The sequence below is a fragment of the Colias eurytheme genome, chromosome 6 (genome assembly GCF_061535395.1).
Source record: "Colias eurytheme isolate Ceu_HAF_F1 chromosome 6, ilColEury1 Martin Lab GWU primary, whole genome shotgun sequence".
NCBI lineage: Eukaryota > Metazoa > Arthropoda > Insecta > Lepidoptera > Pieridae > Colias > Colias eurytheme.
Window position 1 is genome coordinate 3743520 of NC_142985.1, and position 51777 is coordinate 3795296.

Genomic DNA, 51777 nt, shown 5'->3' on the forward strand with positions numbered 1-51777 from the left:
ATCAGTGTATGCAAAACTACAAGTCCCTTCGCGCTTAGTATACCAATAGTGGGACACCCTGTATAATAGCCTTAGCTATTAAATATATTATATTGTACATATTATATACATTTACAAAACTTAGAAGATAATGTTGAGTGATATTATCGAGCGATAATCTTTAATCGCATTTCATTCGTAAACTTTAGCAGTTGTGCAAGGTACCTAGTACTAATAATATGGCAATGGCAAGGGCAACATTATTAGAAATGTCAAAGCTGTCAGCTTGCATGTCGGTGCTTCGGTTTTTTGCCAATCATCGCAGATTTTCCGCAAATCTCACAGTTTTTACAATAAAACAAAGTCAATTGTTTATTAACGTGAATAATTCAACTGCAGCTTCTTTCACGGGAAATATATTGGTAAGTATTTAATATTAATAATTGCTATTCAAATATTGTGTTTGGCATAACGGAATTAAAAATAAATTTATAAAAAGGCGGTATCCAATTATACGGTTAAAACTTTTCAGCCACGTATAATTACGTGTACGTGGTATGATTTCGTTAATATTTTAACACATTATTTACTGCAGGACATTAAATAATAGGACTGCACTTTCGGTGTCATTTGACAGATATCCTAATTGACCGCAAAATTCAAATTTTTGTTGACTTTGTCTTTGTATTACTCCTAAACCTTGAAATTATCTCGTAAACCATGTTACTTTAATATTGTCTAAGAACAATGAGTTATACTAGAATAATTTATATAACAGAAATGTTCATAAATCTTCTCTTATCAGGGAATATATCATATTATGTACATATAATACCTATCTATTATCTATACAGTGAGGATGGTAGTACACTGCTCTTATGTGTACTATATATGTTATGTGTTATGTTACATTAATATATAAACATTAAACATTATCATATATTTCTTTGGATATTGGCTGATTTAATTCATTATTGAAGGTTTATTAATAAAATATGTACATTCTTATGTATAGATAGAAATTGGGATATCTGACCACAACTAAAGTGGAAAACAAAGTTTGAACTAAACATATCAACAACATTCAGTGTTAGCAACCAGAAGTGAACTGATTATCGTACCAGGGGCGTAAAATTATCGTACATTTGTCGAATATGGATAGAAATTATCGTACTTTTTAGTTTTTTTTTTCAATTATATATAAATAAATCATATAAATTGTAATATTAATTGTATGCAAGTTCTCTATAGTTAGTCTTTTTATAACTACCGCTGTCAAATCAAAAGGACACTGAAACCCGAACATTTTACGTGCCCTACTATACATTATACTCTTTGGTTTTACGCATAGTACAGATTACAGACCTGAACCGATTCCCTTTCCACTTTAATTTCAATAAACGCGCCAAGTTTAAAATTCACTCGGACAAAATTTCACTGTTCTCATGAAAGTTCGATAAGAAACACGTCAAAATTTCATATTTGTATGGGTGAAATGATATAAATTCTCGAATTTTGCATGATAGAAATTATCGTACAATCAGCGTACGATAATAACATGCTATCGTACATCTACGTAGACACAAAATTATCGTACGGTTCCGAACGCTGACAACATTAAGGTTTGCAGTAAAAGATCCTAAGTAAAATAAATGACAAACATTGGATTATCTACATAAATATAATCAGAATAGATACTCCCATATCATTTACATTAGTAAATAGCAATGTTCTCTCCTAAAAGTTTAATCAATCTTTATTTGAATAGTTCTTTAATTTTTATCTCAAGTCATCTTTTATCTCAATGACCCAAATTCAATTGTTACATTTTAGTTTGTAGACTTTTTTAATCAAAACTTGCATATGTAATTACAAAAAATGTATAGGGTTACATATTGTTTTAGTTGTGAATTATTTTAGTAATAACTAATAACTTTTAAAAATTTAAATTTTACACCTTTACTACCTGTTTCCTGCCGAAGTAACCACAACCCAAACTTAATAGTCGCTGGTCGTTCTTATCTGTATAGGAGACATACAGAGAAACTTTCAACTTTTATAAAATAACAAAGGTCTGGCTGTCGTGGGCTCTTGGGATATAGGGTAGGGTTATTTTCCATTAGTAATGTGGAAATTACCATACTATTAACTGTGCAATACCAATAGTATTGCTACATAAATAAATGATTTGATTTGATTTGATTTGATTGCATCAAACTTCAAACTAAATGAAGCTATATGATTGGTTATTTACAAACACATTCCTCGCTACACATCCCTGCACATTATTGGTGGAAAATCATACTTAAACTAAAGATTTATTTCGAACTAATCAAGGATGTTTATTTAGTTATTTATATTATTATACGAGTATATAGTATATTTTCTTTTATACAGATACATCCTCCAGTCTATAGAGGCAGTGGAACCATAGATCATCTGAAAACAATTCTAAAAACAATTTTTTCCACGGTTGTCTTTATTTTAGAAGTCTTGTTTCTTCATAAAATTTTATAATAGGCCGGGAGATAGAGACAGAAATTATTGGGTCACTAGCTTTCTGCCCGCGGCTTCATCCGCGTTTTCAAAGAAAATCCCACATAGTTCCCAAAACCTATCCCATGTGTTAATCCAAGTTACCCTCTATACGTCTGCTAAATTTCATTGTAATTGGTTCAGTAGTATTTGCGTGAAAGAGTGACAAACATACACACACACACACATCCATCCACACAATAGTATAGTAGGATAGGATAAGTAGGATTTGTACCAGTATGGGTATATTTGGAAGATTTCCCCACTATAAAAAAAGGGGTCTTAGTACGCATTACGCAATGACAAAAAGAAAAATGATGGTCAGAGGGCTGGTTGCGGCCGCGATGGCCTAATAAATAAAGGCGAATTCGGTTTTTTCGAACTCGTCCCATTCGTGTTTCCCGACTAATGCCTTTTTCCAAGCCCTGCGCTTAGTTCCTCCTACAAATTTTGAACAAATTTAATTCACGCCAAAATATCGAAGGACTGGTTCGCATTTTATTGAGGTTTACCTACCCAACGTTACTGTCAGTAGAAAAGCGTTTATTTTTATTAAGACAAGTGATATTGACCGCAAATAATGCTAGTAATTAATTCACTAGATTCTTATCGACGTATTTAATTTATAGTACACACTTCTTCAACTTGCTAATAAACCGGTTCATGCGCAACATAAGAATGTAAAGAAAACAAATTAAAAATTCTACAGGTACCTATATAATGGATAAAAAATTATCTTACTAGATAAAAACTTAAGGTCCTATAAATAGGATTGCTACACAAAAACATCTGCATCTTTATGTAAATTCAAATATTTCTGCTCAGAGTACGCGACGCATAATGATTATTATCAAGTAATCAAGCAATTACAATCAAATTAAAACAAATTAATTTAATTAAGATTAGAATCACAAGTATACTTTAAAACTAGATCACTCTTTTTACGGTACAACTTTACGAAAAGTTTGTAATGTTGTGCATGTCAAATAAAATCATAAAAATAATTACAGTGTGTGTGATTTTTTTTACCACTTTCATATCAGGTATATTTAATTAAAGATATTTGCTAGCTTCTAATATTTTGTAATTCCAATTGAACGATACCATGTAAAGTGTATTAATGACGTATACATAAATCATATATTATGTATTTCTGGAAGTAGACCACTGACCAATAGCATTATCAAAGTCAAGTGATAACTCGGTGATGTCGCATCTATTTAATTGAGCATAGCGAAATCGTAGTTGTTAGTCATTAAATTAATCGATTCCAATTTTCTATAGCAATTATATTAAAAAACTTGTTATAGTAGTAGATAAAATGATCGGCAACTAGCACTGGCCGCTATTATTTATAACGCGCTTTTATTGTGACAGTTAAAAGACGTGGAATGCCAAAAAAAGCACGTTTTCCCACGAGAGCTTCTTCGAGCATTGTTTTGCTTAGAATATAAGTTCAGTTCGGAGCTCGTGCCGGCCAGTCGGTGGCCACTGTCAGTGTGGTGTGTACGATGAGATCGTCCAGTTATGTCCTCCTGGTGTCAGTGTCCGTGTGTTTGCAGTGCGCTCGCGCATCGTCCTCGACGCCGTGGAACATGAGCTTTGCCTACCCGGAGGTGCGACGCGATGAGACCGTGGTCGACGATTATCATGGAACTAAGGTTGGTTTTACAATTTATCTCTGATCTACTAGTACATTAATGATGCACATTAAACATGTACTTATATCAATTACTGTCTTACTAATAAGTCGATTATTAAATCGATATATTAGGTCTTTGATCGCTTTTCAGGTCATGTTTTTTAATTCATAATCACGAAAGCAAAAATATTTTTATTAAACTGGTAACGAATGGTGTAGTGATTGAACGTGATGTGAACAAAAAAACATAATAATGATTATCGGCAATCCACAAACAATTCCGTTTCGTATTATTAATTGCTTGATTAAATTATAGTTGCTCATTATTTTTTACCTGTTGTTTACTTTATGTTATAAATGTATTTGGTATCAATTGCTATCGTATAGTTTAAATAAAAACAGTAAAGTAGATTTACCGATTATCTTTAGAAATATTTTCTCTTATAAAAGCTTTCAGATGTAGCTCTACATATTTAGAGTAATATTTATTTTTTACGAATAATATTACGGTAGGAAATAGAATACTACAAAAGTTTATCGTACCTACGTATATCACATATTAATAAATAAATAAATAAAAACTATTAAGACTTACTTTACGTAATGTTCAAAGGGGCACTTTAAGTTATGTGTTAGTAGGTAACTTACATCGCGATAATCTAGAAAAATTACCATTAAAATAATAAAATATAAAGTACCTACTAGAATATAGAATAAAGTAAAGAATAGAGTACCTACTATCCAATATTGTAATTGCAGATATAGTTTACTATTGTTATTGTACTAGTAATAGAATGTTCAAAATATAATTACATACTAGTTTCTCCAGCCACGTTCTATATATTACCTTGTACCTAAACCTCTCTATTATGAAAATGTGGTCAAGATCGGTCAGGCTTCGTTGAAATGTCGTTGAACGTATACCTACATTATAAACTGGATACGTAGCCGCGGTTATACATTTATGTGTTTATACCTACTGATATCCTTTTTTCTTTTTAACAACCCTAGGAAAAATCGTTATTATAGGTTCAAACATTAAAATAAAACATGATTATTTGGATTTGGATTAAGGAAGTATACTCTAACTCAGAAACTACTGTCTACTAGGCCAACGTCGTTTCTGATAAGGGTATTTTGTACATCCTGTCACAGTGTTCAATTATAAAATAATAATTAGGGTACTAATTCTTGAAAATGATATATCTATTATGAAACGAGAAAAATATAACTAACATAGGTACGGTACGGTAACATAGGTTCAGTTTTATACGATACATAAAAATATTAAAAGTCATTTTACTACCGACGAAAGTATCATATACCTACTATCTATTATAATGGTGTTTTCAGAAAAGTAAGAAGGCATCAAAAAATTTTATAAAAAGGAAATTAAACAATGCATTAAAACGAATGATTTCATTGACCTCTAAAAAATCATAGTTCATAACTTGTTTATTTTTTGCTAGCAAAAAGTTCGACAGCGAAATTATTATTTAAAAGAAAGACTGGTTTATATAAATCAACAACCTCATAACAATTAACTAAACGAATGTTTTGAGAACTAGCGAATTAATTCCATGATATAAGAATATTATGAATTACGGCTTCGTTTGCGTATCACCGCAGCGTATGTTCGCTTTTGGCTCATTGTATTGGAAAAGCGTAGCAAATTAAATTTAACGCTGTTTGCAAAACATTTCGGGAAGTTTCTTATTTCACCTTAGAAAGATTGTTTGGATTGAGAAAATTTATTTTCAATTTCATTTGAGACGCATACGCCTTGAATTTGTCTTATTTGAGTTTTATTTTCTCATGATACGAATCCGTGGAAAGGAAAATTCTCGAGAAAACAGGAAAAACTTTTGTTATATATATCTTTTACTACATAATAGTTTAATACTATGATATTTTTGCACAGATAGTAGACCCCTATCGATGGCTCGAGGATCCAGACTCGGAGGAAACAAAGGCTTTCATAGAAGCCGAGAACAAAATAACGCGGCCGTTCCTAGACTCATGCCCAGTGAAGAAGGACATTAACGAGCGGCTGACAGAACTATGGAACTATCCAAAGTATTCCTGCCCCTTCAGAAGAGGGGACAGATACTTCTTCTTCAAAAACAGTGGTCTACAAAATCAAAAGTAAGTACGCATGAAATTTTCCCTTTATTGAGTGTGTTTTAGGGCCAAAATTTCAGGTGGCTGAATCGAAAAATGAAATATTATTTTCGTTTTTTTCTTCCGATTATATTCTGTGGGCTCAAGATAGAAAGCACTAAACTTCTTTACACATGTAACGTGTAATTTTTATCAACAACTAGCGGTCCGCCCCGGCTTCGCCCGTGGTACATATTTACGTTTTCTCTACATAAGAACCATCCTCGTACTTCAAGGAATATAATAAAAAAAGAATTATCGAAATCGGTTCAGCCGTTCTCAAGTTATGCGCTTACCAACACATTTTGCGATTCATTTTTATATATAAGATTATTTCTCAACTCTGCAACAATTTTACCACATTACCTTTCATAAAATATGTAATTTTTGAAGGTCTGAACGTTATATTAATGTTTAACCCTTCAAATAACCCCTCACAATGTGGTTTTCAGCGTACTCTACGTGCAAGATAGTCTGGACGGGGAACCGCGCGTGTTTCTGGACCCGAACAAATTATCTGAAGACGGTACGGTTGCGCTCTCTGGGAGCCGCTTCACGGAGGACGGCAATACGTTCGCCTACGGGCTATCTGCCAGCGGCTCTGATTGGATCACCATACATATGAAGGACGTGGCTACTGGTAAGGATTTATATCGTTCTTTAGGTTATAGATCGGCTTGACTGGCTTGTTCCGAGATTCACGTTCGCGTACGGGTTATCTGCCAGCGGCTCGGATTGGATCACCATACATATGAAAGACGTGGCTACTAGTAAGTGGTAAAGTGTTTTGAAGTGAATTGTGATAACTTGATTAGCCGTGATGAGCAGTTTTTGATAGAGGATGCTTCGAGTCAGCAACATGTCAATGCAGTAAGGACCATATCGGACACTATCTAACAAAATGAAGAAGTATGTTGATAAAAAAACGAAATCTTATTGTATTTGTGCTAGCTTAAAAAAATATTTATGTAGAGATCACTAGATCGCGATACCTGTGAAGAAGAAATAGGACTAGTCCGTTTATCTTGCAGATAGTTATGCCAAAAAAAAATTAACACAGACGAACAACATTTTTGTCAGTCAAAACTAATGTTGTCTTGGTACATTATATAAATGAATTTGTGTATTGCTAACTTTTTTTTTTCAATATGTATACTGCCGACCAGGAAGCTTTCCATAGAAACAAATAATTTTATTACGTGCTCGTTATCAGTAATCAAAACACCGAGCGGTGTCATAGCGCTAACAATAATTCAATGAATTGATTTATTTGTTTACATTCTTTGCGCGTGCTTAAAGTGGCTCCCGAGACAATCGTGAATACATTTAAATTTATTTAAATTAGAAAACAACAGATTTAAATACTCGTCCGTACGAAAAATAGTAAACATTCAACTGTCAATAAATTATCTATTTATTATACAGTTATCTATTTGCGTCAAACACAAGTCATTTGTAGCGTTTTATTATTAGGTCCTCTTTATACAAGGTTCGATATTATATCATGAGGTCAGTATTTTAGTCGTAGAGTTTCCCTATCGGTCGATCTGTTATTTATTTACACACAATCGAAGGATTTCCTTTGAGGAAATGTACATGATGCGTGTGGCGTTGCGGGAATACTAACTAATGTTTAGTGGAGGTTCAATTTATAGTGGTTTGTAATGGTTGTTTTTAAAAAAAACACTATCTATCTATCGCTATCACTGCGAACTTTTCGATCGATCCACAACGCACTTCCTTTCTTCTATTTGCTATTCTATTGCAAGTAAAAAAAGAGCGCGTATGCCGAGCACACGTATCAGAAGTGAAACTTCTTTGGCAAAATTCAAAGATACCAAAGTCGCCTTAGTCCATGACGTGACGGTATTGCCATGACGCGACCTTGATGTTTCAATTCCAAAATATATTTTTTCATTTTTGTAATGAAAGCTAAATACCGTCTCGATACAGTAAAGATAAAAAAAAATGCTCATTTGTTAAAATAAATATTCTATTAACAGGTGAAGATTACCCAGAAGTATTAAAGAAAGTCAAATTTGCATCTATGTCGTGGACCAAAGACAACAAAGGATTGTTTTATTCAGTAAGTATTTTTTTACTGTATTTTTTCCATTTTTCTCTGAAATCTGTTTCATATTATGTATTTATCTATGTAATTATAACTTCACAAACAGTACTGCAGCTAATGTCCTTTTGTCACTGTATGAGTTAGTATGAAACAATGTCTTTAAAACATCTTTTGAAAGATATAGGAAAACATGAGTGGAACCTTCATCAATCTATTTTAACTTTCAATAACTCATAATTATTGAACATTTGAAGGTGTAAAACATTTAAGTACAATTTATTTCATAGTTAATATTTTACTATAGTTATGAGCATAATGGACTAAATAAATAGTTTGTTTGTTTGTTGTAAGTAGTTATTTTTATTGTCTTGTACCAAGCAGAATGGACAACTCAATTATTCATTACAAATAACATGTCCAAATAATACAAAACAATATGAAAAAATATGTTCTGTTTTTGACTTACACCGTATCCATACCTTCTATGTGTTTTTATCATGAAATTTTTATTAAGTAAACTCTTTGCCAATCATCCTATGTTTATGATATACACGTTTAATTTGTTGATTTTTCATACGTCACATCGCCACATACAACAATAAAAATACTATACTTGATTTCAGCGTTACCCAGAACAAACGGGCAAAACAGACGGTTCGGAGACGGAAGTGAATCGCGATCAAAAGCTCTGCTACCACCGTCTCAACACGCCTCAAGATCAAGATGTCATCGTCGTCGAGTTCCCCGAGGAACCCCTGTGGAGGATGTGAGTTTTTATTTATTAACTAGCTTTCCGCCCGTGGCTTCGCCCGCGTTTTCAGAGAAAAGCCCGCTTAGTTCCCGTTCCCGTGGGATTTCCGGGATAAAACCTATCCTATGTGTTAATCCGAGTTACCCTCTATATATTATGTGCTTAATTTCATTGTAATCGATTCAGTAGTATTTGCATGAAAGAGTAACAAACACACATACACATCCATCCACACAAACTTTCCCATTTATATTATTAGTAGGATAGTAGGACTGTGCGCTGGCAAACTATTTATATAGCTCATGAATTAATTTTCGATCAACAGTGAAATTCATACGCGAATATGGACTGGAGATAATCGTGCGTTAGTGTCAATTTGTGAATACAGTTGGCTTAGAAATTATTTTGTTGTATTTAAAGTACAATATATTAATTGATTCTTAAATTATATTTCATATGAATGTAGCAACAGTTTCTATAAGTTGGTAAAAATGTTCAGCTGTGTATATTATAAAATTAAATATTATACATTAGACAGAAAAATTAAAATAATTTTGAGTTTGAAAATTAGACTATTAAACTGTAGAAATGCGTTGTAAATTTAGATTATATTGCTTCAACATAAATGAATTCATTAACCTTTGTACTGACCCTTTACGAAGGCAACCACAAGCTCCTAAGAACCTCTTCTTTAGAGGAGGGAGGGATTTAATGTGGACCTACTTAAAAAATTTACAAATAAAAATCTCTATACATATATTACTTGTTGTCAGTGGCGCGGAAGTGAGCGACTGCGGGCGCTACCTGCTGGTGTCGCCGGTGCGCGACTGCCGCGACAACCTGCTGTACTTCGCGGACCTCGCCAAGCATCCGGAGATCAATGACAAGCTGCCGCTCACGCAGATTGTGCACAAGTTCGAGGCGGACTATGAGGTACGGCATATTAAATTTCGCGCTAAATATTTAAATGTTGTTAGCAAATGTTGCACACATTTTAACCAGCGTATTACGATTTATCCTGCAAAAGTAGGTGTAAGTTTTGCTAATTCTTCACCCTGTAATTAATACAGGATGATCACGTGTTTTTTGCGCTAACTTCGTATCGTTTTTTTATAGACTTTGCTTATAATTTATAAAAATAAACAATTCATCAAAATTATTTTATGAAAGATGAAATAGTTAAAAATACCACCCTTGAACGTATATGTCTCGAAGGACCAGACAGAAAATAGTTTATGATTAAAGTTAGACAAAAATAATTCCAGAAGATCTTTAAGTACATTTATCAAAAAAAATATTTAGGATATAACTAAAATGTTGTGCATTTTGATTACAGTACATCACAAACGAAGGCTCCGTGTGCATATTCCGCACGAACAAGAACGCGCCCAATTACAGATTGATCAAGATCGATTTGAACAATCCTGCTGAGGAGAATTGGGAGACACTTATTCCTGTGCGTAATATCAAATATTTCAATATGATAATTTTATCAAAATTGACAAATAGGCAATTGTATTTGTATAGAAATATAATGACTAAATTTTTGTTCTTTTGTCTGTTTGGTTTTCAGGAACACCCTACTGACGTACTAGATTGGGCATCTGCTGTGGATCACGACAAACTAGTCTTACATTATGTCCGTGATGTTAAGGTATATATTTTACATATATTTTTTATGTTCAAAATATGAGCGAGCAGAAAACGTTTTTTAACTATTGTTAGAATGGGCAAATAAAATAATTTGCCCATAAATTGTCCCATGCACTCCACTTTCTTTGTTTACAAAATATTCTAACATTCTTAGTATATTATGGTAGTGTAATGTTGGGACCTCGTAAAATGAAACACCCGTTTTGGTTGAAGCCTTTAATTACTAACTGACATAGTACATACACTTACACGAAACTACACCTATACTACACTTACACTTTAACGGTCTTACTAATAAAATGTTACCCATTCGCTTTGCAATGGATTAGTTATTGAAATAACCTGTCTTGTTTTTATGATTGACGTTTCATGTGAGCAAGAGCAGGACAAAGCTATAGTAGAAAATGGTAGAAATTTGTCCATTGTTTAACTTTTTATTAGTAAGGCCGTAAAAGTTTAAACAGCAAATTTTAAATGTTCCAGAGTGTACTCCAACTGCACAGTATGGCGAACGGGGAGCTGATACAAGAATTCGGCCTGGACGTGGGTTCAATAGTATCGTTCTCGGGCAAAAAGGAGCAGAGCGAGATCTTCTACCACTTCATGTCTTTCCTGACGCCCGGCATCATCTACCATGTAGACTTTAAGAAGAAACCGTACACACCAACTGTTAGTATGATTTTAGTCTACTGTCGGAATGATATCCTTCTTATTTTTGTATTTTTTTTAAATAAAAATGTTAAGTATTAATAAAAATTCAATAAAAATGACATTTTCTGGTAAAACTATGAATATCACTTATGTTTTCAGGTGTTTAGAGAAGTAACAGTAAAGGGCTTTGACCCAACACAATATGAGGCTAAACAAATCTTCTACTCAAGCAAAGATGGCACTAAAGTTCCTATGTTCATAGTGCACAAAAAGGTAAGATGATATTATAGTTTAATTTCAAATAAATAATAAGAATAAACGACTGTGAAATGACACCATTTTAAATTGTTAAATATTTGATGATTTCGTATTTAGTTGTTTTTTGACCCAGGTAGTTCCATTTATTTCCTTTAGGTCTGCATTTGTTGCTTTTATAATAATCAACTTATTAGTCTCTATAAAATAGAGTTTTCTATATTATAATTAGGGCCGATTTTTCAATGCTTGGATAAAACTTATTCGTAGAATAATGTATAAAATTACCATTTTAAAAACGTATTCTAATTGCCCGTATTTGACAGTTTACGAGACATTTTAATATTATCGTGTAATACTTTATTGGACAGATAAGTTTTAGCCAAGCATTGAAAAATCGGCCCTTAATAAACGTAATTTTTTTATAGTAAGCTATTTTTCTTTGAACTGACAACTCTTTAAATTGTAAATATAATAAATTTCGTCAATTTTGTATAATAAATAAATTTTGTCAATCACTTCCAACTTGTCAGTTTCTAAAACTAATAAATTACTAATGTATACGTATGTACTCAGGGTATCGCGCTAGACGGCAATAACCCGGCATTAGTGTACGGTTACGGCGGGTTCAACATCAACGTGCAGCCGAGCTTCAGCGTGACGCGGCTCGTGTTCATGCAGCACATGGGCGGCGTGCTGGCCATACCGAACATACGGGGTGGCGGGTTAGTGTTACTTGGATTTTGAGTTATTTAGCTTAAAGTGTCGGAATCTTACATTTTGGCTATTTAGTAGACGTGGACGTGGTGAAAACATTTTTTGGTCCTTCGAGCTCGATAAAATTTATATGAGACAAAATTGCCAGATAATAAGCTAGGACGCAATTATATTTATGCAAGTAGATTTATCATGTTTTATGTTGCAAAGAAAAACCGTTGCCCGCCTTGTCACCCGTCATACACCCTCCCACCTCCCCCACCCACGTCTAACCGACAGAGTGAGCACATAGCATAGCTGCGTGAACCGCTACATGATTTCAGCAGTAATAAACTTTGTTGTATGTTGTATCCAGAGAGTACGGCGAGCGCTGGCACAACGCGGGGCGGCTGCTGAACAAGCAGAACGTGTTCGACGACTTCCAGGCGGCGGCCGAGGAGCTGCACCGGCGCGGCTACAGCCGGCCCGCGCTCACCACGGCGCAGGGCGGCTCCAACGGCGGCCTGCTCGTGGCCGCCTGCATCAACCAGCGGCCCGACCTCTACGGCGCCGCGGTCGTGCAGGTCGGGTGAGTGCCCCCCCCACACCCCCCACACACTACACCCGCCCGCGCTCACCACGGCGCAGCTCCAGTAAATAAATCAATCATTTCCAAACTTGTTGAACCAAAGCTTAATTTATCAACAATAAAAATATTTCAATTTCATTTGCAGTGTCCTCGACATGCTGCGATTCCAGAAGTTTACAATCGGCCACGCGTGGGTATCAGACTACGGTAGCTCAGATAACAAGACGCACTTTGAGAATCTGCTCAAGTATTCACCGCTGCACAATATTCAGCCACCGGACAATGGTAGGTCGCAAAACTCGCAATTCTTCCCACAAGATTTATAATTTAAATTTTGTTAAAATTGTTTATTATACAAGCACGAAATCTGTCTTTATGTATGTGGTATGTATGTGTTGCAGTGAGCCGCGCGGAGTACCCCGCGACGCTGGTGCTGACGGCGGACCACGACGACCGCGTGGTGCCGCTGCACTCGCTGAAGTACATCGCGGCGCTGCAGCACGCGGCCCGCAGCGCGCCGCAGCGCCGCCCGCTGCTCGCGCGCGTCGACACCAAGGCGGGACACGGCGGCGGCAAGCCCACCGCCAAGATCGTGAGTACCCCGCACTGTAAAATGAACGCGTGAGTGTACCCCGCCCTGTAAAATGAACGCGTGAGTGTACCCCGCCCTGTAAAATGAACGCGTGAGTGTACCCCGCACTGTAAAATGAACGCGTGAGTACCCCGCTCTGTAAAATGAACGCGTGAGTGTACCCCGCTCTGTAAAATGAACGCGTGAGTGTACCCCGCTCTGTAAAATGAACGCGTGAGTGTACCCCGCTCTGTAAAATGAACGCGGGAGTGTACCCCGCTCTGTAAAATGAACGCTGCTGCAAGTTAAGGTGCGGCGCAGATATACCGAAGCGCATTTTTTATTATCAAACTATTATCGACTTTGTTCTCATTAAAATAACATTCAAAAAAGCGCAGCGCGCTACCTTTCCTGTGTGACGCTTCGATGCTCCCCGAAATAAATTATTATTTGATTTTGAATTTTATTTTAATGAGAACAATGTCGATAATAATTTGACAATGAAAAATGCGCTTCGCCAGACCTGCGCCGGCCCTAACTACGCTATACGCTAGTGAAACTTCCCCGATACGCTATACGCAACGTACTTACTTCGTGAAGTATTTTGTCACTCGTTATCACATCACAATAGGAAGAAATTATTTAAAAATACTATAATTCGGCGTTCAAATTAAAAATAAAATTTTAGAATCAAAATAACATTTGTTTTTTATTTTCAGATTGAAGAACACACGGATATCCTGTGCTTCATGACACAGGCGCTCGGCCTCAAGTTCGAGAAGTGAGACACTGCCATATTTGAAAACAAAGTATTAAGAGTACCACGAGATGCAATAGTATTATGTAAATAAAGTGAACACAAACACATCTGTTGATTACCTCGGGTCTTGATTGATGAGACTGGTGATATTTGTTACGCATTGCTATTTTTTTATTAAATAAACTTTGTTTTTTATTATATGCTATTTTATTTCAAACCTCTTCTCATACAAAACGGTTGTCTAGTAATACAATTTTGCTGTTTTATAAATGCAATAGTCTATCATATAATATGCAGGCATAGTAACTAATAGCATAGACTAATATACTTATTAGTCCATGCTAATAGTATCGCTTGGTTAATATATGATTGGTTCTTTACAAAGACATTCCTCGATACATATCCTCGCACATTATTGGTGGAAAAGCACCCTTTAGATGCTTCCCAATTCAGTTTTAATACGGTTTTTGGAGAGTGCTAAAGCCTCCAAAGTCCAATCTAAAATAATTATTAAAGACTAAATTATTCCATAAAATAGCTCGGTTGCAACCTTGCAATGGTCTTACAATTATACAGGGTGTAATCGTTAAGTGTGCGCAGGCGATTATTCCATAACTATTAAGCGCGTCACACACGGTGAAGATTTTATCTTAAGATACTGTTATATTTTATATTACAGTATCTTAACGCATCCGGTATCAGCGTTCGGACCATCATTTTTCTTTTTGTCATTGCGTACTAAGACTCCTGTAGAACCGCCATCCTGTTACAAATGACCCACAAAATTTCGCGTCATTTGTAACAGGATGGCGGTTCTACAGGGGTGGGTGGTACGCAATGACAAAAAGAAAAATGATGGTCCGAACGCTGATACCGGAAGCGTTAAGATACTGTAATATAAAATATAACAGTATCTTAAGATAAAATATTATAGTATCTTCACCGTGTGTGACGCGCTTTACAGATATCAAAAAACTTTAAACTAATATTGAAAGTTCTATACCTAATGAGTAAAATGACAATAATAACTTTTTAAAAATAAAACGAGAAATATCCAAAAATGTTACATGAAACATTTTTGGACATGAACCGAGTTTAGCACGCGAATTTACTGAATTCATTGAATAAATATAAATAAACAAATAAATAAAAAATATTATAGGACATTATTACACAAATCGACCTAGTCCCACAGTAAGCTCAATTAAGGCTTGTGTTGTGGGTACTATAGTTGAGCGAATTTAATAGGCAACATTTGACGTCTATCAATTTTATCTTCGAAGAGAGGTAACCTGCTTAAAAACATCGATTAAAGTGAATTAATCGATACGGATTTGAAACATTTGTAAATCGAATTTATTAATTTATGATGATTTTTGTTCACAAGTAATCAATGCATTCGATTCTAGATGTCAGATCTCGATTTTTAGAGTAACATCTCTGGTATTTAAAAAGAAAAAAGGTTTATTGACACAAAATTGTAGCGACGTCAGTTCTTCAATTCAGAAATTGTTTATTATGTTTAGAATGGTTCATCAGTAAAAAGAAATCTTAAAATTACTTGTATCGGTCATTATTATTATAAATATGTAATCGTTATTGAAGTTGAAAAAAGTTAAGCAAATGTGCAGATCTAACAGAAAGAAATATCATGTTATTCTATGTTGTCGTTACTAGGTTACGTTGTTGAAATTTGAATTTTGTTGAACTGTCAAATGTTGCCTATTAAAATGGCTCAACTATAGGCGACGATAAATATAATATTTAATAAATATATACATATATAGATAATAACACCCAGACCCAAGAACAAATAATTGAATGGGTTGATAATGATGAGGCAAAATGATGTTTATTGTTTATTTTCGATGAAAATGCATCTCCAGGTATACATTATCAAACAAGTCTAAGTAAATTCGGCCGCAGCTAGGATTTCTATATTTATATGGTATCTCTATGGTAAGGAATTGCATTGGAAATACATTTCTTACATTATCTTTGTTATTGTAAGATAAACTAAACATTACACATCTTATTTTTGATCTGGTGGTACCGGAGAAGAAGGACAACAATTAAAAAAAGGGTTTGAGGAATATAAATGAAACAAAAATATTTTTAATATTTCGCTTTATTGTTTTTTAACGTTTACACAATTGCTAACAGCACGAAGTTCAGCTGGGACTTGCTCCACACATATATATAATAAAAAATATTAGTTACTTAGAACAAAATAAATAAAGAAAAACTTTTCAATGCCCTTGTGGCGTTTTCTCAGTTAATTATAACGATTGTGAATTTCTTTATGCTTTGTTACTTGTGCAACATTCAACATGAAGAAATTGTACCAATGGCCTCGATTTAAAATCGTATGCACAAAATTTGATTTCATGGAGCGTATTCACAGTGAAACACTTATGTATAACATCTTAATGTTTAAACATGATTCGGACCCATAACAATGAAATGTACAATCGGTATCCTACAAATGATCGGGTCCCTTCGGGCTAATTATAACAACAGTAAATCTAAATAAATAAAAACTATAACATTACCGATCAAGTGTACTGATAAAGCACATATTTACGCGCAATAGTCCATTTATTCTAAACAGAAATAGTACACATACAATAGATTAGTCAAAGTTAACAAGCAACATTACCTTATGTCGAAGGATAGCTCAAGAAATCACCTTTACTCATATAAATCGGAAATATATTCCCAAAAGCGTGCTTTTACGGGATCTGTATATCATGTGATATAAAAATGAACCCTCGATATAAATTTATTTTATTTAATATATTCAGACAATATGAGTTCACGCATATGAACTGGTAAAGATAATTTATGTATAAAAATACAAGATCATAAACAACGCGAACTATTTGGCAATTTGGATTCCATTCTCTTAGTCCCGGCTATTTTATTATTTAATGTTATCTTTGTAACATTTTCAACAAATAAAACAGCGTCTTGCGCCAGCGATTTCCCGAGCCAACCTCGAACCTACCTAAGACGATTAGGGGCGTAAATTAAGTGTTTATTACGGATCGTATCCTAATTATAAATTACACATTTCATAGCGTAGGGTCGCAGTTAAAAATCGAGGCCACACGGCTAGTCGCCGCACTCCTTGCGCCGACACGGACTGCGGCGACTGCCAGCTTGAGCTAAAGTCTAACCTAAAGCCTTGTTTCCACTTGAGCATGCTCAGGCGAATGAGCGGCTCATTCGCCTGAGCATGCTCAAGTGGATACAAGGCTTAACGTGTCACCATGGCCGCATGATGCAACAACGGGCGGACTGCGCAACGACGCGTGACGTCACACCGTCACACTCCAGAGTGGCCACTTCCATATGCCTCTGATTTTGATATGATTCCTAGTTATACGCATTTTAATACAAAGTGACCACTCTGATATTTCTATAAACTATAGCTAATGTCACCGCTACATCAATTTTATATTTTGCCGTTACGTAGTCCGATTCCCGTAATACTTTGGCTACGCAGCTTCATTTTTTCGTCTATTAATTCCTATATAATTTCATTTAAATGCCACACCTTATCGATATAGCTGCACGACGTGCGATTATCACTAGAGATAAACTATAATAAACATAACCTAATTAGTTACATACGTTGTTAATAAACGAAGATCGTTCGACTTATTCGCGCTCAAAATTCGAAATATAAATACATAATTTGTGAGTAAACTGTTCGTGTTTGACTAAAACAGATCGTATAATAACAAAAAAATATATACATTAGGCACTAACATAATAGGAAACGCTCGAATAAAAGTCTAATAGTTGTTGCAAGGCCCGAGATCAAATAAATATGATTGTGAATATGTCATAGCTGGAAATCGTTAAATGTTAAATGCTGTCAATACATAATGTGGTGTTGTCGTCCCGAACGTTAGCGTTTCGCGCTGTGAAATATTCACACTTAGCTAAATATTGCAGAATCAGAAACAATGTCAATATTCGCGGCGCGGCTCACTCGGAGATGCCGTTGCTGATCACGCTCGCCTTGGCGCCCGAGCCCGGCAAGTTCTGCATTCTGGAACATATTATATTTATTTAAATATACAATATCATATCGAAGCTGAAAAACCTAAAAAAAAATATTTTACTACATATAATTAATTTTAAAAAGGCTTTCCTTGATTTAAGGACGGTGTCACAAATCTGCGTTAACTTAAAAAAGTGTGAGTGTTTTACAAAACCTCTAGGAATTGTATGCAATATTTAAGCTTTTTAAGAAATGTTTAAAATACTTTTTTTAAGAATTATCATACATATTATGTTACCAGCAATGTATTAAATCCGGCATTGTATACAATTCTTAGAAAAATATGTATGTTATTCTGAGATACGGTCGGAAATCGGAATTAAATAAATTAGATTTAGAGAAAATCTGAACTTTTCCTAAGGAGCAAACACATTTGCAAATGTGGGTGGTTTTTTGGGAAGCTATCGCCCATATGAGGTCAAAACTAAAATCCAAGATGGCGCCGACGAAAATTTTACATCTTTTCGTCATGGTGGTCATTTTCATGGTTTTTGGGGTAGCTATTAACCAATGCGCGTGGCACTTCACCGGCGGCTGCTATGTGTGTATGTATGTGAGCACGTACGTGGCGGGCGCGTCGAGCCCCATGAGCGCGAGCGCGCGGAGTGCGGCGCGCGCGCACTGCTCGTGCGAGAGCGCGGTGGAGGCTCCGCCCCCGTGGCACATCACCGGCGGTGCTATGTGTGTATGTATGTGAGCACGTACGTGGCGGGCGCGTCGAGCCCCATGAGCGCGAGCGCGCGGAGTGCGGCGCGCGCGCACTGCTCGTGCGAGAGCGCGGTGGAGGCTCCGCCCCCGTGGCACATCACCGGCGGTGCTATGTGTGTATGTATGTGAGCACGTACGTGGCGGGCGCGTCGAGCCCCATGAGCGCGAGCGCGCGGAGTGCGGCGCGCGCGCACTGCTCGTGCGAGAGCGCGGTGGAGGCTCCGCCCCCGTGGCACATCACCGGCGGTGCTATGTGTGTATGTATGTGAGCACGTACGTGGCGGGCGCGTCGAGCCCCATGAGCGCGAGCGCGCGGAGTGCGGCGCGCGCGCACTGCTCGTGCGAGAGCGCGGTGGAGGCTCCGCCCCCGTGGCACATCACCGGCGGTGCTATGTGTGTATGTATGTGAGCACGTACGTGGCGGGCGCGTCGAGCCCCATGAGCGCGAGCGCGCGGAGTGCGGCGCGCGCGCACTGCTCGTGCGAGAGCGCGGTGGAGGCTCCGCCCCCGTGGCACATCACCGGCGGTGCTATGTGTGTATGTATGTGAGCACGTACGTGGCGGGCGCGTCGAGCCCCATGAGCGCGAGCGCGCGGAGTGCGGCGCGCGCGCACTGCTCGTGCGAGAGCGCGGTGGAGGCTCCGCCCCCGTGGCACATCACCGGCGGTGCTATGTGTGTATGTATGTGAGCACGTACGTGGCGGGCGCGTCGAGCCCCATGAGCGCGAGCGCGCGGAGTGCGGCGCGCGCGCACTGCTCGTGCGAGAGCGCGGTGGAGGCTCCGCCCCCGTGGCACATCACCGGCGGTGCTATGTGTGTATGTATGTGAGCACGTACGTGGCGGGCGCGTCGAGCCCCATGAGCGCGAGCGCGCGGAGTGCGGCGCGCGCGCACTGCTCGTGCGAGAGCGCGGTGGAGGCTCCGCCCCCGTGGCACATCACCGGCGGTGCTATGTGTGTATGTATGTGAGCACGTACATGGCGGGCGCGTCGAGCCCCATGAGCGCGAGCGCGCGGAGTGCGGCGCGCGCGCACTGCTCGTGCGAGAGCGCGGTGGAGGCTCCGCCCCCGTGGCACATCACCGGCGGTGCTATGTGTGTATGTATGTGAGCACGTACGTGGCGGGCGCGTCGAGCCCCATGAGCGCGAGCGCGCGGAGTGCGGCGCGCGCGCACTGCTCGTGCGAGAGCGCGGTGGAGGCTCCGCCCCCGTGGCACATCACCGGCGGTGCTATGTGTGTATGTATGTGAGCACGTACGTGGCGGGCGCGTCGAGCCCCATGAGCGCGAGCGCGCGGAGTGCGGCGCGCGCGCACTGCTCGTGCGAGAGCGCGGTGGAGGCTCCGCCCCCGTGGCACATCACCGGCGGTGCTATGTGTGTATGTATGTGAGCACGTACGTGGCGGGCGCGTCGAGCCCCATGAGCGCGAGCGCGCGGAGTGCGGCGCGCGCGCACTGCTCGTGCGAGAGCGCGGTGGAGGCTCCGCCCCCGTGGCACATCACCGGCGGTGCTATGTGTGTATGTATGTGAGCACGTACGTGGCGGGCGCGTCGAGCCCCATGAGCGCGAGCGCGCGGAGTGCGGCGCGCGCGCACTGCTCGTGCGAGAGCGCGGTGGAGGCTCCGCCCCCGTGGCACATCACCGGCGGTGCTATGTGTGTATGTATGTGAGCACGTACGTGGCGGGCGCGTCGAGCCCCATGAGCGCGAGCGCGCGGAGTGCGGCGCGCGCGCACTGCTCGTGCGAGAGCGCGGTGGAGGCTCCGCCCCCGTGGCACATCACCGGCGGTGCTATGTGTGTATGTATGTGAGCACGTACGTGGCGGGCGCGTCGAGCCCCATGAGCGCGAGCGCGCGGAGTGCGGCGCGCGCGCACTGCTCGTGCGAGAGCGCGGTGGAGGCTCCGCCCCCGTGGCACATCACCGGCGGTGCTATGTGTGTATGTATGTGAGCACGTACGTGGCGGGCGCGTCGAGCCCCATGAGCGCGAGCGCGCGGAGTGCGGCGCGCGCGCACTGCTCGTGCGAGAGCGCGGTGGAGGCTCCGCCCCCGTGGCACATCACCGGCGGCTCCGTCGACAGCGACACCAGCGACAGGTACTCGCCGTGGTTGCGCTGCGCACACACACATTGTTAATTAATTAATGAACACAAAATGTTCTTAAATCATTACTATTTTTAGGGTTCCGTAGCCAAAATGGCAAAAACGGAACCCTTATAGTTTCGTCATGTCCGTCTGTCCGTCTGTCCGTCTGTCCGTCTGTCACAGCCGATTTACTCGGAAACTATAAGTACTACAGTGATGAAATTTGATGGGAATATGTGTTGTATGAACCGCTACAAAAATATGACACTAAATAGTAAAAAAAAGAATTGGGGGTGGGGCCCCCCATACATGTAACTGAGGGATGAAATTTTTTTTTTCGATGTACATACCCGTGTGGGGTATCAATGGAAAGGTCTTTTAAAATGATATAAAGTTTTCTAAAAAACATTTTTCTTAAAGTGAACGGTTTTTGAGATATCAGCTCTCAAAGTCGTAAAAAGTATGTCCCCCCCCCTCTATTTTTATAACTACGGGGTATAAAATTCTAAAAAAAATAGAGGTGATGCATGCTAATTAACTCTTTCAACGATTTTTGGTTTGATCAAAGTATCTCTTATAGTTTTTGAGATAGGTTGATTTAACTGTAATTTATTATATTTGCTGCTACGGAACCCTTTGTGCGCGAGCCCGACTCGCACTTGGCCGGTTTTATTACTATCTCAATTTAAAACCACATGCCAGGTAAAATAAATTAAATAAATAAGATAAACACGTACCTTAGGGAAGTCCGAGAACTGCACGGTGAAGCCGAGCAGCTGCGCGAGGTACATCAGCTGATCCTTGGCGCCGGGCGAGCTGCCGCCGCCGCCGGTCGCGCTCGACTCGCTCACGTTCACACCTGATAACAATTTTCTTGTTGTATAAAAGAAGTCAAAAAGAATGGCGGTTTTTTTTATTTTTTCTGTACATACAAAGTAAAGGGCTTGTTAGATTGGTTGAATGCTATCACATCTAAGGGACAATTGACAAGTTATTTTAATTTTATTTTGTGTTCGATATTATGGTTATTTACACAATACTAAAAGTCCTATAAATATGCACAGCACACAACGAAATTTTGCAAAAAAAAATTTTATTTTACCGTTAGTCTGTGCCGGTTGTCCGGTTCTCGCGTGATAGTCCACCATAAGCACTCCTGGCACGGGTTGTCGCATGTCACTACCCTCATTTTCCTAAAACATAAACACACAAATTCAAAAATTTGTTGTAAAACACATTTTATATATTTTTATCCAAAACTGTCTGTGTGTAAAATATTCATTTTAGGGCTGATTTTTCAATCCTTGGAGTTATTCGTTGAATAACATATTAAACTACCACTTCAAAAATGTATTCTAATTACCTGTATTTGACAGTTTACAGGTGACATTTTAATATAATATGTTTGGCTAGATTCTCTTCATTGTTGTTGTAGTAATTTATATACTGCATTATTGAAGTGAAAATTCTTTATCGGGGTTGGACAAAAATTTAGTGTAACATTTTTGCGTTACGCCGTACGCGTGACATTTTTGCGTTAAGCCATACTCGTGACATTTTTAAGGTCATAAAGAAGTTTCACTTCTTACGTGTGTACTCTAGTACACGCATACATTTTTTTGAATAATTATCGTTTTTTATCTTATTACCTTCCGTTTAACTTCCCCGCTAGGTTTAACATCCCCGTTAGCACCGTCCGCACTGGTCACAGCGCCGGGCTCACCGCTCGCCATCTCCATCGCTAAAAGTACGTCTGTAAAAATTATCCTATCCTTGAGCTAATCGAACATTTTACGGGTGGAAAATATCCACTTTTTCGTCGCCAGTTAGTAGATTTGTTAATAATAACGCATTCGCAAAAGCACTTCTTATGGTTAGTTTTTTATGTGTAAATAAGTCTTACACATAATTAAAATTTCTGTAATGTAGATATTGTGATTACTGGTAATGAGTTTAGTTTTACAAGCAGACATATTGTTGTTCCGTATTGGTACGGCCATGCAGCCCATCCCTGATCCTACAATAGTGTCGATAGTTCACACTGTCCAACCGGTCTATTGTTTAATATCAGTAGTTTTGAAACTTGCATTTCTTTTCTGCATGCACGTGTAAGGCCGCAATAAATCTCATTGAGATATACATATGGAGACGACACCGCCTACATCACTTATGTTCCGCTCAACATACGCCATATGGCGTAACTGCACGCTCATTTTTTATTTGTTTTAAAGTGAAACGCATCAAATATGCCTTCGTGTGTGTTACGATATTGCACAAATAATACGGAAAAGTGCAAAGGAATAACTTTTATCGGTATAAGTACATAACTAGATAATAATTTTTAAAACTTAGTTAGAGCAAAAAAATGGTGCACAGATTTTGTTCGTGTCTCTTCCATACGTAGTAATATTATCTCAATGATAAATCTACGTGTATACGCACTGTGCGCGGCGCGTCGCTTGGCCGTCTTCTTGTTGGGCCCGAGGCCGGTCGCGGAGTGCGGCGGCGCGTCGCACTGCACGAGGAACTCGCGCCGGCGGGCCGCACCGCGCTCCTCCAGCACGCGGTACTGCGGCGAGCGGGCGCGAGCTGCGTGCCGCGCGACGGCCAGGCGGGAGATCGGGTTGTCTGTAGCGCCGCCCGCTGGGACTGCGGTGCCTTCCGGCAGCGCGCCGCCCGACATGCCCTCCTGCACATTACATAGTACATTATTGACATGCTACATTTGATATTGAGATTTATGGCATTCTAATTCTAATGCTTTATAAACGAAAAATTTCAGAGAATAGAAAAAGATTATAATCGAAATTCGAACATGTAATATTGTAATACTGAAAACAAAATTCAAAAGTATTTATTCCAGTGTGGAAAAGTGATGACGCTAGGCGACCTATATATTTGTGTCATTTATCCAGACTTGAATTAATGCTGCTTTAAGAAATAATGGTAAAACAACAGGTAAAAAATATGAGCATTTTCTTAATATAAAGGAATTAGATATTTATAGATTAGGTGGCTATACTTATTGCACTTAACTGCAAATATCATTATAACAGCCTCGCGAATTGTTATTTTGCAAATGCAGCCGAAACAATCAATTTTATTTAACATGTATGCTTTAAAACTGTCCACACGCGTACCTTAATCAAGTTCCTGGGTTTCTTCTTGGCGGGCGGGTGCTTGCGCTTGTCGGGCAGCGCGCGCGGGCGCAGCGCGGCGGCGGGCCAGCGGCGCCGCATCTCGTCCAGCATGCGCTCCGCCGCGCGCCGCTTCGACACCTTCTTGCCGTTGCCCTCGCCCTCCGTCTCCATTTCACCCACTTTACACACCGTTATGAACACCTGCGATGTGATTGAATTATTTTATTTATTTATTTAGCATCAAAAATTCGGATATCGCAGATCCCTTTGTTAGTAAAAAAAAATAAACCTAAGTATTAATGTTAGTAAAATTACATCTAAAAACTAAATCCACCATAAGACACTCTACGCGTAGACATGTCGCTTTGACGCAACAAGTGTGCGCATCAAGTGTCTCATGATTGGCGCACTTACATCCTCCGCGATGGTCCTTATAATACTGTTAGAACTACCCCGCACTCTCATTAAAAGAGAAGCTGTTTGTTTGCGAATGTCGGCCCAGAATTCCGATGAATTAAAAATGAGTTGGAGAGAAAGAAATGTGTTAGGTATGTTTTTTGTGAACGAAAATTTCACTTATTTAAAGTACAATTTTGAATCAGTAATAATGGAGATAAAATACCTATTGAAACAAAATACTTTAGAGAAAATTAAAATATATATTTTTAAAGAATAGCTGAAATTCGAACCCACGTTGTCTGCGTCGTGATCGATTTTTTTTTATTCTTAATAAAAATACATATTTGTCGGCGCAACGACGATAAACGACTACCCTCAAACTACTAAATAATTATAACTAGCTAAAGTTTACTTTGATCTTTTTAAATAAGTGGTTGATTCATTAATCAACCACTAATGAAATAATTAAATTAGCGAAATAATTAATGTTTGTTAAAACTGATGAAAATTCATTGTAAAAATTCGAGTGGCAACACTCAAACTAATTCTTGTGAGTCATTGTTTGCTTTAAATACGAGCGACCGACGGCACAGAGCACATTCACTCGCCGGCCGTCGGAGCGTTCGGAGCTCTCTCTATAATTTCCACGTAGATTAAAAAGGCAGTAAAAATACCCACGGGCGTTCTACTTCGAGTATGAGCGTCTGCTCTGATGATGGTGACGTCAGAATTGCTGACGTCACTCTTTTTAAAAATAGCCTTTGGGCCCCTTCTTCCGTCATCAGAAGTTGGATAGAATTCAAGCTCTCTATTTTTAGGGTTCCGTAGCCAAAATGGCAAAAACGGAACCCTTATAGTTTCGTCATGTCCGTCTGTCCGTCTGTCCGTCTGTCCGTCTGTCACAGCCGATTTACTCGGAAACTATAAGTACTACAGTGATGAAATTTGATGGGAATATGTGTTGTATGAACCGCTACAAAAATATGACACTAAATAGTAAAAAAAAGAATTGGGGGTGGGGCCCCCCATACATGTAACTGAGGGATGAAATTTTTTTTTTCGATGTACATACCCGTGTGGGGTATCAATGGAAAGGTCTTTTAAAATGATATAAAGTTTTCTAAAAAACATTTTTCTTAAAGTGAACGGTTTTTGAGATATCAGCTCTCAAAGTCGTAAAAAGTATGTCCCCCCCCCTCTATTTTTATAACTACGGGGTATAAAATTCTAAAAAAAATAGAGGTGATGCATGCTAATTAACTCTTTCAACGATTTTTGGTTTGATCAAAGTATCTCTTATAGTTTTTGAGATAGGTTGATTTAACTGTAATTTATTATATTTGCTGCTACGGAACCCTTTGTGCGCGAGCCCGACTCGCACTTGGCCGGTTTTATTAAATGTTAACGTTTACGTAGTTTTGTAACGGCATACTGGCGTTTGTGTTTTTTCGTGCGTTGTGTAAAGTAAAAGTTTGTTACGTGGATAATTGTAACGGGAGTGTAGTTCATCGAAGGAATTGTGTGTGTTATCTGAGCTGCGCCTCTCTTTGTGATAAGCATAAATCTACGAGAACCTCCGAGAAATCTACGAGAACCTTCGAGAATCTGCCTATATCACAAATGAGTAGGTGTTGATCACATGATACGCGAACGGACTGTGTCTGTCATGTGGAGTGTTCAGTATTCTGAAAGGTCAGTGTGGCCGAGGCAGTGTGTTTTAGAAATCCCGAGATGAACTACCGTAGTGTTGTAATACGAGAAAAGGCGTACGAGGACGTACGATTGTCAGTATGGCCGTGTTAGACTTAAAATCTACGAGAACCTCCGAGAAATCTACGAGAACCTTCGAGACTCTCCGAGAACCGACACAAAATACACCGAGAATCGTTCTCTTCTTCTTTGTCGATTCACTCTTGGCAGAGTGGTCGTGGTCACGTTGAGACATCCACATTGGTAGTGGAGGCGGACACAGCTTTCCGCACGATCTCCCACCATGTCTTCCTGTTACTAGACTGTCTGGTGCAGTCTGATACACAAATTCCTATAGCAGATTTCACTTGGTCAGTCCAGCGTATTAGTGACCTGCTTTTACAACGAGACATTTACAACGAGGCTGGTGCAGAGCGCGCACCGCCTGTCAGTATGGCCGTGTCGGCGCAACGACGATAAACGACTACCCTCAAACTACTAAATAATTATAACTAGCTAAAGTTTACTTTGATCTTTTTAAATAAGTGGTTGATTCATTAATCAACCACTAATGAAATAATTAAATTAGCGAAATAATTAATGTTTGTTAAAACTGATGAAAATTCATTGTAAAAATTCGAGTGGCAACACTCAAACTAATTCTTGTGAGTCATTGTTTGCTTTAAATACGAGCGACCGACGGCACAGAGCACATTCACTCGCCGGCCGTCGGAGCGTTCGGAGCTCTCTCTATAATTTCCACGTAGATTAAAAAGGCAGTAAAAATACCCACGGGCGTTCTACTTCGAGTATGAGCGTCTGCTCTGATGATGGTGACGTCAGAATTGCTGACGTCACTCTTTTTAAAAATAGCCTTTGGGCCCCTTCTTCCGTCATATTTGTAAAGTGTAAAGTGTAAGTGTGTTTTGAATGTTTTAATAAACTAAAACATGCATAAAGATTTAATAAATTGAGAAGATTTTTTTCCTTATCATAGGTAATCAAAAAATCACATGTTGCAATAAATATAAATATATTTTACAAAATGTTAGCTTCTCATATGAATACAAAATATTGACTCACCCGCATATGTGGCGGGCCTCTTTCAGATTTGACAGAGAATGTGACGTTGAGATTCCGTTTGAGAGCCAACTCGTGTACCAGCGACACGGGAGATTTCACCTCCGAGTTCAATAAGTCTGCGTCTGTTTCCCCTGTTGACAAAATTTCGTAAAACTGGGTAAGTTTATGCATTTTTGTTGCAAAATTACCATGCCCATAACATTAAAGTTGGCTTGTACGTGTGCACGTGGCAGGTGTTCTGTGTACATTTGTGTGTGCGTGTGCGTGTATATGTGCGTGTTCGTGCGCGTTATATGTGCGTGTGCGTGTATATGTACGTGTGCGTGTACATTGCGTATACATGTGTGTATGCGTGCGTGCGTGTACACGTACCGGCGCTGTCAGTGTGCGCGTGCGCGGGCTGGTCGTGGTGCGGGCGCAGGTCGAGCAGCGCGCGCGCCGCCGCGTCGTGCCGCGCCGCCTGCGGCGTGCTGCCCTCGCCGAGCCACGCGCGCCCGCCCACACACACGCGGTACCTAGGATATGGGAAACAACAATATTACATATTTAGGCCGCCTTAAGATGTTGGCAGCGCAGAGGAGCGGCAGAAGCATATTTTTCCTTCATATTATAATAACAGCCGCGCAAAATTTGAAGTGTGACGCACTTTATTTCAAAATTAGATTCTGACGGAGAAACATTTTTTAACAAAAAAACAAAAAATCAACAACAAAGAAAGAATAATGCATATAATTCTTTCCACTTTTTTTAGGGTTCTGTTTTTGTAATGACCTTATCTTGATTCCCACAACACTCATAAATTTTCAAAATATATTGTTCAATTAAATAGAACTCACTCGTTTTGCAGTACTATATTTACATGCGCTTGCAACACTAGCTAACCGCGCGCGCGGTTACCGCGCCGGCAGGGCGCAACAACCGTTTAAACTATGAAATCGTGGTACCTATAGAGCAGCGGCGGGCCGGGCTCCATGAGGCGCGGCGGGTGCGGCGCGTGCGGCGCGTAGGGCGGCAGGAACGGCAGGCGGTACGGCGGCAGGCGGGCGCGCGCGCGGGCCGGCACCGGCGGCACCGACGAGTACACCGCCGGCTGGCACAGCTTCATCGCCAGCGCGTTCAGCTCCACCGTCGGCATCACCGCGCCTGCACAACACACATGCGGTCAATAGTGTTCACAGTGATTATATATGACTAGCTGTGCCCCGCGGTTTTACCCGCATTGCTCCGCTCCTGTTGGTCTTAGAGTGATGATACATAGTCTTATATAACCTTCCTTGATAAACGGGCTATGGCACCGAAAGAATTTTTCAAATCGGACCAGTAGTTTCTGAGATTAGCGCGTTCAAACAAACAAACTCTTCAGCTTTAAAATATTAATAGATACGCATATAGCGCCGTGCTCAATCTATTGCCCTGCACTACATATTTATGCGACCGTGAGTACTATTACAAGCCTCATAAGGTTTCAAATCGCAAAATTATGTTAGTACTAAATGTAAAATTATTTTTTTGTACAAATAAAATAATATAATTAAAGACGTACCAGCGTGTCGGTGGTGGTGCGCGTGCGCGGCGTGCGAGGGCTGCGCGCGCGGCGGCGGCGGCGGGTAGCGCGTGCCGCCCAGCGCCGCGCTCGCCGCCGCGTGCTGCGCGCGCTTTATTGACGACCCCTGCACATATAAGAGTATTGGATAAATAAATGTATGCGTGTACTAGTGTACACACGTAAGAAGTGAAACTTCTTTATAACCTTATTTTTCAAAAAATAATTTACTATATGCAACTTGTAAAATGTTACACTACATTTTTTTCCAACCCCGATAAAGAAGTTTCACTTCAATAAATATTTTGGAAAAATTTTCACACACGGCACGATCTGATCCTATACTAAGCTTTCGCTTGTGTTATGGGAACCAAATGGCTAATAAACATAGATATATAATTTTAAATAAACACTTATATATGTAGATAATTTACACCCAGACACAAGAATAAATCATCATATTTCAAATTCATAAATTTTTGATAGTTTATGTAATAATAATTTATCTTACCTCAGCTGTATATTCCTCAGTATCACCCAAACGGAGTGTTACTGTGAATACTTTCTTGTGAGCGGGTCCTGTCTCTGATGTGAGGCGATATTGATGCTTAATCTGAAAAACAAATCATACTATCGTTATTATCGGATGTTTCATTATAGAAATAAACAAATATCATGATGAGCATTCTATAATGCACCACCAACAAATTGCACACACAGGTCAGAATCGATTGCTCTGACCGTATACTAATAAAGTTCGTGAACTACACGAGATCACTTTATTTATATATAGCTTGCTATAACTTCACTTATTGGTTCATCGTTCGTCAACTAACTAACCTCTCATCGCTCAATCCAAACACATAAGATGGTGGATTACCTTATTGTACCTGGCCAGCTCGTTGACCAGGCACATGGGAGTCTTCTCTTTACTGTTGGCCGCGGCCTGCGGGCGGGCCGCCTCGCCCTCGCCCGCGGCCGCCTGCGCCTGCGCATCCTTGTCACCCTCCGCACCCGATGTGACCGGCTTCTCTTCTTGAGAGGGCTCGGTGCTTGGCAACGCGCTCTGTGCTACTGGGGTCACTGCTGCGGAGGGTTATTTTAGTTAAAGAAGTTTCTACTTGGTTATGATGTGTGGTTTCCTGAATTTCATACTCAGTGGGGGCTAAAGATAAGGAAGGATTTCATTTCATTTCATTTCAAGGTTTAGCAAGATACAGACAGTGTCTATAATGGAAATTAGTCAATGAAACGGATGTTTTATGTATCTGATGTATATTGCAAAATGAACAGAAAAAGTTATACAGAAAAAAAAGTTATTTGTTTTAAATATGGTTATCCTTTATTGAACAAAATGTGACGGAGAGCTTTGAGTTTTGCATAAACCAGGCACTAGGTTACAGAAAACTGCTTTATTTAAAAAGTGTACATATTCATCTAAAATCACTCTTTTTCTTTACAACTATAATCTACAAAACTATAAACAACAATACATTATATGACATCTAACAATTACTTAAAAACTACAAAAATACATTTGCTACGCAATCTATCAAATCAAAGCTATATTGACACCAATTGTGCAAATAAAATAACGTAACACTAAACTATGGTACAATAAACTAAACGAAATAAAAATAAAAAACTAAAATATCAAAACGAAAATCTAATTCTTCATTACACAATAACTACTACTGTGTACAAAACACAACTGACCAAAGTCCGAGGTTAGCTTCGTCTGCAAAGGTCTTATTGGCGACGGCGGTCGGCATAGACCTAAAGTTCAACATTAAATAGAGTTTATCTGAAAATTATATTATTTTGTAATCTATTCTTAAAGAGTCAAAAAAGTTTTTTTAATTAAATATTTTAATATGGGTTGGGAGTCAATTTATTCAATTAAAACATTTCTGAATATATTATCCATATCACTTCAAAATGGAAGACACAATGCTAAGAAAAGATGTTACTCATATTTTTTGAATCACGATTTCACTGCCAATTCATCCCACGGATAATGCTTATATTTAATTTACTATTTGCAAGTAAATATATAAATATTGCATTAATAAACATTATTTTGAAATCCACTTTTTTTCAGATAATGCTAATAAATTAGAACCAATTCATTTAATTCAAAAAAATTCACAGGAATAGCATTATTTATCATAAAAAGAATCTGAGTCCCACAAATGGGTACATAATAATTAATTATCAACTCCACATACCAGTGGTCTGATGTGTGGTGTGCGGTGTGTGCGGCGTGTGCGCGGCGTCGTTGTGCGCGTGCGCGGGCGGCGCGTGCGCGAACGGCGGCACGGGCGGGCCCGCGGGCCCGTAGCCGCTGTTCATCGGGTACGGCCGCCGGAGTGGACGCGTTTGCTGCGTACATATACACATTTATTAATAACTAGCTGCGCTTCGCCGTTTCACCCGCGTGGCTCCACCCCTGTTGGTCGTAGCGTGATGATATATAGCCTAACCTTCCTCGATAAATGGGCTATCTAACATCGAAAGAATTTTTCAAATCGGACCAGTAGTTCCCGAGATTAGCGCGTTCAAACAAACAAACTCTTCAGCTTTATATTCTTATTATAGAATTATAGATGTACACACAGATTATGATACGAAACTAACAAAAATGTAACATTACATTAAATAAATAAATAAATATACAAACAAACAAAATAAAAAAAAACAAATACTTGAAAATATGTAAGTAATTTGAAAAACATGTGAATAGTACACCACACAACTTGTTCAAGGTACAAAATTCTGTCTGTTTAAAGCTCCAATGAATATATTTTTCATGTTACAACTTGTCTGCAATTTGATTGTATTTCACAAGTTGACTGTCCTTTTCAATATATACCATAACTATACGTCATTTTACAGTTTAACATGTACAATCAATGTACGGGCCTATCCCGTACGTGTGTATGATTAATTAATATTGAAATAAAAGAGTTATTTAAACTATGTATATAAAACTTGTATTAAACTGAATATAATAACTATATAATGGATGGATGAGTCACGCGAGGTACTCTTAATGACCGTCGACGATGAACTGATTTTAATTTAATATAAAGTGTAAAATGTTGGATACAATTTGCAAGCAAAGCGCCTTGTTGCACTTTGGACGTGCTTGCTCGTACATATTCCCGGGCGGGAAAGATGAGGGTTAGTATGAGATGAGGTGACCCCATGATACAAGGTGATAACAATTTTTTCTTAATTATAGTGAACCCCATGATTAGTAGTACATAATTATTTCTTAAACTATAACTTATACAGATTAAATATTCTACGGAAACACTAAAGCTAGGTGTCTGTTTCACCATTAGGTACACACTATAACACTAGAACATTCAATTTGTTTACACTATACTGCACTTTCACTGTGGAATGGAGGGCCAGGCTCACCGGAGCCGGCCGCGCCAGGGCCGCGCGCCTGCTGCTGCACTGGAACCGCTAACCGCTTGCAAACATTATCCACCGAGTCCAGGGTAGGAAATAATATATGTATCGCAGCGTAGTATTACCTACTTGATTGGATCAGCATTTTCATGTATTAAATAATTCCTTGATATTCTTGATCTTAATCTTGATGTTATGCTTACGAGAGATATCATTTGTAGAGGCTGTATATGTTTAATTGTATATTATTGTTTACATTGAGTCATTAACAGGCTATTATTCGCTCGCTTCGTGCCGAGCAACATGACTCCGTAGCAATATGATCGCGATTGTATTCTTCCACAAATCTTATCTGGGTATTTCATATATTTTTCCATGGCCTTATTGCCTTCGAATTAGGGTTGAGTATTGTAATATCCAACTAACCACCAATCGTCTCTAATTATTTGCATGTATTTAATGCGATCAAAATAAAAACTATTGTTACTAAGTTAAGGTAATTTACTTATGTTATAAAACCATGACCTACAGCTATCATAATACAAAATAATTATAAAGAAAGTGCAACGGATGCAAAACTAAACGTTTAATAATTTCGCACGGGTTTAATAAGTTTGTTAATTGTTTATATCCGTACAAGGGATTTGATTTACGTTATCATTCACGGGTAACCTACATAACTTAACAACGGGCCGTTTCATGAAACCATTTTTGGTTATAAGCGTCACGACTCTTACATAGCCGTCGCTGCCAGGGTAGCCAGGCAGGCCTGCTATGTAATATACTTTAAGAATATACTTTAAGAACCTTCTAACATTCTAACATTTTAATTGATTTAATTGTTATTTTTAATTATTGCTATAAGTGTAGGTTTATAATTGTTGCATGTTGTGTTCGCTCCTAGAAGGCCGTCCAACTAAAAGTCACAATGATTGTGATTGTATTTTCACTATTTCTAAATGTTGGAACGTCCAGTTAGCGGACCAAAAAAAAAAAGACATGTAAATTATATGATAATTGTAATAAAAAAGCAATCACCGGTGGCACATTGTGGTGTTGTGCTGGCGGGTGGTGCATGGCGCGTATGGGGTGCGGCGGGCGCTGCGCCGGCGGGTGGTGCACCGGCATCGCGCCCATGCCGCTCATCTGCCCGTGCGCGCCCATGTTGCCGCCCGCTGACGGACCCAGTGGTACTCTGTGTGTACACTACACTTTAAACTTGGTACTCACTTGCAAAAATTGGTTGTTTGTAAAGTAGGTTTACGATCGAGATTTTTACGTGATAATGTCTTATTGGTGGCAGCGCTCGATATGAGACGGGAGGTCGGTCTGTCTCTCTCTCGTTATACCTGCGATCGCGCTCGTGAGGTTTTGGTGTGACACAAGTTACTGAACATGTCACCTGACTAAAACGATTTTAAAAACGTTATCAAGTCAAAAGTCCAAAAAACCTTACTGGTTTCACTATACAACTGTGGTCTGAGACTGATTTAATGATTTTACTTTACACACATTCAGACACTTTTACATTCAGTAATCTAACAATACATATATGTTAATAATCGTAAATACACTAGGCATTTCTATAACATGTGGAGATGTGGAATTAAAGCAATTCTAGCATGCACTAAAATTACTTGACTTAATCAAAACTGTAATTATATATCATTGCTGGTAATATCAAAATGAACATATTATTATTAAGAACTGTGAAAAAAACATCTCAAGAAAATCAAGGAACTATTTCCAAATTTAGAATTCAAACCGCAAATTAAAACATTTTTCATTTTGCATTTGTCTAATAATTTCATTACCTGTCAATAAAACTATCAATAATTTAAATGATAATTTTCTTCAATAATCAGGTTATTTAATTTGAACAAACACATGTCACACCACATAGTAATATACAAAATTCTACTCCATTTTCACAATCACAACTAGAAATTCACTCAGTAACAATACTAAAAATAAAATAGAAACCTTGCACAATTTCACTAGTCTTGTATAAAATGTCCATGAGAAATTCGAAAGTCTTTCAAGGGGACCGTTTAGAGAGGAGCCTGCTGTGGTACTGTTATTCCAACTGGCCGTTCGTTCAATAGACGCTATATATCAGGCTGAACACAAAACTCAGTGTTCGATCAGCTTGGATCAAAGCTGCAGTCATATGTTCCATTCATGACCAGTTTAAGTAACAAAGAGAGCCGCAAAGGACCCTCCACATATCAACAAATTACACATAATTTGCATATGAATGCCGCCGCCGGTCTATAGACTGGATAAAACAGAGGGATTTTATTTTCATTGAACAGTGCCAATGTTTGAGTGAACCATTCTTCAAATCTCAAGTAAGATATAAAAAGCAAGATACACCTTGTATTATTTGACATAATGTGTACTTAAGGGGATTTTAGGCAGATTGAATGTAGGATTATTCTAAATTAAAAATAAATTAGAATAAATAAGTATTTGAATTGAATAAAAGCTAAGAAGGTTTTATTAAATTCATCATTCATGGAATTGATAAAGTCTTATTAGATACTGGACTGTTATGATACACAGGGCTTTTTATATTTGAATATTAACTTTTATCTTTGAATTAGGTATATTAAATTGGATAAAATGTTTCAGAGAGTATATTTATAAGTTGAACAATATACTGAAGGAAAAAACAGAGCCCATATTTTTTTTAAGGATCATTCACATAGGTAAGTTGAAATTAAATAAATAACAAAAGTAGACATCTTCTTCAAATGTCCCAAAAAAAAAAAAATTCAAAATTCAAATGGCATAAATGGGGAATTTAAATTATTTCAATAAATTTAATGGAAAGTTACATATTTAAAAAATGTAATATCGGGAAAAATTATTTCTTCTTTGAACCAACTATACTGTCTGTTTTTATTTAGCGCCGAATTTGTGTTTTGTGGACATGTCACGTATTGAACTAAGTATGGTATTAGATATTTGATTAGATAGATTACATCGACACCACACACATTAATTTAATAGACTCATAATTTGAAATTATATTAATAGTTTAATGCAAATTAAAAAGAAATAAGCTGTTTATGTGAGTAGCAAAACAAAATAATAAAAAGCCGAACGTTACCTAGTCAACGTTACGTGCCTGTTCTCTCTGTGCATTTGATGCGGCGGCATTTGATGATGTGCAGGCATGCCCTGGTGACCTGGGAGGTGTTGGGGCGGATGCCCAGACATTGGCTGATGATGCATGTTCGGGTGATGCATCATCTTAACGATCGCTGCCTATGACACAAACAAATTTTGTTTCGTAAAAACATTTACCCTACAATTTGTTTTCACTGAGTTAGTGGATAAATTCCTTACCGACTATATGTTTAACTGTTTGTTTTAAACTTCAGCACGCCGATCAACATATATCCGCCTCAAATAACACCGATTTTATGTTTATTTGGCAAACAGTAAAGAAAATCGTTTCGTTCAACATGCGGCCATGTTAAAAAGTGTTAATGTTGCCACTTATGACTTAATGATCATAGTCATGATGACAATCCCGTCATTTCAAAATTCAATACAGTCTATTCTAGTTGAATTTAGCCCAATTTTATACCGGATATGATTAATTTGAAAGTATTCAGTATTTTTGTTTCTTAAATCATTCATAATCTCAAAACCTTTAGAAAAAATGTTTTCTTTTATGATATAACTGGCAATAATTTACAACAATTTACATTTATCTGTGACTGTGACCTAAATTTGACACTTGTCCTGTCAATGTAACATAACGGCTCTCCTCTAACCTTAAAAATAATATCTTTAATTTTTATTTCTGCGGCAAATAAACAACACTATTATAACAATATTATGTTTAACGGATAGTATCATTATTTAAAAAAATACAACCACCATGACAAGTGCTTGTACTCCGTAAGTATTAAATTAAAATCAATTTCAATCTCTGTAAGTCGGCATATAAATCCATTGTTATAATATTTACACTAACTTTTCACAGATATTGGAAGCAATTATGGCGCTGGACATTTTCACAAAGCCTTACGAACGAGGAACTTAAAAAGGTTTTAGATAATAAGGATACCATTAGCTGTTTACAGCAAGGACTCGCTTGTTATAAACCTGCCAAAGCTAACTCCTTTACACAGCTGCAATCTAAATATTCGGACCAAACTAAGCTCTTAAATGTTGTTCAAACGCTACAACATTATATCGTAAGTTATTACGTTTATATGTATAAACACACATTTGTCGAAAATTAAACTTAACTCTATGCATTGTGCTTGTGCTTAACTATATGTATTTCTTTCCAGGATGTGGACTGTTTTCAAATATGGGAAATTTTAAAACATTATTTATGTGATATCTCATATGGAACACCAGCAAATGCATTGAAAAATGTTGCATTTGTGGATACAAGGCCAACATTCCTATCGCCTAATGTCTGGAATTTCTATCATGCTGAAAGATTATTTGTATTGAAACTATTACAATATATCATAGAATTTAAGTCAGATACAAATCATAAGTATAATGAACTATTCAATAAAATTTTTAATGATATAGGTGTAAGCAATTTAAAAGCGTCTCTTATATCACAATTTGAGAAACTGTTAGCGTCTGCACCTCCATCAAGGAAGATCCAAAGTGATTTTAACAATGATACAGTGAGGCAAGAATGGGCAAAGTCCAACTTAAGGGAACAAGTTGCTATACTCCAGATTTTAATGTTATTAGCTAATGAACAACAAATCACTCAAGATGAGTTTGTCAAACTGTTCAAATTGTTTAGAAAACATAATTTTGGCAAAAATCAAGCTTTCAATGATCTCCTGGAAGAAAAGCATAGAGAAGTGTGCATGAGAGTCATGTATATGGAAATTGGATTGTTTATGGTTATTGTAGATAATGAAAAAATGTGAGTACAAGTACTTTTAATAATTCATGTTTTTATACACTTTAATCAAATCAAATCAAATCAAAATCATTTATTTGCAATCAAACATGGTTACAACACAACAGACATAATATATTGCGTTTTAAGTTTATAAAGTCAAACTGAAAACTTATTTTTCATTCAACTACCACTATTAATTTTTAGCAAAAATCTGTCACCATGGATAGAAGGGACTAAAGAGTCTGTAGAGAATGAGTTTACAAAGATTCAACCACATATGGAGCAAAGCCCAATGTTGATGACTTGGATGATGATTACATTACAGGTAAAGTTTCATTAAAAAGTGTTAAGTGAGACATTTTGAAGTAAAAGTCATTTACCAATTTTAAGTTTGTAAAACCTTATTCAAATTATAAAAGTTGTTTTAAATTACTACCGGGCGAACTCTGTTTCGCCACCAGAGACACCTTTTCTTTGCTATATACCTCACGGAGCCCGAGACCTTTCCAACAAATGCAAAACCGTGGAAATCGGTTCGTGCGTTCTGGAGTTATAGCGTCAGGAAGGAAAACCCGACTTATTTTTATATAGTAGATATCAGCTACTTATCCATTACTAGATTATACAATAATTATGTGTAAATTTTAATGGCATAATTTATATTGCATTTTTTATATGATGCTAATACTTCCTTTGCAGAGTGACCAACATGTAAAATTATTTGAAACACAGTATCAACATTATGGAGCCATTTCACTTAGAATGAAGGTCTTTGAATTCCTAAAACAAATGCTAAGTAGCACTTTGTTTAATGTAAGTAATTATTGTAAAAACATTTCAGAGGGTAATATGAGTTACAATTATTTTACATATTTCCAGAAGCATAATTTTTGAAGTAAAACTTCTTTATCGGGGTTGGAAAAATATTTAGTGTAACATTTTTTCGTTACGCGTGATATTTTTCCGTTACGCGTCATCTTGTTTTTATCCCTTACACGCGTGATTGACGTATTTCTGTAAAGTTGCATATAGTAAATTATTTTTTGAAAAATAAGGTCATAAAGAAGTTTCACTTCTTACGTGTGTACACTAGTACACGCACACACTTTTTTTTGTAACTTTAGGAACACATCAAGATGATTGTTATTCACTTGCATATTGAGTAATAAGATTTAATAAACTTGTATTCAAAAAAAGATCAGTGAAGGAATATGTACAAAAACAACTTGAAACTGTTACATGCATTTTTTTGAAGTGAAAACTTCTTTAGTACTTTTTAGTTGAGCACTTTTTCTGTAATGGGTATAAAATCTTAAACTCGCGTCAGGACACGTGACCTGATCGAAAAAGCGTAAGACGGATGGAGAGAACTCAACGTTAATAATCAAGTTTTGACTTCTGCCGGCACTCCCGGAGTGCAACCCGTCTTTTTTTTATGTCAGAGCAAGCAAAGGTGGGACCTGTAGATGATGATGATCAGATATGATATGATTGATGATGGGCATTTATTTATACTAAAAACTAGCTTTCTGCCCGCGGCTTCGCCCGCCTTGTCTGAAACCTAATAAATTATATACCAAAAACCTTCCTTGAGAACTACTCTATCTATTAAAAAAAATCGCATCAAAATCCGTTGCGTAGTTTTAAAGATTTAATTAAGCATACAAAGGGACGTAGGGACTTTGTTTTATACTATGTAGTGACTTTGTTTTCAGGATGACTCCATGTGTGCCCAAATAGTAAGAAAGAGGATATTCAAACTATTGAATGAAGTCTGTGATAAATTTGATGGAGATGGTACAATCAGCTGCCAACCTGGCATCATGCAATTATGTTCAGAATTGATTAAGTCACCATCAATAGCTGAGCAATTTTGGTTATTGCAACAAAAAGAAGATAATTGTGGTGTGGTTTCTTTATGGAATACTGCGTTGGAGTATTTCCCTTTTAATTTCGATGCAATTTCCATTTTGGCTGCTGGTTTATCTGAAGCTGGGAAGGACAGTGTAAGAAATGTAAGTTTGTGTTTAAATCTTATTAACCCATTGACCACCGTAAGCCCCGATCGGGGCGCGACACAATAGATTTTCTATTGTGTCTGTGATTCCGAGGACTGATGGATTAAACAATAACTATGTGTTTTGGTAAAGTGTCTAATCACTTATTATCTTAACCAACGTATCAATGTTATTGTTTGTTTAAAATAAGAAAAAAAATGTGTAACATCTGTGACAGTATATTTTACATTTTAGCTCATTGCCGAACTGAAAAACCTACCTGTATACACAGAAATTTACAATCCAAATACAGTACCAATAGTGTCATTACAATCTGAAGATGCAGTTATTGGTAGAGATTACTACCCTCTGGGCGATAATACCTATCATGTTGAAGCTGGGTCAAAAGCCACAATCTTAGAACGGAAGGAAGGCACAATGATTCATTTTCGTACACCCATCTCTTACTGGACAGTATTCAATAGTGAAATAGAGAAAGTTCTAGATAGAAAACAGGGACATTATAACTTGAATGTGACATTAGAAAGAGTGTATGAAGGTACTAAAGTGCTGAAGGGTATATTAAAAGCACTTGTGGAAGATAAAGAGATTCCAAAAAGCTTGGTGGGGCCGAGTGAAGGCGTGTTTGATGTGTTATTGAGGTTCATGCGTGCGGAAACACCCCCATTGCAATTGTTGGTTGAATGCCTCAATGTCTGTATTGTATTGATTCCACTGTTTTCCAAGGAAATTCATTTACGGTGAGTAAGATTTTGTTTAAATAAAATACCACTTACTTTTACTACTTTTAATTTCAATAAATTCTGTGAATGAATGAATGCATGAATGAAAAATACTTTATTGTACACCTTATAGAATATATTTATAAACTTAAAAATATAATATAACAATGTACAGTAGGCGGCCTTATCGCTGGCAGCGATCTCTACCAGGCAACCCAGAAAAGACGAGGAAAATAAATGAGTCATATTGTGTATAGTATAAATAATTATACAAATAATTGTTTAATAATCACAACAATAAAAAAATTGTCTTTTGCAGGTTAATAAACACAGGTCTCTTGCCGCGCATAACGAAACATCAGCTGTCCCATGTAGAATATGCAAATGGTGTGTCCTTAGATTCAGCAGCTGTGGGATCGTATCTCATATCTATTGAACAACCAAGTGGAACTTATAAATTTCTCACTACTTATATCGATATGTTATGTGCCTTTCACAAGGTATGTACAAAAGAGAAATAATTACTTCACAATATGAAAATTTTTTTAATCATGTCTATTTTATGAAAAATACACAATTAATAAGTAAAAATCCTAACTTTTATAGTATGATTTATTAAATATTAAGCTATTGCATAGCTTCTATCGCGGGCCTTGAGCGTGGGGACCGAATCGAGAAATTCCGTAACGAAAAAACCTCACGCTCCCCACTCCGACGGACACGGAGGTGCGGCTTGAAGGCATGCTATGCAATAGCTTTACCGCGGCAGTCCCCGAGTGCCACACGTCTTTTTTTTATTACAGGTAACAACGGACGATCGTATTGTAACAGAAATCCTTCTGCCGGGGCTTATTCTTATCCTCCGTGAAGTATTTCCCAACGTATATGGCTGGCGCTACAGTTCGACAACAGAACGCAAGCTGCTCATACAGAAATGTGCAAACTACCTTACTATGGTCCTACAGCAGACAGATAATAAAGCAACAGTGATGTTGTTGAAACGAACTTGTATCCATGGTCTTCTGTATACAGAGAATGCTCTGGAGTTACTAAAGATTGTTTCTGTTGGTAAGTCTTAAAATGTGAAATGTACATCCAAATAAAATAAAATTTAAATAATTATAATTACACTTATAATTTTTCAGAGCACAGTGAATCAAAGCCGTATTCCCTTATTCAAATTTTGTATTATTTTCGGTATATTAATACTTTCTATTGCTATTTGTTTTTTCTTCACAAAGCTACATTATTTAAAACACACATTCAAAACCCTTTGACAAATAATCTTAAAACTGCACCTTCCTCCAGGTAACGAATCCCTCGAAAAAATTATCCACGAAGATACAAACTGGATTTCGGGATCGGCATATCAATACACATTTACTCTACAACGCTGTTTAGCTCTAATCATGTATGCGCTACGACAGAAGAATCTAATAAATGATACTAACGAAGTGACTCCACTGGAACACCTAATATTCGCACAAAATAAACAAGTGGATAGACTGAAAGTTGTGCCCAATGTGGTCAGCTATATCAATCATGCGTTCAACAAAAGTTTGTCGGTGTTGAGCTGTAGGCTTTTGAAGAGATTTGCTGAAGTGAGTTATTCTTGGAACGGAACCTTTATTTGTGTAACATAAGAAAAGTTTTGAAATTTTTCAAAATTCAATATTTATATGCCTCAATTTTAATTTGCATTTTTACTTAGTTATAATTTAAATTGATATTTCAGGGTTTCCAAATGTCACTGTTCGCATTACTAGACATGAGCGCGTACAAAGTTCGGGTCATGTTCTTAGACAGATTGCGCGATGAATACGAAACTATTGGTGTTAAGGTGGCCATATTGGAATTTGTCGCGACCTGTGTCGGCAAACAGCCTGGTTTGACTGAAGCGTTCTTTATGATGAATCACGAGAGAGCAAAGGCAATTGAAAAAGAAAAAGAAACAGATGCAACAGTGAAAACTGAACAGGATGACAGTTTTGAAGGCATTTTGGGATATATGGCTGATTATTTGGAGACTGTTAAATCTGTGAGTAATTTTCTTCTCAGTTGAAATAATTGTTCTTGCATTATTTATTCACTTCATATCTTTTGATAATTAATGTTTCCTTTTTGCAGGATGCCAAATTGCTTCACAGTCCATTGTTGGGTTGCATTATGGCCCTATTTCATGCACTTTGGAAAAACAACATGCAAATTCTCGTCAAAAAATTACGCGAACATCCAAAATTTTGGGAACACATGACCAGTCCTCTATTTAGCGAAATCCAACCTGAACTTCGTACATATAGTCAGATCTTTAACGTTCTAGGAATCGAGTTGTTTGTTTCGCGAGAAAAGCTGGAACCCAACTTTAAAGAGGTTTTAGAACAATTCTTTGATACAAACAAAAAACATCTTGACACTTGGATTGATTATATTTTCTCTTTCAAAGGACGTGAAATTGAGGAAATCGTCACTGATAAAGTTCCTGTATGGCTTGGACTTTTAACTTCATGGAAAGACTTTACAACAATATTTTGCAAATGTTTGCCATTTAGTCTGAATATAGCGCACAAAGCAAAAATGGTTACACCTTGTATGAGTGCGCTTTTGAATGAATTAGATGATCTCAAAGATGGTCGCCTTGTCGTTATACTCGCCGAGTTATATGTCGTAATGCTGGCAAATTGGAAGGAAGATTGTTTCGATAACAGAAAAGCTAGCGCCAAACAAATTGATAATTTACTAACTAATGTAGCTGTTGTTTATGAATGTTTACATCCCCGAGCAGTTCGCGCAATACTATCTATAGCTACGGTTGCTATAAGTAGCTTAGACTATGAAATCAAAGCAAACAGCCTTCTAGCGCAAAGTGTAATTCGCTCAGTGACGAATATTAACAGTCTTGAGTTGGGCAAACTTTTCGATTTTGTCAGAGATGACACAACAATGGAAGTTGATAAAGAATCAAATGGGCAGAGCGAGGAAATACCCCCAATAGTGCTGTCATTGGCCATGCTTGAACAGTGTCTGGAATTGTATGACGATGTATTCACAGGATTGTCACAATGGTTCCAATCCACAAAGTTTGTGAACAAATTGCTTTGCTGCTTACAAGCGTGTTTGCAAAATAGACGTCATTACCATACATCGCTGGCAGCGTTGCGTTGTTTGACCGCGTACGCTAGAGGTCCGTTTTCTAAAGACTTATTATTGAGTGACATTGACCAATTTCTTTGGATGCAATTGTTGCCACCGAAAATTGAAGCTAATCCCAATGGAAATAAGGGCGTTTGGAAGCCTCAAGAATGGTGGCGGGTTTATGGGTACAGTTTAGACTTTATATCAATGATGGTTATGAAACATGGGGAGTTCTTTGCTAGCGACGCGATCACTTTTGTGGGCGTTCATTTGGAACATCTCGTGGAAGCGATACTACTGCCCCGTCAGATGTATAGCATTGATGCATTGAATTTGTGCGCGTCCACACTCAATCTAGTGGTGCAACTTGTGAAATTTGAGGCGAGATGGCGTATCTTGAACATCAACTCATTGGTCTATATTATGGTAAGTGTGAAGTTTTTTTATTAGATTTATTTATCCTGTTGTCTATCACATCTCAAAAGCAGGCCTTTATTTCTTAATCTCCATCTGGATTCTGGAAACAAATACAAAACCATTTACGCAGTCTAACTTTCACATAAATTTTTGTCAAAAATGTCAAAAGCATAATATTGCATTGTTAAAAAAACAACAAAAAATGATTATTTACACAATAAATAAACACGATTTGTTATTGCAGCGCAGTATTAGCGCATGCGTGCACCAGTGCGGCACGCTAATGCTGCGTGCGCGGCGCGCGTCCGACCCGCACGACGAGCCCGCGCCGCCAGCACCTGCCGCACTACACAGGTGATATTTGTATTTAATATGCAATATACGTATACTTTAGAAAAAACAAATATGATTCTTACAGTTTTTAAATAAAAATTTTGTTTACATAATTTAAAGTAAAATTGAACATTTTCTTTATATAATCTTGTTTTAAAATGGAGCTCATAACCATACTTAACGTTATTTATTGTGAAGTGAATTATATTATGATTCAAATTTATGTTCTTTCAATTATTTAAATAAATTTTAAAATAATTCATTTTAGGGTACTAGAAATCCTCCACATGGCAACACTGAGTCTCCTTTCATTCAGTCCGGAATTATTGAGTCTACTAGCGGAACCAGCGCTGGATCTCGAGCGCTGGCAGCCGCTCGTCGAGTTACATTTTGGAGCGCCGAAGATAACTTATGAACAGTTCCCACAGCTCACGTTTGGGACCATTCTGTCTGTGATCTGTTTGTTGACGCGCTCTTTGAATCATGTAAGTGCTTGTGACTTTTTTATTAACTAATGTGTTTAAATTTTTTTATTGATGTTTAATACCTGAGTGTTTTGTGTTTCCAGTAATTCCGAATGAAGGGCACTTTTGCATTAATATTTTTTTATTATTATTGGTAATTGTCCAGGCGTATCATTCGGAAGAGACAAGCGGCGCGCGGTCCCCGGGCGCGGGCGGCACGGCGGGGTCCGCGGGGCGGCGCCGCGCGTGCTCGTGCTCGGGCAGCCCGGGGGAGCGGCGGGCACTGCGCAGCGAGTCGGTGGCCAGCGTGTCGAGCGCCGCCAGCGCGCTGCCGCCGGCCAGCGAGAAGCTGCTAGCCGGCGCGCTGCAGGCGGCGCTCACGCTGCTCGCCTCGCAGGTACACACACACACACCACTTGCGGCGGGCGAGTAATATACACCAACACCGACTATATGTACACAGTCAGTCAGTATCAAAATTGTAAAAAATAATAAAATTACAGATTTTAAATTGGATCTTAATAAATTTCAACATATTTATAACAGAAACAAATTTACAACAAATAACATCAATATTGTTCTTATTTCAGGCACTCTTGGCAGTTCGCGATCGAAGTGTACCGACTCGACACAAACAGCTCGTCCGCCGCGAACTAGCTTCTGAGTTAACTGTGTACCACGATTTTGTGCGTAAAAGAATCCTGTGTGCTGCTCACAATCGTCCGCACTTGGCGCGAAATAAACTAGGCGCTTGGCCCTTAGCAGCTGATGAAGAGGAAACTAAAAGACTCGAGGAAGTGAAAAAAGAACAAAATCCATCAATAGAAGAGAACAATGATTTAGCTTTACCCCCTCCTCCACCCCCGAAACGAGCTTCACAAGATTCCATGCGAGAATTTATTCTCCGCAAACATTTCTTGGACAAATGCGCACAAACTCCAACTAAGGAACCCCCTTCACCTGTTTCTCATTCTACACCAGCTCCTGATAAAAAGAAGGAAAGTCCTCGAAGCCTGAAGCGCGTCTCGTGGGCTGAAACGACCAGGGACAGTGATGAAATACTGGACACCTCACTCCAAGAAATTGAAACTGCCTACTCCAATTTAACAGATGTACAAATAAATAATGATGATGATTATTTCCATTTTATGTCGGTTGTATTTCTTTACATTTGCCAAACTGATTTATAATTTTGATACAATAAACATTTTACATGTTGCTTATCGTTTTATTTTAGTTGGTACTGGGCACTAGCTATGTCACGCGGTTTCATCCGCGGACAAAACTTGCAATAAAACTCATCCACTATTTCAGTACTTTTAATTTAAAGTTAAATTAAGTTTAATTTTTATGAAAATAGAAGCCATGTTTCTTCTCGAAGTAGTTTCTTTTTCTGAAAGCGTTACACTACTGTAACGACTTACATTCAAAATAAAATAAATCAATCTTTTCAACTACTGTAATTTTATACTTTAAGTATTTTCGAACATTTAATAAAAGCTTTTTTAATAATTGTCTGTTGAAATTTTGAACTTTGCTAAGACAAGCACAAAAATTCCATCCCTTAAAGCGATTTAAAAACTAAATTAACTCATATACTCATTTTACATGTAAAACATGTTTTAAAGCACCTATCAATATATCTACATAAATGAGTATTTAAAAGTTTAAAACCCAATGTTAAGGAAAAAAGATGATACATGTCAATGTTTCACATACCTACAATCTTTCTTTAGATCCATTCTTTGAACGCAGTCTTTATAAATTATTGACACTGACAAATAAAAGTCGACGTTGCTCGTCGCCTCGTCGCATTGTCGTTGTCAATGCACTATAATATTATGTCACTGTCAGTTTTCGCTATTCGCTGCACCGAGTTAGGGCTTCGGCTTTGAGCACATGATCTACCAATCAAAGCTACCAATTTAGTCAATTTAACAACGAGATTCTGTAATCAACTTTGATTTGGGTAATATACATTTTGATTAAGATAATAACTTGCTTGTTACCAGCAAGCACAAATCGTTTACTTATTTCGCATGTTTTCTTGTCCTGTTTTTACCTGAAAACCATTTATTATTTCAGAATAATGGCACCAACCGCTGCTGAATTTAAGCCTAGGCCGGATAATGACCCTATCGGCATTAGAGCGGTGCTATTGGGACCACCAGGTTCGGGCAAGGGCACTCAAGTGAGTTCATATAATTCTCAATATCTCTCGTAGAAATGCGCGCTTGAACTTCACACCTCTTATCATTTCGTTTGTTTTTACTAAAGTCCACAATATTTACAGTGTTATATAAGATTAATGATAAAGGTGTTATGTTATGTGATTGATATTATTTTTAATTTTAGGCGCCACGTCTCAAAGAAAAATATTGTGTATGCCATTTATCTACTGGAGACATGCTCCGAGCGGAGGTGAGCTCCGGCTCGGAGTTGGGACGCCGCTTGAAGAAAGTTATGGATGAAGGAAAGTTGGTCTCCGATGACATGGTGGTAGACATGATTGACAAGAATCTAGACCAGCCTGAATGTAAGAATGGGTTCTTGTTAGATGGATTCCCAAGAAGTGTGCCACAGGCACAAAAAGTATGTTCATGGAAATGTATATTATTATCTTAATTTGTTTTCGGACTTGATATGGATCAGAAAATTTGAATTGTTATGGCCAGGCCATTAATTGTCTGTTTTTTCTCTTTAGTGAGATTTTGATAACAATTAACTTTTTCTAAGATTAAGATCAAGTTATGTAATACAATTTGTGACTTATTTGTATGAGTCAAAGTACACTACAATAAACAAGATTGTAAAATATAATGGATTTACAAATTCAAATCTACATTAGTTCAGAAGTTAGTACTTGCAGACTTTTTATGTCTTAGGATAATTAATATTGTTAGATATTTCATGCGAACTAGATACAAATGATTCTCAATAAATAAATGTTAATAAAATAATTATTTAAACATTTAGGTATGATTTAGTGTTTTTTTTTAGTGTTGAGAGATAGTGTTTAAATAAAAGTAAAATGTTTTCAGCTTGATGATTTATTAGCCAAGCGGAAAACAGCTTTGGATGCTGTCATTGAGTTTGGTATTGAAGATAGTTTACTAGTAAGGAGAATAACGGGCAGATTGATCCACACTCCAAGTGGGCGGAGTTACCATGAAGAGTTCCACCCTCCACGGAAGCCAATGACTGATGATGTCACCGGGGAGCCGCTAATAAGGCGCTCTGATGATAATGTTGATGCTCTTAAAAATCGGTTAGCTACATATCATAAACAAACGGTGCCTCTGATAGACTACTACATGAGACAAGGCCTTCACTACAGAGTCGACGCGGCAAAGTCAGCTGATGATGTCTTCAATAGAATTGATAATATTTTCAAAACCCGTATCTTCAACAGAGCTAGATCTGCTTTATAAGCATTTATTTTATCTCTAAGCTGAAATGTTTTTGTACAAATATTACTTTTTATAAATGTGATTGGTTGGTGACTGTTTAATATTTACTGTTTTCTGGATAATAGTTAAATCTATTTTAGAGACAATTTTTTTCTTGTACAAATACAGTGGAATGAAATCGTATGTCATGTTTGTTTCATTTTTTCCCATTTATAAATTACAGAGACATATTGAATACCTATCTTTACATGGTGGTGGTTCAGTGTGTAGTAAAATTAATTACCTATAAGAAATAAAACTGGAAATAAAATTAAATGCTCATATCATACAAAGTTGTAATCTACTTTCTCTATAATCAGCAAATTGGTAATTAGGTATCAAACTTAGATAAAACACAATATATCAATTATAATTGATAAACTAAATTGTTTTGAAAAAAGTTTTTTCAATTTGTCGATGAATATAGTTCAGGATCCATCGCCCATTTTGACGTGATAACGTTTTTAAAATCGTTTTAGTCGGGTGACTACTAACCAGCTGATTTTTTTGTTTTCACTTAGTTAATATTAATATAATTTAACAGAAATATTGTCCTACAAATTGCGTAATAAATATTCGAGAATCAAATCAAAAAATTTTATCCTTGTTACCTTTGTTAGCTACCGCAATCGAGAGTTTCGTACAGGAAATTATTGGTCGTCTCATCAAAATAAAGCTACTCACGGAAAATTAGCTTGATAGTAATCACTTGCAAAAATGGACGATGGATCCTGAACTAATAGTAAAAATTGCTTGTTCATAAAACACAGGATCTTGATTTTAAAACATTTTATTCATACAATTTATGTAATAGGTAATAGTAAATAGATATTCAAATAAGTTAAATATTTCTAAATAATACAACATCTAAGCTCGATAAAGTTTTTAAGAGCATAGATTCAGATATAAACTCAGGACGCCTTCAAATAATAAAAGCGTAGGAAGCACTGTAATGTGCTAGTCACAAAACAATTAGTTCTCATACATTTTCTAGGAAGCGCAGCGCCTAGTACCGAGTGGCACAATATGAACTTCATTTCAGCGTAAGAGACGCTTTAAATTATATTTTATTAATATTAAATCTCATTTCTCAATATGAAAGTAGATCAACCCGCTCGTTGTTTGTTCCCTTGAAGTTTTTATTGAGGAAGTAAAAAACTAGTCTGGGGCAGTATTGTCACAGATTAGAGAATTATTTTATCTTATTTCCAGACATATTAAGCCGTGAATTGAACTGACTGGCAAATGAATATTTTAATTGGTATAACCAGCCATGGCTAATTAAACTGATTGGAAATAAGCTGTCATAATACGGCTCCTGTAATCATTTCAATTACTATGTACTCCTGTAATACGTTACTGACCGCCATTGCAGCGCTTCCTCATGCCTCTATTTTGAAGGGGCCCTTGAACCGGGTATCCCATAATGTAATGTTTAGAGAATATCTAAAGTTATATTTATCAGAAGAATTAAAATCACACCGTATTTAGAAATATCTTTCTAAAGTCGTAAACAGTATTAATAATATATTGCAATAATTGCAAGGTGGTCCTAAAGACAAATCTTTCTATAGGTACTTAATTATAATTATTTCATATTCTGTAATATATTATTATACTACTTACTTAATATAATATTCTCTACTATTATTATATCTACTTGCAAAATGTGAATACTTGTTAGTTAGTTCTTTAATCTTTCGTATTATTTAACGATCCTCAAGACCTCAAGCCAGGAGTAAATTTGGTCAATCATTTCTTTCGGGCTGAAAATGTGTACAATAGTTAAAGTTCTAGATAGGATTATTATGCACAATGTGCGTTAGCTGCATATCCTTTGTGGGTTGAGCTGCGGTGATCTTAAACTTTTAAGAGCTTATGTAACTCGAAAAAAAATAATTTTGAAATTTTGTCCATGTTACCATGTTAGCACCTTGAGGGTGAGATGGTCGACAATGAACCACCTAAATTTTCAAGAGCTGTAAATGTACTCCTCGACGTCCTAACTACATACTTTTTAGTTATATTTGTAGATAATATATCTGGTTACATTATGTAGTACTTTATTTTTGTTACAGTACAATAGCCACTAATGTTTTTATTTTTTTTTATTTTTTGAGAAATGATTCACTGTGTACACTCAATGGTACTCAATGAACCGGGGGTTGGTACACAGTGAACCGTGTGTGCAAACAATGAACCATGTCAATAATTAAAGCATTATAATGATAGAATTATAAAAAAATATAGTTAAATAAAACTCTCAAATTTATTTAAAGTACCTATTTATTTGAAGTAACAATCAAATAGCTTTTTTTCTAAGAGTTATCGAAAAAATCGTAAACATTTATAAAATCAACTTTAAGTTTCTTAGAAATCAACAATTACCTAGGCTTTTACGTAGGCGTTATATACATACAAGACAACAAGTTCGTAAGTAATTTATAGAAATAACATTTAAAATATAATTTTCTTAATCATTAATTAAGAAATCCGTAAATCTAAATGAGATCTTGTTTACAATAAGTAATTCTAATCAGTCATAGTTTCGTTGTATCACAATAATAATTTTCTTCAAACTTTTAAAACAAAAACATAAAAACAAAACGTTAATAACGCATGTTTAAAAGAGAGATATCAACGGGAAATCTGTAAGTAGTTTGACGAAATAATATTTAAATCAGGGTGCCTTTTTTTAAAGCCACGTAGCCAGTCCCTACCCGCCATTCCCCTTTCTTTCCAACTTATAGGGTATGCCAGTTTATTTATTTCCGCCATTTGCAAGGCGAGTTTTCCACACTCTTTGGTGTTTAAACCATAAAATTTGTTAGCACAATCAAGAATATAAGACTTAAGACTTGTTTCTTGTTCCTCCGTGAATATTTTATTTACGCTATAATTTGGTTCCATCGAACCATCTTCACCCATCAGACCATCAGACTCGTCTGTCTTGAATTTTATCACATATCTTCGCAGTGTTGGATATGGTATGTTGCTATCTCTTGCAGCCTTTCTTAAGCTCATACCGTTGAGATGTAAATCGACAGCAGCCTTCATTGCTTCAGGTAGGTGGGATCCTTTTTTCCTAGCAGATCTATCTAATTTTGTTCGACCCATCCTGAAATTTTAATATTTTTTAGTGCTTGTAATACTAATACTTACAAAAAGCTAATTTTCTGGCTAAGTAGATTGAGTAATAAGGCACTCTAAAGGTGGTACGCAATGAATCACTGGTTCATTGTGTACTCTCTCAAGGTGGTTCATTTTGTACCACCCTATGCTTACAAACTTTGAGGTTATATAGCTACATGCATAAACATGAGGTGTTTAACGAAACTATCTTATGTAAAACCGCAAAAAACAACGAAATCATCAATACAATTGATATTTAGCTACTGTATATACAAATAAAATGAGACGAAATTTTACTTACGTTATTTTTATACAATTTTCGGCACGAAAACGCCAAACACGGGCTCGCACGGCCTCCCGCGCCGCTAGCTCACTGTCGACTGGGGAAGGCGGGAGGGGCCTCAAAGGCGCTTACCTAATGCTAGTTTGCACCAAACGGCAACGTCACATTTCTGAATTATTTACATGGTTCACTCTGTACTACTGGTTCATTGTTGACCACTCGACCTTACATGATGCTATTTCATATTCATATATTCAATAATTTTATTTATTAAAAAGGAAGAAATGATTTAAGAAATTTGCACCTGGCTCTTGGAAAATAAATGGATAGGTATGTAATGAAATAAATTATTGTCTCTGGGTTAGATTCTTCGCTAATTTACAATTATTTCCATAAAACAAAATCTACCTTCAGGTATTTGAAGTTAGTCAATGAATACTTATATGCAAGCAGTTTTATTTTTTTATAAGTAACTAGGTA

The 51777-nt window shown here is 37.5% G+C and overlaps 4 protein-coding genes across 7 annotated transcripts; 3 read left to right on the forward strand and 1 right to left on the reverse strand.

Moving 5' to 3' along the window:
* Positions 1-244: 244 nt before the first annotated feature.
* LOC149907550 (prolyl endopeptidase) lies at positions 245-14511 on the forward strand. Of its 2 annotated transcripts, XM_090102554.1 has the most exons (16): positions 245-401; positions 4077-4175; positions 6078-6301; positions 6769-6956; positions 8320-8402; positions 9011-9153; positions 9912-10071; positions 10475-10594; positions 10712-10792; positions 11275-11460; positions 11602-11715; positions 12274-12422; positions 12770-12982; positions 13128-13267; positions 13384-13574; positions 14273-14511. In XM_090102554.1, the coding sequence occupies exons 1-16, from the start codon at positions 249-251 to the stop codon at positions 14336-14338; spliced, it is 2310 nt and encodes a 769-aa protein (XP_089958680.1). In that variant the 5' UTR covers positions 245-248; the 3' UTR covers positions 14339-14511. The 2 variants fall into 2 exon arrangements, 1 of the variants encoding a protein (XP_089958680.1); XR_016456790.1 differs by lacking the exon at positions 14273-14511 and having other exon boundaries at positions 12770-12977; positions 13384-13524.
* A 1914-nt stretch (positions 14512-16425) lies between these two features.
* stau (double-stranded RNA-binding protein Staufen) lies at positions 16426-35943 on the reverse strand. Of its 3 annotated transcripts, XM_090102562.1 has the most exons (17): positions 35805-35943; positions 35566-35723; positions 33489-33645; positions 31259-31412; positions 29911-30116; positions 29542-29643; positions 29031-29157; positions 28432-28630; positions 27860-28002; positions 27488-27618; positions 24317-24517; positions 23619-23865; positions 22826-22929; positions 22279-22369; positions 21914-22035; positions 21051-21205; positions 16426-18373 (listed from the first exon to the last, which is right to left on the reverse strand). In XM_090102562.1, the coding sequence occupies exons 2-17, from the start codon at positions 35706-35708 to the stop codon at positions 18310-18312; spliced, it is 2346 nt and encodes a 781-aa protein (XP_089958688.1). In that variant the 5' UTR covers positions 35709-35723; positions 35805-35943; the 3' UTR covers positions 16426-18309. The 3 variants fall into 3 exon arrangements, with proteins under 3 accessions (XP_089958688.1, XP_089958686.1, XP_089958685.1); XM_090102560.1 differs by lacking the exon at positions 16426-18373 and having other exon boundaries at positions 20103-21205; positions 35584-35723; XM_090102559.1 differs by lacking the exon at positions 16426-18373 and having other exon boundaries at positions 20103-21205; positions 22826-22917.
* A 270-nt stretch (positions 35944-36213) lies between these two features.
* On the forward strand, positions 36214-45651 carry Nup188 (nuclear pore complex protein Nup188). The gene is made up of 16 exons (XM_090102564.1): positions 36214-36365; positions 36451-36664; positions 36764-37368; positions 37552-37672; positions 38047-38160; positions 39063-39362; positions 39600-40105; positions 40407-40587; positions 40891-41155; positions 41396-41688; positions 41823-42125; positions 42215-43645; positions 43881-43990; positions 44238-44454; positions 44600-44830; positions 45024-45651. The coding sequence occupies exons 1-16, from the start codon at positions 36346-36348 to the stop codon at positions 45621-45623; spliced, it is 5511 nt and encodes a 1836-aa protein (XP_089958690.1). The 5' UTR covers positions 36214-36345; the 3' UTR covers positions 45624-45651.
* A 690-nt stretch (positions 45652-46341) lies between these two features.
* Positions 46342-48026, forward strand: Ak2 (Adenylate kinase 2). The gene is made up of 4 exons (XM_090103346.1): positions 46342-46402; positions 46519-46624; positions 46789-47025; positions 47475-48026. The coding sequence occupies exons 2-4, from the start codon at positions 46523-46525 to the stop codon at positions 47862-47864; spliced, it is 729 nt and encodes a 242-aa protein (XP_089959472.1). The 5' UTR covers positions 46342-46402; positions 46519-46522; the 3' UTR covers positions 47865-48026.
* Positions 48027-51777: the final 3751 nt, after the last annotated feature.

What these genes read in the sequence shown, in the direction of transcription:
- LOC149907550 (XM_090102554.1), top strand. Translation starts at nt 249, where the DNA reads ATGTCAAAGCTGTCAGCTTGCATGTCGGTGCTTCGGTTTTTTGCCAAT. An exon ending in TGTTCATAGTGCACAAAAAG is followed by an intron (nt 11,716 to 12,273) that starts GTAAGATGATAT and finishes GTATGTACTCAG; the next exon opens with GGTATCGCGCTAGACGGCAA. An exon ending in TATTCAGCCACCGGACAATG is followed by an intron (nt 13,268 to 13,383) that starts GTAGGTCGCAAA and finishes TATGTGTTGCAG; the next exon opens with TGAGCCGCGCGGAGTACCCC.
- stau (XM_090102562.1), bottom strand. Translation starts at nt 35,708, where the DNA reads ATGATGCATCACCCGAACATGCATCATCAGCCAATGTCTGGGCATCCG. An exon ending in GGCCCGCCGCTGCTCTATAG is followed by an intron (nt 28,003 to 28,431) that starts GTACCACGATTT and finishes CCCATATCCTAG; the next exon opens with GTACCGCGTGTGTGTGGGCG. An exon ending in GGGCTCGACGCGCCCGCCAC is followed by an intron (nt 18,374 to 21,050) that starts GTACGTGCTCAC and finishes AATATGTTCCAG; the next exon opens with AATGCAGAACTTGCCGGGCT.
- Nup188 (XM_090102564.1), top strand. Translation starts at nt 36,346, where the DNA reads ATGACAAGTGCTTGTACTCC. An exon ending in AAACGCTACAACATTATATC is followed by an intron (nt 36,665 to 36,763) that starts GTAAGTTATTAC and finishes ATTTCTTTCCAG; the next exon opens with GATGTGGACTGTTTTCAAAT. An exon ending in TCCAAGGAAATTCATTTACG is followed by an intron (nt 40,106 to 40,406) that starts GTGAGTAAGATT and finishes TGTCTTTTGCAG; the next exon opens with GTTAATAAACACAGGTCTCT.
- Ak2 (XM_090103346.1), top strand. Translation starts at nt 46,523, where the DNA reads ATGGCACCAACCGCTGCTGAATTTAAGCCTAGGCCGGATAATGACCCT. An exon ending in GTTCGGGCAAGGGCACTCAA is followed by an intron (nt 46,625 to 46,788) that starts GTGAGTTCATAT and finishes TTTTAATTTTAG; the next exon opens with GCGCCACGTCTCAAAGAAAA. An exon ending in GTGTGCCACAGGCACAAAAA is followed by an intron (nt 47,026 to 47,474) that starts GTATGTTCATGG and finishes AAATGTTTTCAG; the next exon opens with CTTGATGATTTATTAGCCAA.